Source organism: Miscanthus floridulus, chromosome 14 (assembly GCF_019320115.1).
Source record: "Miscanthus floridulus cultivar M001 chromosome 14, ASM1932011v1, whole genome shotgun sequence".
NCBI classification, from domain to species: Eukaryota; Viridiplantae; Streptophyta; class Magnoliopsida; order Poales; family Poaceae; genus Miscanthus; species Miscanthus floridulus.
The window spans coordinates 77,498,235-77,570,323 of record NC_089593.1 but is presented as its reverse complement, the minus strand read 5'-3'; the positions used below and the strand labels follow the sequence as shown (position 1 = coordinate 77,570,323).

At 42.7% G+C, this 72,089-nt stretch overlaps 1 protein-coding gene and 1 pseudogene across 1 annotated transcript; both read left to right on the top strand.

Moving 5' to 3' along the window:
- Positions 1–16,396: 16,396 nt before the first annotated feature.
- Positions 16,397–20,967, top strand: LOC136504756 (F-box/LRR-repeat protein 3-like). The gene is made up of 7 exons (XM_066499744.1): positions 16,397–17,544; positions 18,593–18,718; positions 18,938–19,042; positions 19,250–19,649; positions 19,748–19,877; positions 19,964–20,258; positions 20,341–20,967. The coding sequence occupies exons 1-7, from the start codon at positions 16,885–16,887 to the stop codon at positions 20,608–20,610; spliced, it is 1,986 nt and encodes a 661-aa protein (XP_066355841.1). The 5' UTR covers positions 16,397–16,884; the 3' UTR covers positions 20,611–20,967.
- Positions 20,968–38,368: 17,401 nt separating this feature from the next.
- LOC136503811 (uncharacterized) lies at positions 38,369–45,114 on the top strand (annotated as a pseudogene).
- Positions 45,115–72,089: the final 26,975 nt, after the last annotated feature.

Sequence of the window (72,089 nt, the reverse complement as noted above, 5' to 3'; positions counted from 1 at the left end):
GGACTCGATCTACGATTTGGAGGCATTACGGCGTCAAGGGAGTGACCCTACATCTTCACCAAACCACTAGGAAGTGGGGTTGTAAGATTATTTATCCTCAAAGTTAAATTTGGCACGGCTTTTGTAGTTCACATAGGCGTCAGGACTGCTGACGTTTGCGCCGGAACTTCTGACGACATCGGGAGTTCCAACCCAAACGCCGGGACTTCCGACATTGACTGACAAATTTGAACTTAACATTTGTAGTTAATTTTTAGATACACCTATTCACCCCCTCTAGGCATTGTTAGATCCTTTCAGTGGCACCGTCGTATTGTCCACACTCTACGGGCGGACACTCCGCCGGTGAAGTTTCGAACCCTTTTCTTTACCTAGTTGATCCACATCAACTCCAACTTCTTCTCCTTTGTAAATATGCCAACGCCACCAAGTGTACACTGCCATGTGTATGTGTGTTAGCTTTTTACAAACATTTTCCAAATGATTAGCCACTCAACTTACCACGCTACTCGATCCTAGCGACGATGCAAAGTTAGATCACTCGAGTGACACTAGATGACTGATATGCAAACAAGTTTGCCTCTCTTGATAGTACGGCCATCTATCCTAAACTCGGTCATCAACTTCTCTACACACCTATGACTGGTGAAATGAAATGCCCTAGGTTATACCTTTGCCATGCGCATTCCATTCCATCTCCTCCAATGTTGATGCAACACATGCACCAATATGATCAACAATGATATTATCCACTTCATATCATCACGTGATCATATTGGTTCATCGATCTTGACTTCACTTACTTTTCACCATTGCCTTCGTCCATCGGTGCCAAGTCTTGCTCAAGCTTTACCGCCACGCGGTCCATCGCTCCAAAGCCTCTAACTTGACCTTCACGCTTGCAACCGGTCCATCAAGCCAAGTTATATCTTGACCTTCTCCACCTTGACCACATGACTCAATGTCATGTCTCATATGCAATGAGCTCCATCATCACATGTGTGAGCTTTGCAACATCTCCGAGCCATTTCCTCCTTCATGGCATATGTTGCTCATACACATGTACCTGTGGACTAATCACCTATGTATCTCATATAAATACAATTAGCCATTTCCTTTTCTATTTTGTTTTCAAAACCAAATTCAATTATGAACCAAATGCAAATTCAAATAGAGTTTCAAATATACTTTTTAATTCAAATAAAACTGAGCAAATTTTGGTAAGTTTTCCAAAAATAAACTTTACAACTTTTTTAAATCATTTTATTTCCAGATTTTCTTTTATTTTATTTCAAAGCCATTTTTAATTTCATTTTCAAAAGCATTTTGAATTTATTTTGTATTTTGGATTCAACCACTAATTGCAATGAATCAAATGCACCAGCATGTATGCACATCCATGTTGCTACTTATAATAAATTTTAAAGTAATGAAAATTTTTATTTTCCTATGTTTTCATGAGCACATAAATTCCAAATTAAATCATTTTAGCTCTATTTTCAAAAGTAAAAATTTTAGGGTGTAACATTCTTTTTGAAAAGAATTTGAATGATCTTTTTTGTTTCATAGTAGTAGAATTGCTAGAAAATAAAAGATTTCATTCTAAAATCATAATCCTAAAATAAAGATAAAGTACTTTATTATTTTTTAAGTACTTGACAATCTAGTTATCCACCTATCTACATATCCTTTGTTTTATCGTAATTGCGCTTAGGATTATAATCGATAACAAGAGCTTCTACAAGCAAATAAGCACTAGAACAAGTCTATCAAGATTCAAAACATTTGAAACTAGACACCATAAGATAAAAAGCATGATTTTAGAAAAAAAAAACTAAAACTAGCTTCATATTTTTTTATGCTAAAACAAAAATTCTATGAATTTTCTAAGATTAAACCAGATTTAAGGATTTTAATTGCATTGTTTTTTCATGTACAAATACTTAGGTTGTGATACCAATTAATAATAATGCAGAGCATTTATAAATGTTAGCATATAAGGCTACTCCCTCTAATCCAAAAAAAAAAGTGTTGTTTTTTCACCAAATCTGGACAACGTTTGTCGAAACTGATGGGAAAAACGATATTTATTTGGGACAGATGGAGTACACTTTTATTTATTTTCTTATATAATAATAATATAGGTACTAAACGTCTAGACCTGAGTACCTGACCAAAGAATAAGACTCACTTTATATATTAAAAAGAAGAGAAATAGAATTAGAAAGACCCGACTGTAGTTTTTTTTTTTTTTGTGTGACAGATATGACAAAATAAATGTCAAGACAGTTAGGATTTCAAAGTAGAGATTTACCACAGAGAAATTTGGAACCTCCAAGAGTGGACCGCATGCATCTCTTTTGCTGCCCGCTGATGTGATGTGACATACTAATATGCCATGACAGTTACGATTTCGAACTACTTCAAACTTACGAGCACCACAAAGAAATTTATATATCCAAACCAAATATTACCCCCACCACTGGCAAGGCAAGCGGCAAACGTTAGAGACCATGACAGCAGCACTTCGAAACAACAGCGTGAGACAAATATAAAGAAGCATGGCAACAAGCCAACAGCGACGCGAACCGAGTTTGACGCGGCATCTGAGAGGGTATATACCATATACCAAAGCTACAGACAGCGTTGGACTTGGATGTCCGCGTCGCACGGTGCCTGCCTTCCGCCGACACCTCCTCCGTTCCACCGCATCCCAGCCCAGTCCGGCTCTCCTGCAGCTGCTCAACTGTCCTCGGTTCTCGCCTGTCAAAATGCAGCCGCGCGTAGGGCTGTCCGCTCGACCTACCTTTTCAGTCGTATTTTTCTCTCACAATATTTTAGTATAAGCATCAGCGTAAGTCAAATTTCGACAAAAGTGAACAGGACCTACATACTAGAACTCTGCTTTCGGTGGAGTTCTAATCTGGAACAGGAGCCTCCTGCCAACATATATTGCTTTGCAGTCGAGATTCAGCTCAAATAATTATGTTTCTTTGGAACGTAGAAATATCGCGGATTGTACAAGAATTGTACATTTACAGAGAAACGTAGAATAAAAAAGTTTCCAAATTCCAAAGAGGGGCCCAATAGGAGCCACTGATAAACTTTTCTGTAAGTTTTGTCAAGCGTAACCCTGTGGCCACTAAAAAGAGAACAGTTTCTGCAAAGTTTTTTTTTTAAGTTTTGACATATATCTGTTAAGAAAAAACCTACAGCAGGGAGGAAAGAAGAAAAGATACGTCAAAACTTATAACAGCTAGTAAGGAAAGGGATATGAAACTTAAACGGAGCTCACTCACAGATCATCAGATTGTTACGACCGTGACCATTCTAAAATTTATTTACCCCTATCCCCTTCCTCTTCGTTTAGAAAATAGGTGGAAAAAATTGGACTCCCTGAATATGATATGCAGCTTACTCTTTTCCCTGCTCCTTTGTTTCTGACGTCATCATAATAAGAATTCTAGTATCAATCTAATTTACAGATGGTTAATTCCATTGATGTAGGTAACATTTGTTTCTAAAAACTCTCAACTTACTTAAAAAAAGAGGCCGGCCCTATTGCAACAAATTTAATCTTAACATGAAATATTTTTTGGCCAAAGCATGATGTGGAGATTCTCGCTTTTTCTTGTGTTGGCGAAGATCAAGGATAATAAGAAGATGAAACTATTATTTAACAAATTGATGGATTAACTACTCGACAATGATAGAGGTTGTTCTTCTTCCTATATACTCCCCATTTTCCAAATTATAAGTCGTTTTAACTTTTTTGGGTTCATAAACCAAAAAAGTTAAAGCGACTTATAATTTAGAACAGAGAGAGTATTAGTTTAGGGATCGCATAGTTCTGCATAGAAAACGTTCAGAATGTTTATACATAATATGTAGAAAGATCGCTTAACTTTGTAACTTAACACGTGAAATCAATAAATAAAAAGTGCACCGAGTATGTGAGGCACAGCCTGCACCCTGCAGTGTACGGCACCGTAGGAGGTTAGTTTGGTTTTTGCAGATGATGCCTGCTTATGTTGCACCCTTCCTGGTCTGCCCCCAGAAACCTTCCCCAGATGCCCCCCAACCCCTAAAAAAAAACAGCTGAACTCTGCTACAATTTGCGGAGAGATTTCATTAGTTAGGAGTTGCATTGATGGGGTCCGGGTTTCAAATTTCGGTTTGCATGTTTTTGCCGGTCACGACTAAAATTATCAAAAATCATGAATTCTAAAAATTCTGGTCCCAAATTTTAGTAAAAGAAAATTAAATAAATTGACTTTATGGCACTCAGATTTGGGCCGTGGCTGAAATTACCAAAATTCGTGAACTCCAAAATTCAGATCCCAAATTTTGATCAAAGGAAATTAAATAAATTAATTTTGTGGTGCTCAAATTTAAAAAAGAATGGCATGAGGATTGATCCTTGCACCTCCTATTCTAGGTGGTGGAAGGCTCCCCCTAGGTTAGATGCTAACTTATGTACATGGATTGAAATAAACACATAATTATGCATGTCAACACGTGGCATATCTAAATTGGGTTAAAATAAATACATAATTGTTCATATGTATAACAATTGGGCAATTTGGACATATATGACATTGTTTAGTATGATCAAGAATGCGCTTATACAACTCTGTAAGTTCTTGGACCATGATAACATAGATTAGCATGTTTACGGTTGTGCTTGTGCCATTACTGGTTTATAGACCTAAATGGCACCCTGGGGAAAGTTTAAGGATTGCGAACTTACTTTGGTCCTATATGAATATTTATGAGTTTACCTTAGGTTATTTTTCCTTGTGGAAGAGGTGAACAATTTACATATAGATTTATACGGTTACTTTACATTATTTTTCATAATAGAATAGGTGGAGAATTTACTAGAAAAAATGAATAAATCTAATAGCCATTATTATCAATGATGATTAGAGTCTACCAAATTAATAATTAATTTTTTACAATTTTTTCTAAGGCGTACCATGATGAATAATGTGTATGCTCCAAAATCATTCTCTAATTAGCAATTGCGCTGAAAAATGAGTATATACATCCCTTTGGCAAATTTATAATATGAAGACATGTGGAATGTGTTTATGTGTAGAATAAAATTGTATCTGAAGAAAAAAATTGAGCATGAAAACAAACCATAGGTTATGAGTAATATCACAATTAATTATACACCTAAAATGGTTTCCATTCAAAACTAGAACATAGTTTCTATAGTACAATAGTTCTAACATTGATCGCCCATTAATACGAGTAACATGATTTTTCCTAAATTGGCAAATTTGGTACATTTTTTTTCTTGCCCTATAGGCTAACGATTTCTTTTGTGCGAATAAAAAAATAGTTGTTTTTTCTTTTAAACCATCTACAATTAATATTGAAAACTATTGAATTACATGCACCGACCTGTTCATCCAAAAAGCTTAAATTGATGGGGAGAGATGGACAATTCACTTATATTCCAACACTCCCCCTCATGTAGAGGTTCCCTCATGCCTCAGACGTGGAATAGAACCGAGCAGCAATTATTTTATTAATTGCGCTAACCAGGATTCAAACTCGAGACCTCTGGCTTTGACACCATATTGAGTTGCATGTACCGACCAGTTTAACCTCAAAGCTTAAGCTGGTGAGGAGAGGTGAGCAATTCACTTATATTCCAACAAAAACAAAACATTGTGCTTCGATTAAACATACAAATCACCATTAAAAATACAATAAAGCATAGGTTTCGGGGATGTTCAGCCGCACGCCGCAAGCGGCCTCGGGTGTGGTAGGTTTCACCTAGCTGATGCTTACGTGGAGATTCCTCACGATAACATGATCACGGGCAACAAATAGGAAAGCAAAATTATATGCTAGTAACTGGACGGTTGGATTATAGAATCCACTGCTGAGGTGGTTCTCTTGTAAAGTGTCTGAGAAACAGTGAGGTAACGAGGGAGGTTGGTTTGGTTGGCCGCCTCTTCCGGTTAAGTCCAGATGACGCCTGTGCCCCTCAATCAACTTTCTTGCGCTCTAACTAACTAACCTGCCCCAAATGCAACCGCGTGGAAACTATTAGAACCTTCCCCAAGTAGCCCCAGATATAGCTGAAGCGACGCTTTCCTTTAATTTCTTTTGACCCCAATGCAACACCAGGGTTTCTGGCGCTCTCTCGTCACCAATGATTAGCTTGGATTGAAACAATGAATATCTGCTTTCATCCATGCTTATAAAAGATCACGTGATGTCTGGTCGTCGCTCAACGTTGATTTCTTACTTGAAAATGCTTGATCGTTGCAAGTTTCTGATATATATATATATATATATATCTCTACGAGTGACGACTATTATCAGCTAATGTTACCTCTTCGGTAATACTGGGAGTCAGATGTCCGTCCGCGCCGGACGCCTCTATTGGTGGACTCGACATCAAGAAGCTGTCGTTCCTATCCGCTCCCTCCGCTCTAATCATCGTAGATTAAAAAAATCACGCATCCGCTCCGCGATCGGCTCTGTCGCGGCTCCCGCACGCCTCCCTCTCTATCGCACCTCCCACCGGCCTTCCTCGCCACCGCCGTCACACCCGCATCGCTGGGGCGTGCTCCCCCACGACTGCATCATCGCCGCGGCACGCTCGCCGCGTGAGGCCGCACCACCCGACTACTGTTGTCGTGCGCCCTATCGCCGGGGCTGCACAGCCATTCGCCCGCTGCCATCCTCCTTCTCCACCGCGACCGCGCAACTGAGATCCGGCTATGCCGTGCTCCGCCCGTCTGACTGCCATATTTTGCTAAAAACGCATGTTGTAAGCATATGTTTCTAGTGTTTTAGATGTTTCAGATGTGTGTTGCAAGTGTTTCAGATAGATATTACAAAAGTAGATCGGGATTTTGCATATGTTGCAATGGTTGTCCACGTATGTTGCAAAGGTCTGTTACCAATGTTTCATCTGTATTTTTCGGACGCACGTTGCAAGTGCGTTTATTTGGACGTTGCATATGTTTCGCACATACGTTGCATGTGTTTTATCTGGATGTTCCGTATGGTTGCAATGGTTTTCAAGTATTTTCAGGTGTTTTTTCAAGTGTTTCACAAGCATATTTCATGTGTTCCATCTGCATTCATACGTATATTGCAACTATTGTATTTGGCCATCTGCCTTCGTAGGTATGTTGCAACTGTTGTATTTGATGTTTCAAAAGTAAATTGGGTGTTGCATCTCTCATACTCGCCTTCTGCTGCATCGTCTCAGTATGTCCTCTTTCCGACGTCAGCAGGGCATCCAAACGACGCCGGGGCCGGGTCCTTCCGAATCAGAGGTGCCGCCCCTTCCCCTCTTGTTGCTCGGCGGCACGGGCCCCACGTGGAGCGCGCGAAACGAAGTGTAGCATACGGGTGTCTTGACGTCCAGGTGCTAGCACGGTCATTACCTCTTGCGTTCTTCTTCCTATATACTCCCCCTTTTCTAAATTATAAGTCGCTTTAATTTTTTTGGGTGCGTAGTGGAATCCTAAGCCATGATAGTAACGTGAAGAGAGGTGGAGGAAGACCAAAGTTGATTTGGGTAGAGACAATAAAATAAGACTTGAAAGGATGGAATATACCCAAAGACTTAGCCTTAAATAGGAGTGCTTGGAAAACAGCTATTCGCGTGCCTGAACCTTGATTGCTTCTGCTGGGTTTCAACTCTAGCCTACCCCAACTTGGTTGGGACTTAAAGGCTTTGATGTTGTTGTTGTTGTTATTGTATGAACCAATAAAGTTAAAACGACTTATAATTTGGAATGGAGGGAGTATTAGTTTATGGATCTCATAGTTCCGCATAGAAAACGTTCAGAATGTTTATACATAATTATTTAGAAAGATCGCTTAACTTTGTAACTTAACACGTGAAATCAATAAATAAAAAGTGCACCGAGTATGTGAGGCACAGCCTGCACCCTGCAGTGTACGGCACCGTAGGAGGTTAGTTTGGTTTTTGCAGATGATGCCTGCTTATGTTGCACCCTTCCTGGTCTGCCCCCAGAAACCTTCCCCAGATGCCCCCAACCCCTAAAAAAAACAGCTGAACTCTGCTACAATTTGCGGAGAGATTTCATTAGTTAGGAGTTGCATTGATGGGGTCCGGGTTTCAAATTTCGGTTTGCATGTTTTTGCCGGTCACGACTAAAATTATCGAAAATCATGAATTCTAAAAATTCTGTTCCCAAATTTTAGTAAAAGAAAATTAAATAAATTGACTTTATGGCACTCAGATTTGGGCCGTGGCTGAAATTACCAAAATTTGTGAACTCCAAAAGTCAGATCCCAAATTTTGATCAAAGGAAATTAAATAAATTAATTTTGTGGTGCTCAAATTTAAAAAAGAATGGCATGAGGATTGATTCTTGCACCTCCTATTCTAGGTGGTGGAAGGCTCCCCCTAGGTTAGATGCTAACTTATGTACATGGATTGAAATAAACACATAATTATGCGTGTCAACACGTGGCATATCTAAAATTGGGTTAAAATAAATACATAATTGTTCATATGTATAACAATTGGGCAATTTGGACATATATGACATTGTTTAGTATGATCAGAAATGCGCTTATACAATTCTGCAAGTTCTTGGACCATGATAACATAGATTAGTATGTTTACGGTTGTGCTTGTGCCATTACTGGTTTATAGACCTAAATGGCACCCTGGGGAAAGTTTAAGGATTGCCAACTTACTTTGGTCCTATATGAATATTTATGAGTTTACCTTAGGTTATTTTTCCTTGTGGAAGAGGTGAACAATTTACATATAGATTTATACACTTACTTTACATTATTTTTCATAATAGAATAGGTGGAGAATTTACTAGAAAAAATGAATAAATCTAATAGCCATTATTATCAATGATGATTAGTGTCGGAGCAGAAAGTGACCAACACGTAAATATTTATAGTTTTGTCGTACGTTGTGATCGGATGTGACCTAGCACTCAATGACACAGGGTTTATACTGGTTCAGGCAACGTGCCCTAAGTCCAGTTTGAGTCGGTCGGTGACTTCATTCCTGAGCCCAGGTGCTCGAAGTTTGCTATGGGGTTACAAATGGAAGGGGCCGGGGTAAGGTGGGGGTGCAAGAGGTCCGGTCGAACTCAGGACCGAAGGGCTGAGAGTGATGGGTGCACTAAGTATTTGAGCGTATGCTCTTGTAGCTTTAGAGTGTCTAAAGGTAACAGAGGGTGAATCAATCGTTGGTTGTTCGAATCGTTGGAGAGTCCTTGACGTCCTCTGTGTTTGTGAGATTGATCCCCCTTTTGGGAGAGAGCGCGTCCCCTTTTATAGATGAAGGGGGCGGCCTTTACAAGTGAGAGAGTGAGAGTACGTATGCTACTAAGTCTTGTTGCCCACGCCGTCGGGTACAAGATAATTGTAGGCGCCCATAACACTATGTAATGTCAGATGCACGTGGGAGGTCCCGTCTTCTTCTTCTGGTATGGCAGATGCCAGCGCCTACCATACTGTTGATGCCTAGAGACATGTAGGGGGTTTTATCGTGTTCGCCTGGTATATGAGTTGAGGGCGCCCACAACACTGTAGGGCAAACGTCGGCGCCCACAACACTGCTGGGGCTCTGACATGCCTGTATGGTGGCAGGGCACCCTTCTGACATGCCCTATTGGTACTGTGCTGCAAGTGTACATGGTACGGTCCTTGGTATTGCGGTTGACTTGAGCGCCCTGCCTTTACTTGCTCCGCTCGTTTCCTGGGTCCTCACCGAGCGGGCATCCCCGGTCGGTTGGTCCCAGTCGGTTCCGACTGCGCCAGTTAGAGAAGAGTTGTAAGCAGAGGTCCGGTGCATCCCCGGTCGGAGACGTGGGTCGGAGTCAGAAGCGAGCCTCGTTCCTCCTTGGCCAGGCCTTCTAGTCGGAGAGACAGGCTGGAGTCGGAAGCGAGGCCTTCCGGTCGGAGAGGCGGGCCGAAGTCGGAAGCGAGGCCTTCCGATCGGAGAGGCAGGCCGGAGTCAGAAGCGGGCGTCGTTCCTCCTTGGCCAGGCCTTCCGGTCAGAGATTGGATCGGCCTTCTGGCCTGTCGTTAGGTATTTGGGCTGGCCCAGGATTTGTGCGTCATTCACAACGTCGTCTGCTGGATCGAGCTTTTGTTGGGAAGTAGGTCCATGAGGGACCCTGGGTTTATGAACCCGATAGGAGCCCTCGAGGCCCCAGGCGATTCCGGTAGAATCGTCTGGGGGATTTTTGTCTTGACAGCGGGTGCGTGCGAGCGCACCCGCGGGTGTAGCTCCCGAGCCCCCGGGCAATTCGGGTAGAATCGTCTAGGGGGTTTTCATGTTGTCAACGGGGGAATTTTTTATTTCGTCAGCGGGTGTGCATGAGCGCACCCGTGGGTGTAGCCCTCGAGCGCCCGAGCGATTCGGGCAGAATCGTCTTGGGGGTTTATCAGCGGGCGTGAGTGTGCACCTTGGTGGGCGTAGCCTCCTCTTTCTAGTTTCTGACCCATTGTTTCTAGGAGCGGACCAAGGCGTTGGGCGCGCCAAGGGGCAGCCGAGGGATCGGGCGAGACGGACTCACGGACCTAGGCATCCGACGGGCCGAGGGATCAGGCGAGTCAAAGTTGCGGATCCAGGCGCTGGGCGCAATGAGAGATCGGGCGAGTCAGAGTCATGGATCCGGGTGTTGGACGTAGCTGAGGGACAGCTAAGGGATCGGGCGAGACGGACTTGCGGACCCAGGCGTCGGACGGGCCGAGGGATCGGGCGAGTCGGAGTCACAGATCTAGACGCTGGGCGCAACGAGGGATCGGGCGAGTCAGAGTCACGGATCTAGGCGTCGGACGCAGCCGAGGGACAACTGAGGGATTGAGCGAGACAGACTCGCGGACCCAGGCGTCGGATGGGCCGAGGGATCGGGCGAGTCGGAGTTACGGATCCAGGCGCTGGGCGCAATGAGGGATCGGGCGAGTCAGAGTCGGGCCGAGGGATCGGGCGAGACGGACTCGCGGACCTAGGCATCGGACGGGCCGAGGGATCGGGCGAGTTAGAGTCATGGATCTAGGCGCTGAGCGCAACGAGGGATCGGGCGAGTCAGAGTCAGGCCGAGGGATCGGGCGAGACGGACTCGCGGACCTAGGCATCGGACGGGCCGAGGGATCGGGCGAGTCAGAGTCATAGATCTAGGCGCTGGGCGCAACGAGGGATCGGGCGAGTCAGAATCATGGATCCAGGCGTCGGACGCAGCCGAGGGACAGCCGAGGGATCGGGCGAGACGGACTTGTGGACCTAGGCGTCGGACGGGCCGAGGGATCAGGCGGGTCGGAGTCGCGGATCCAGGCGTTGGGCGCAACGAGGGATCGAGCGAGTCAGAGTTGGGCCGAGGGATCAGGCGAGTCGGAGTCGCGGATCTAGACGCTGGGCGCAACGAGGGATCGGGCGAGTCAGAGTCGTGGATCCAGGCGTCGGATGGGCTGAGGGATCAGGCGAGTCGGAGTCGCGGATCCAGACGCTGGGCGCAACGAGGGATCGGGTGAGTTAGAGTCGTGGATCCAGGTGTCGGATGGGCCGAGGGATCAGGCGAGTCGGAGTCGCAGATCCAGGCGCTGGGCGCAACGAGGGATCGAGCGAGTCAGAGTCGGGCCGAGGGATCGGGCAAGTCGGAGTCGCGGATCTAGGCGCTGGGCGCAACGAGGGATCGAGCGAGTCAGAGTCGGGCCGAGGGATCAGGCGAGTCGGAGTCGCGGATCCAAACGCTGGGCGCAATGAGGGATCGGGCGAGTCAGAGTCGTGGATCCAGGCGTCGGATGGGCCGAGGGATCAGGCGAGTCGGAGTCGTGGATCCAGACGCTGGGCGCAACGAGGGATCGAGTGAGTAAGTGTCGCGGATCCAGGTGCTGGGAGCAACGAGGGATTAGGCGAGTCGGAGTCGTGGATCCAGGTGCTGGGCGCAATAAGGGATCGGGCGAGTCAGAGTCGCGGATCTAGGCGCTGGGCGCAACGAGGGATCAGGCAAGACAGAGTCGTGGATCCAGGGATCGGGCGAGTCAGAGTCGCAGATCCAGACGTCGGGGGCGTCGAGGGATCGGGCGAGTCGGAGTCGTGGATCTAGGCACTGGGCGCGCCGAGGGATCAGGCGAGTCGGAGTCACGGATCCAGGCGCAGCTGAGGTCGTGCCGAGGTGTTGGGCGTCCCGAGCCCCTGAGCCCTATTGGGCTCAGATGTGGTCGGTTTTGAGTTTTCGTGCGTTACCCCGTCCGCGGTTTTCGCAACTGGAGGGGCTGAGCTAACGTCGATTGCCTCGATGGCTCGAGTGACGCGCTCGGCGAGCTTACTAACGAGCATGTTCGAGTGAAATCCGGGTTCGTCGTTCGTAACGGGGTCAGCATAGCCCTCATGTGGCATTCCACTGCTCCTTAACCCGCGTCCCGGCAGATGCCTGAGTCGTTCCGGAGACCGACCCGGGTGGAACAGAAGCAATTATTTTATTATATTCCCTCGTCAGGCCTCATACGTGGAATAAAAGCAAGCAACGATTATTTTATTTAATTACGCTAAGTAGGATTCAAATTCGAGATCTCTGGCTTTGACACCATATTGAGTTGCATGTACCGACCAGTTTAATCTAAAAAACTTAAGCTGATGGAGAGAGATGACAATTCACTTATATTGCAACAAAAACAAAACATTGTGCTTCGATTAAACATACAAATCACCATTAAATTAAATACAATAAACCATAGGTTTCGGGGATGTTGGCCGCACGCCGCAAGCGGCCTCGTGTGTGGTAGGTTTCACCTAGCTGATGCTTACGTGGATATTCCTCACGATAACATGATCACGGGCAACAAATAGGAAAGCAAAATTATATACTAGTAATTGGACGGTTGGATTATAGAATCCATTGCTGAGGTGGTTCTCTTGTAAAGTGTCTGAGAAACGGCCTGCACTGCACTGATGCGCAATGTACGGGTAACGAGGGAGGTTGGTTTGGTTGCCTGCTGGACTAGCGGCCGCCTCTTCCGGTTAAGTCCAGATGACGCCTGTGCCCCTCAATCAACTTTCTTGCGCTCTAACTAACTAACCTGCCCCAAATGCAACCGCGTGGAAACTATCAGAACCTTCCCCAGGTAGCCCCAGATATAGCAACGCTTTCCTTGAAGCTCTTTTGACCCCAATGCAACACTAGGGTTTCTGGCGCTCTCTCGTCACCGATGATTAGATTGGATTGAAACAATGAATCAGCATGTTTGCTTGTTAGTTTTAGACAGGGCTTATCAGTCAACCAACAGTGTTTTTCTCTCACAACAAATCAGCATCAGCCGGGCTTATCAGCCCAGAAACCAACCAGCGAACAGGCTGAATATCTGCTTTCATCCATGCTTATAAAAGATCATGTGATGTCTGGTCATCGCTCAACGTTGATTTCTTACCTGAAAATGCTTGATCGTTGCAAGTTTCTGAGATATATATATATATATATATATATATATATATATATATATATATATATATATATATATATATATATATATATATATATATATATATATATATATATATATATATATATATATACTACTCTACAGCTGGCTATAGAATAACTTATTCTATAGTCACTTTGAGTTACGATAATTACTATGTTAATTTACGATATTATCAGCTAATGACGACAATTATCAGCTAATGTTACCTCTTCGGTAATACTTAGAGTCAGATGTCTCCGCGCCGGACGCCTCTGTTGGTGGACTCGACATCCAGAAGCTGTCGTTCCTATCAGCTCCCTTCCAATCATCGTAGATTAAAAAAAATTCATGCATCCGCTCCGCGACCGGCTCTGCCGCGGCTCCCGCACGCCTCCCTCTCTATCGCACCTCCTGCCGGCCTTCCTTGCCACTGCTGTCACACCCGCATCGCTGGGGCGTGCTCCCCCACGACTGCATCACTACGACGTGCTCGCCGCGTGTGGGCGTACCACCCGACTGTTGTTGTCGTGCGCCCTATCACCGGGGCTGCACAGCAGTCCGCCCGCTGCCATCCTCCTTCTCCACCACGACCGCATAGCTGAGATCCGGCTATGCCGTGCTCCGCCCGCCTGACTGCCATCTTTTGCTGAAAGCGCATGTTGCAAGCATATGTTTCTAGTGTTTCAGATGTGTGTTGCAAGTGTTTCAGATAGATATTGCAAAAGTAGATCGGGATTTTGCATATGTTGCAATAGTTGTCCACGTATGTTGCAAAGGTCTGTTACCAATGTTTCATCTGTATTTTTTGGACGCACGTTGCAAGTGCGTTTATTTGGATGTTGCATATGTTTCACACATGCGTTGCATGCGTTTTATTTGGATGTTCCGTATGGTTGCAATGGTTTTCAAGTATTTTTAGGTGTTTTTTCAAGTGTTTCACAAGCATGTTTCAAGTGTTTCATCTATATTCATACGTATATTGCAACTATTGTATTTGGCTATCTGCCTTCATAGGTATGTTGCAACTATTGTATTTGATGTTTCAAAAGCAGATCGAGTGTTGCATCTCTCCTTCTCGCCTTCTGCTGCATCGTCTCAGTATGTCCTCTTTCCGACATCAGCAGGGCATCCAAACAACGCTGGGGCCGGGTCCTGCCGAATCAGAGGTGCCACCCCTTCCCCTCTTGTTGCTTGGGCGGCACGGGCCCCGCGTGAAGCGCGCGAAACGAAGTGTAGCATACGGGTGTCTGGACGTCCAGGCGCTAGCAATGCCATTACCTCTTGGTCGCAAACATATTTGTAGTAGTTGTGTATTAGTTACCGGCGGTTTGTACAGATTTACAACAGAATTGTCAGGAGTCATCAAACGTTAAGAGAACTTTAGTCATGTTCAACAAGAAGATAATTCTAGACAAATGTTTACCGGTGGTATATATGTCAACACATATAATTTTTCACGCAAACTAATTAACAATCTTGCTCCTGCATCATTACTTTACTTTTCAACTCCCTTATATATATACCAAATATAACTTCATATTATGCATTGACACAACCAGCAGGCAGCAGCAGAGTCTGGATTTTGCAATTGGTGGGTATAAATTCCTCCTACTCAAGCCAAACAAAATGCCCAAAAGATGCGGGGATACGTCATGTGTCTTCTTCGTTGCTCTTTCTTATATAGTCTTTAAATTAGTTGGTTTTTTTTTCTTCATTGTGAAAAGCTTAAAGATCTACAGAAAGGACATACTACTCACTAAATTAACTCCATAAATTATGCTAGAAAATGAGTGAAAATCTTGCTACACCACCTGGGACATATATAGTCGTCCTAGTGAAAGGAAAAGATGAAAGGACTACAATGACATCCATTGAATTGGGAATGTGATTCCTGCGATGATAACCAAGAGTATAACTCCGAGTATTTATCATTTATGAAAATGCTTATCCTTTTCTTATTTTTCTATGTAAGAAGAGAAGAAACATGTGACTAGCAACTCGGAGCAGGCACGGGCCATGCATACCGTCAACACCAGCCGGTCAGCTACACTAGCAAATGTCAAAGCTACCCCTGCCCATTGCACAACGTTTCACTTGGCAAAATCGTACTACTAGGTGAAATGCAACCGCAAGTTACACCGTCGTTACCGTCTCCTTCCTATCAATCACCGTCTAAGTTTTTTTTTTTGCCTCATTCAATTTTACGTACTGTTACAGTTTTTGGTGAAACTAATACATCTATTTCGTCTCATCAGAGAACAATGTGCATAATATTTATATCTATGTTAATTCATTTCAAATCAAATCAAAAGAGAAATGCTAACCTACACTCGAGTGTTCAGCACTTGATTTCTCCACTGCCTCCGCCCCGCGCCCTTCTTCTTCCTCTCCCGCCCGTGCCCGCGCCGAAAGAGGAAGAAGAAGTCGTCTAGAGTTCCGGCGAGGAGGTCGCCGCCATAGGAGACGACAAGCTCGCCGGCGTTAGGGTTTCGTGCACTCTCTCTCCGACTCTCCCTCTCTTCTTCTCCAGTTCCGACAGGCTTAGAAGGGTTTTAGGGAGAGGCAAGACGGCCAGACGGTGAGAACGGTGGGAGGGCGGCTTAGGGTCCTTACGGCAGTGGAGGAGGACGGGCTAGGATGGGAAAGGGCGTCTATGACCGGAGCTCGCCGCGGAAGGAAAGGAGGGGGAGAAGACGGTCGTTGTGGTGGGCGGCGGCAGGGGCGAGGGGGAAGAAGAACAGTCGACGGCCAGGGGGACGAAGAACATTGGGCATGAGAGGAAGAAGAAGGCGTGAAGAAAAAATTCGGGTTTCCACGGCGAGAAAAGCGTAGACGCTTCCAATCAAAAAGGAAAAGAAAACTAGCTATTTGTCAGTAAGCAGGGGCATTTTGGTCATCTTCTCCATCGCACTACGGGGACTGATCAGGTGCCACCTTAGACCCTCACCTGAGGCAGGCGGTATTCCGACCGGCATCACCTATCCAGATCTCTCTCTCTCCTCTTCCGTCTCTCTCTCTGCTCCACGCCTCTCTCCCCCTCACCGGTCGAGCTCCCACAGCCCGTACCTACCTGCCCCCAGTCCCCGCCGCCCCGCCTGCCCGACGGCCCGCGGCTTATCCACCACGCCACCACCAACACCTCCGCCGCTGGGCCGGATCGATCGGGATCGGGATCACGCCGCCGCCGCCGCCCTCCGCACTCGCGGGGTCCTGCTCCTACCATGCAGCAGCGCTGCGCCCTTGCCCGACCGCGCCGGCCCGCCGAACCGCGCGTCCCGCTCCCCGACGACCACTCCTTCGTCGCCGTCTTCTCCTTCCTCTTCATCCCCACCTAAACCAACCTCCTCGCCGCCGCGTAATTCAGCTAGGATTTCTCCATCCTCTCTCGCCGCCGCTGGGACCAGCGGACGGATCGCCGCGTCGTCCTCGGCCGCCGGCGGGAATATGAGCCGGGAGGCGCAGAAGCTCGATTCCGCCGCCGACGGCGCAGTCGGGATCGGGGTCCTGTCGCTGGACCTGCTGGGCCAGGTGCTGGACCGCCTGCGGGAGCCGCGGGACCGCAAGGCGTGCCGCCTCGTCAGCCGCGCCTTCGAGCGCGCCGAGGCCGCGCACCGCCGCGCGCTGCGGGTGCTCCGCCGCGAGCCGCTCCCGCGCCTGCTCCGTGCCTTTCCCGCGCTCGAGCGGCTCGACCTCTCCGCCTGCGCCTCGCTCGACGACGCCTCCCTCGCGGCCGCTGTCGCCGGCGCCGGCGGGGGGCTCGCGGGGCTCCGCAGCGTGTGCCTCGCGCGGGCCAACGGGGTCGGCTGGCGCGGCCTCGAGGCGCTCGTCGCCGCCTGCCCCAAGCTGGAGGCCGTCGACCTGTCGCACTGCGTCAGCGCCGGGGATCGCGAGGTCGCCGCGGTGGCAGCCGCGGCCGGGCTCAGGGAGCTGAGGCTGGACAAATGCCTTGCCGTCACCGACATGGGGCTCGCCAAGGTGGCTGTTGGGTGCCCCAGGCTGGAGAAGCTCAGCCTCAAGTGGTGCCGTGAGATCTCTGACATCGGAATTGATCTGCTGGCCAAAAAGTGCCCCGAGCTCCGCAGCCTCAACATATCCTACCTCAAGGTTACTACTCCTATATGAGCTATTAAACTGTTCATTGCTTGGGTAGTGGATTGATGAAAGATGATTACTTGTGGATAGACGTTTGGACTAGCAATTGCCATGCTGTTTAGAGAAATGGAGAAAATGTCATATGCAGCCACACACCTATAATAGGCACCTCTGTCCAAAGAAAGTTTGTGCAGCCTAGATATGATACCCAAGTACCCAACAAGAGCCGCACAAACCAAATTTCAGATGCAACATGGGGCAATACAGAGGTGGTTTGGTACCATGATATGCTAAATCTCAACTTTAACCTGGAAATTCTCATAAATCTTGTGAAGTTGGACTTAAGTTGGAACCTAATGCATATTGGTGCGAAGGTGCTATTCAAAACATTGTGAGTCATACTGTCGGTGGTTGTTTTTAATAAATGCACATACTGTAGGAAATGGTTGCGCCTTCACTTCTCATTTCCTGTCAGTGGGTAGTGATAGCTTAGAGTGTACAGTGGTTATATGTAACACCTGGCCTGTTTGGACTTTCTCTGCAAGGTTTTAAAAATCAGTAATAAGTACTTGATCAGTCATGCTACCTAGTAGTGATTAGAAGGTGTAATTGTGGTAGAATCAGGCAATATGCTACCTAGTAGTGATTAGAAGGTGTAATTGTGGTAGAATCAGGCAATATGCCACCTAGTAGTGATTAGAAGGTGATTAAAAGCTGGTTGTACAGTAACAGGTAGGCGTCCATTATTTGTACATAACAAGGCTGAGAAAATGGCCTAATAGACCCATTTTGAAAGCGATCCCTGACATGCAAATGGTGTGTTGTGATACTGTATCCCAGATTGGAAGTTTAAAGTTGAGTTGTACTTAGCATACAAAACCTCATGATCCATACATTTTGCCATCCACTGAGGTGTTAGGTGTGTGACTATAAGGGGCCTGGGTGCTGAATGAATTTTTGGCCCTTGTCTTGCATTATTTAATTTTTCTCATTGATGGTAATGTCATCATTGCATTATACTATTTGTTTGTATTATATGCTTATTTTTCTTGTGTTGCAGGTGGGTAATGAATCACTTAGATCAATTTCTTCACTTGAGAGGCTTGAGGAATTGGCAATGGTTTGTTGTTCATGTATAGATGATGAAGGCCTGGAATTGCTGAGCAAGGGGAGTGATTCGCTGCAGGTAATAACTTCTTGGGATGTTAAACTTTTAGAGACTTTTGATGGCTGATGCACAACATTGTGTCAATTTGGTTGTTTAAAATTCGAACAGTTTTCGTTATTAGCCTCCTTACTGTGACTTTGCTTACTGTCATCTGAAATCTGGAAATTGGCAACTTTATTTTTTTTTTAAAAAAATGGTGAATTTTGATCTTTTTAATCATTTTTTTTTAAATTTCAGAGTGTTGATGTGTCAAGATGTGATCATGTGACTTCTGAGGGGTTAGCTGCACTGATAGATGGTCGCAAGTTTCTCCAGAAGTTATATGCTGCAGATTGTTTGCATGTGAGTTGGTCTTCCCCACATTACTCACCCCTCACAACCATTAGCTCTTATTTTCTGTACAATTCGATATGCCATAATTTTTGTGTTTGAAACGAAATGGTTATTTAACTAACATATTCAGAGGGACTCATCCTCATGAAGAGTTAAAGAGTAATCAAAAGTGGCAAATATCTGACTGCCTGTAGTTTGTTGATGTTATATTTATAGGAGAGAGGACAACGTTTTCTGTCCAAGTTGGCAACACTGAAGGAAACCTTGACAATGTTGAAACTCGATGGTCTTGAGGTCTCGGACTCTCTTCTTCAAGCCATTGGTGAAAGCTGTAACAAATTGGTTGAGATTGGACTTAGCAAATGCAGTGGTGTTACAGATGAAGGAATCTCATCTCTTGTAGCTCAGTGTAGTGACCTAAGAGCAATTGATCTCACATGCTGCAATCTCATTACCAACAATGCGCTTGATTCAATAGCTGATAACTGTAAGATGCTTGAATGCTTGCGGTTGGAATCATGCTCTTTGATAAATGAGAAGGGACTAAAGCGAATTGCAACTTGTTGCCCCAATCTTAAGGAGATAGACCTCACTGACTGCGGAGTGGATGATGCAGGTTTGTGATCACAACATTTGTGTCTATGTTTATCTTTAATAAAAAAAATCTGTTATTTTAAAATTGAGCATGACCATTTTACATTGCTTGTTTTGCAGCATTGGAGCACTTGGCTAAATGCTCTGAATTGAGAATATTGAAATTAGGCCTATGCTCAAGTATTTCTGACAAAGGCATTGCATTTATTAGTTCAAATTGTGGAAAGCTTGTGGAGCTTGATCTCTACCGGTAATTTAGATCTTAGTTATTCTTTTACTATGATCTTTATAGTCATATGCATGAAAATAACATGTCTGCAATGTCCTTTGCTTCAGGTGCAACTCTATTACTGATGATGGGTTGGCAGCTTTAGCAAATGGATGCAAGAGGATTAAGTTACTGAACTTTTGTTACTGCAACAAAATCACTGATACTGGTTTGGGTCACTTAGGCTCCCTGGAGGAGCTCACAAACCTTGAATTGAGGTGCTTGGTCCGCATAACAGGCATTGGGATCTCCTCAGTTGCAATCGGATGCAAGAGCCTGATAGAGCTGGACTTGAAACGATGCTATTCAGTTGATGACGCTGGCCTGTGGGCCCTTGCTCGTTATGCTTTGAACCTTAGACAGGTAACCTTATGGTAGAGTTTAGCTTCTATCCTTGCAAATTCATAAGCTGCTGGAACCATATAAACATGTACCTGTTTTGCAGCTTACGATATCTTACTGCCAAGTCACGGGGTTGGGCCTGTGCCACCTGCTGAGCTCCCTGCGGTGCCTCCAGGACATTAAGATGGTGCACCTTTCATGGGTCTCCATAGAAGGGTTTGAGATGGCGCTGCGAGCAGCCTGCGGGAGGCTGAAGAAGCTGAAGATGCTCTGCGGGCTGAAGACCGTGCTGTCCCCTGAGCTCCTCCAGATGCTGCAGGCGTGTGGCTGCCGAATAAGATGGGTCAACAAGCCTCTTGTCTACAAGGACTAAACTCATGTTCCTCATCGTTTGTGCAGTGTCACCATCCGCATGGATTGTCAAGATCTCCCAGGTTTGCCCTGGCTTACGTTGTGAGCCATGTGAGATATTCCACAATAATCGTTGGGGGGCGTAAGCTCCCGTTCCCAAGTTGTGGTTATGGTGTTTGCCTTTGGGGCACATCTTGCGGCATTTGTCGTCTCTGCTCCAGTGTATGTACACTGAGGCATGGGTAATATTCATGTGTATAGCCTGCAGTGGGATGATCCACTCTCTGGGATTAGTGTATTTGTTACTTCATTCCGCATGTTTTGAGCCTTTGAGATGAATGAAAGAATCATAAGGGATATGATCGATGCTTTGCATTCACTGTTTCTTTCTTGCTTTTGATTGGCATTATCTTATCTGATACTAATATGTGTATGATGCAACTTACATGGAGTTAATAACCGTTGCATAGTCCATCGGTGTGGGTGTGGCACCTCGGCTCATGAACGGAGGTCAATGGTTGGTTCCTGGCTACCATTTCTTTTGGCGGATCTTTTCTTTTTTTAGACAAGCATGCCTTTCATTGATTTAAGGGGGCCAAAGCCTCATACATCACCAGACTCACGCCGGAGTTTCATGCCACACCTCTGTTGTAACTCGTGACCTGTTTAGCTAGAATATGAGCTACATTGTTACAAAATCCACTTGTATAAGTAAAAAGAAAGTCCTGAAAGGCAAGCCAAATATCATCAATCTCCTCCAGAACCAGAATTGGTCCTATTGTGGAGCGTTGTGAGTCTTCTCCCACAATTGGACAAGTTCTAGGCAATTTGTCTCCAAATAAATACCTTGCAGCCCAAATTGCCTAGCAACACTGATGGCATCTCTGCAGGCCAGCGTCTCCATCATACAAGCATCAAAACCTCTATCATGTCATATCGCCTGGGTAGACAGAAACATACCTTGATGATCCCGATAGGACACAGGCCGTCGCCCACTGTTTCTGTCCGCGTAATAAACAGCCACAAGTCATAGTATCTCCGCTGCTTGACAGGGTGCAGGAGTCTCCACAAGTCATATGCTGTATCTCGTGCCCAAAAAGTTGCTTGTTGCAGACTTAGCTTGTTCACCATGTTTCTGTTTCTTCCTCAGCATACAGAGAACCCAGATACCACATATGATGACTGTCCATTCCTGCTCTGAGCGCACATCCGTCAGCAAGTCAGTCGCCCAGGTGACCGGATCGAGCTTAGGAACCTTCACACCAGTTGGTCTCTCGCTGTGAATCTCCCGGATTTGCGCAGGTTGGCTACATGGGCTGTGGAAACCTTGAAATTGGCACTTTGTTATACTCTAGGACGGCCATCAAGTTGAAAGGGACTCCATAGAGTGCATGATATATGCTACCTAATTGTCAACCTTATACCACTATAGATAACCAACGCCTCGTTACCTTGATTGGTGCTTGGATTAGGCATTTGTCAGGTTCAGCCGGCCATGCGCAAAGTGGCTACTGGCTAGTGCCATTACTTTCTGCATCGCACTTCGCTTTGAATGAGCATACAACGTTCCCAAACGGTATAAGAAACGTTAGAAAAAAAGGAAGGTCGAAACTTGGAAGACTTCAAATCACCCCTGAGCTTCACACCCTAAACCACTGAACTCTAGTAGATTTTTTTTCTTCTTTTTTTTTTTGTCTTAAACATCACAATATCATTCAGTTAGCATTCCTCCATGTATCCTATAGGCTGTTTTTTGGGCCACTATGACATGAATCAGGTAGGGACCAGTGGTGGACCCAGGCCAAAATTATAGGTACGGCGGACAGATGCCAAATGTAATCAACACCCTGTTCGCTTGATCGTTTCTGTGGCTTATAAGCCGGCTGATGCTGTTTTGTTGTGAGAGAAAAATACTATATCATGACTGATAAGCATGGCTGATACGATCAAGCGAACATGATGAATATATTTGGATCGAATTACATATGCCATAGCAATCGGTGGCACACAATACTTATAGTCTAAATAATAGTTAAATGGTACAGGCGAAGACATGGAAAGCACAAAAATAAGAAATGTTGTTCATAATCCATATAGTTGACATACATTGAAAGATTCAAAACAAAGAGAAATATAACTTGTGATTGTCAATTTGAAAATAAATCTACCAACTGATAAAGCTCCCAAACCCACCGGAATTCCCCGGTGAGTATCACTGGAGCTTCACTGGAGAAAGGAGTAGTATCCAGAGACTACAAAGTTTTTTGGGTCACCGGAGAAGCACCAGAGTAAGCGTTGAAAGAGTTCGTACAGTAACTAGCCATTGGAGGGCCACCGAATTTGTCCGGTGTTCATCCAAAGGCACCACCGGAGTTTTTCGGTTAGCAGAAAATGTGAGTGGACTGATATTATGAGCACGCTTGGGGGAAGTTCTAACTACAGCAACGGGCATCCAAGAGAGTGCTTTGCTCTAGTGGAGTGATTGAGGTTTGCCAATTGAAGATTAAGGACCCTATTATTGCTTAAGGAGTAGCAAGTGTGCATCTACTTTTTTCATTGGGCTTGATTAGGTAAGTGAGAGTTTGTGTTTGTTACTCTTGGTGATCGGTAACACCTAGATAGCTTGATGGCGATCAGTGACTTAGCGATCTCCCGGAGGGGCTTGTGGGAGGCCCAAGATGGTGTAAATAGTTGTGGGTGCTTGACCATGTTAGAGTGGTGAAAAATCAATCCGTAGATAGCATTTGGTCCTTGTGCGGATCAAGGGGAAGCAATACCCTTGCGCAGATGCTCCAAAGAGGACTAGTGGAGAGTGCCAAGTGCCGACTCTTCGATGCATCGGGAGAACATCGACGTGTCCCTAGTCATCACTTTACTTAAAGCATTTACTTTCATGCAGTTTATATTCCTAGAATTGCCATGATAGAGTAGGGTTGAAATTAGAGTGCAAAACTTTGTGTGGTAAGCTAGAAAGACTTATTTAGCCACAAAGGGTGAAATGGGTTAAATGATATGTTTTAATTCTGTGATAATTTTAGATTAATCCAATCCCTCCCCTCTCTCTCTTAGGCATCTTGATTCTTCCAACATAGTTTGCACAACAGCTTTGAGATATTTTTTCCATTTATTAATAATGGAAAAAGTAATTGATTTATATGCATACTTAGTGGTTGGTTTAGAAGCACTAGTGAAGATGCAAAAGGGTTATTTTCAGTTATCCTTCGTAATGTCATATACGGACAATTTAGATGCAACAGGGTTACTTTAGGTTAATTTTCATAACAACACAATGAGTAATTTAGACGTAAATTTGGAGGACCAACAAAGCTTGAGGTTATTATAAAACAATGGCCAGTTTTTTTTTTTTTTTTTTTTTTTTTTTTTTTTTTTTTTTTTTTTTTGGGGGGGGGGGGATTTTATAGTTTATATATATTTTTTAGCATGTCTATTGAGTATTACTGTTAATTTTACAAAAAAAATATAATCTAGTTAATAACACACGCCCTCTAGTTAATAGCACACCCTGTTCAAAGTATTCGTTGTTTTAGCATCTTTTACTATCTTCTACTTGTTCTACGATTCTACTGGTAACTTTGGTTTCTAGTCTCTCTCATCTTACACTTTCGTTAATTGCATTGTTATCATACTTCTTTCTCTTGTGTGCATGCTTTAGAGAACATTATTGGTCCACCTTGTTCGCTGATGCTGAAATTTGACTTATGCTGATGCTTATGCTAAAATGTTATGAGGAAAACACTGTTCCATCACTGAAAAGTAGTTCTGAATAAGCTCAAGCGATACTTTAAACCCTAAGCTTTAATAACATATGAACCTTTCACATGGTGAACTTTGAGGTTGTTTACGGTCTCATTTAGCAAGGCTTTCAGCCTGTTCGGTTGGCTGGTTCGTTTCGTTGCTGGTTCGTGAAGAAGTACTGCTGGCTGGTTTGTGTGAGAGAAAAATATTGTTCCAGCTGAAATTTACGATCGTTTACGACAAGCCACAGCCGTTACTTTTGGCTCCTGCTTTTGCACCGTGGTAAAAAAGAAGGCCAGCAGCTGAAGCCGGCGAAGGAAAAAAAGGCCTCATAAGATCGTATTTCGTTTAAATGAGAGTAAAATTTAATATATATATATATATATATATATATATATATATATATATATATATATATATATATATATATATATATATATATATATATATATATATATATATATCGTCTTCTAAATAAAAGAGCCCCGAAACTCATCAGCGCTACGTACTACAAGGTTCGGCGAGCTCCGTTGTGCGCAGGCGCCGCTACGTGCTACATGGTAGAGCCCCGGAGCTCCGTTGTGCGCAGGCGCCGCTACATGCTACGTGGTAGAGCCCCGGAGCTCCGCTCTGTGCAGGCGCTGCCGCTACATACTACAAGGTATTGTAATAATACAGCCATAAATAACCACGTGATGATCAACTCGTAAAAGAAGCTCATGAGCTGAACGAATTGTATTGGGATGACGTAAAAGAAGTTAAAGGAAGAAGAATGCCACATCAACTATCAATCTCCCAGGGACGGATCTAACGGCGTGGGGGGCTCAAGCCCCCTACCGCTGCAGATCCCATGGAGCCCCCTGATATAATAAAAATAATAACGCTTTCAAAATATGTATCCGAAAGATAATAACACACGAGCACGTTGCTACCGGTGAGCATATAAGGGTGCACAGCTCCATCGATGGCAGTAGCATCACAATCAGCCATGATTGCACTAGCAATACTGGTAGTGGTCATGTTGGCTTTGCCAGCCGACAGGAAGCTTTGCGGGCCACCTCTGTCGCCACAATTGCCAAAGAGTGATCTGTCGTCCCCGTAACTCAACGACACAACACCACCTCCCAGGAGCGACAATCTCCACTGCTACCACCTTGACGTCGCTTTCTCGGGAGCGATCATCACTGCCGCCATCTTCGTGACGTTTGCTAACTTGTCCCGCCTTCGGCCTCAGAAGGCGCGAGTGATCATCACCACGTTGACGTGACAGGAGCTCTACTGTGCGCGGGTGCTACGTACTAGAAGCTATATATATAGTCTTGTAAATAAAAGAGCCCCGAAAACTCATCAACGCTACGTACCAGAAGGGACGGATCTAACAGGGGAGGGGGCTCAAGCCCCCTACCGTCGCTGATCCCATGGAACCCCCTAAAGCTCCTTCAAGAATTTTTGCCATAACTGTTTTGAAGAGGAGAGGGTGGAGGTTCAAGATAAGGACTTCAGCCCCCAAACTTTCCTCCTAAATCCATCCCTGCAACCTCCTCCTAAATCCATCCCTGCAACCTCCTAATTGTAAGGTTCATAAAGACATGTTATTCCCATAAACATCATGAGGTTCTGGTGGCACAACTGATTTTGGATCCTTCATGACCTTTTTACTCTCTCTAGCTTCCTGTGTATTGCAAAGCATTATTTTTTTTCGATGATGAAAAACGTTAATTTAAAGTTACTATGCTTGTTAAGAATAAGCAAACACTAATGAATTTTGGAAACACTCAGCATTCAGCCCTATCAAAATAAAAAAAAGTTGTACAGAAACTAATAATCTAGTTAAAGCATAAATGCAGGAGCTAATAATCTACAGTGTTCAGCTGCACTTCTTTTGGCTGTTCTGCACCTACTACTGCAGACAGACGCCAACCAGCCTCAGCCGAGCAGCGGGCAGCCTCAGCCCAGCAGCAGCCGCAGCCACCATTTTGAATTCATCCCATTCAATTCAAGAACTGGCGCCAACTCAACAGGCAATCAAAAAGTGTCAGGCAATCAAAAAGTGGCGCCAACACGTCTCCAGATAACAAAACAACATTTCATTACAAGGCATCCATTTTGAATGAAATGAAGTCAATTTAAACAAACACTATCGGACAGAGCATCTTTGCCGAGGGCCTGTCCCTTTGCCGAGGGCAAATAATCAGGCACTCGGCAAAGAGTCTTTGCCGAGGGAGTCTTTGCCGAGGGCCTGACCCTCGGCAAAGAACAGCCCTCGGCAAAGACTCTTTGCCGAGGGCCAGACCCTCGGCAAAGACAAGCACACGGCAACAATAATTATTTGCCGAGGGCTAAACCCTCGGCAAAGGGCCGGCCCTCGGCAACACCGCCTGACACGATGTCCGTCTTCTACCGTCAATCTTTGCCGAGGGCATCACCGTTAGGCCCTCGGCAAAGACTTTTTAACCGTTTTTGCAATTTTTTTTTAAAAATCCTTTGCCAAGCGCCCTGTGACCTGGCGCTCGGCAAAGACAGTCTTTGCTGAGTGTCAAGGTTGGCACTCGGCAAATTATTTTTTTTTGTTTTTTTCTCCCCATTTTTTCCTGGGCCTTGCTACAGTAATTGAAACTCCATTTCAAAATTTGGGACAATTTTGAGTTTTTTACTATATTTCCTTAATTATTTTTGTTTCATTGAATTTTTTCGACTATTTCAAATTTGAACTGCATGTACATGAAATAATGGAATTTGGTCATTCAAAAATGGTATTCATGATGTTTGGCGTATGTTGAGGCCGTATCTAGGAACTCGCATGAAATTACGAGCATCTTGTGGTCGTAACATGGCGATGTACTTGCGGTAAAAGTGTATTTAAATTATATAAAATCCAAACGAAGTCCGAAAATCACGAAACTTGTCGAGGTGTCTTGTTATCGCATGTGGAGGCATCCGACGTCACAACTTGCTTTTAGGCTTTTAGGCATCCGACGTCACAACTTGCTTCAAACTTTCTCAATTTTTTACCACGGCCTCCACATGCGATAACAAGACACCTCGACAAGTTTCATGATTTTCGGACTTCGTTTGGATTTTATATAATTTAAATACACTTTTACCGCAAGTACATCGCCATGTTACGACAACAAGATGCTCGTAATTTCATGCGAGTTCCTGGATACAGCCTCAACATACGCCAAACATCATGAATACCATTTTTTGAATGACCAAATTCCATTATTTCATGTACATGCAGTTCAAATTTGAAATAGTCGAAAAAATTCAACGAAACAAAAATAATTAAGGAAATATAGTAAAAAAACTCAAAATTATCCCAAATTTTGAAATGGAGTTTCAATTACTGTAGCAAGGCCCAGGAAAAAATGGGGAGAAAAAAAACAATTTTTTTTTAATTTGCCGAGTGCCAACCTTGACACTCGGCAAAGACTGTCTTTGCCGAGCGCCAGGTCACAGGGTGCTCGGCAAAGGATTTTTAAAAAAAAATTATAAAAAACTTTGCCGAGTGCCGCTGGGCCCGGCACTCGGCAAAGCTTCTAACCTAAAGGCCCACAACGGGCCGGCCCAACCGACCCCCTCCTCTCTCCCACCCGCGCCCCCGCGCCCCCGCGTCCCTGCCGCGCCGCCGCCGCCCCCGGCCACCCGCGCCGCCCCCGCCGTCGTCCCCCTCCGGCCGACGAGCTCCTGTCGGGCCCGCCCCGGCGCCCCCGTCCCGTCCCGGTGCCCCTGTCCAGCCCCGGCGGCCCTGCGCCCCCGCCCTGGCGGCCCCGCGCCAGCGCCCCGAGCTCGCCAGCGCCCGGCCGGCGCTCTCGCCCGGCCCCGGTGGCCCAGCGGCTCCGCGCCCGCGCCCCGGTGTTCCCGCGCCCCACGCCCACGCCCCGGCGGCCCCGCGCCCCTGCGGCCGGCCAGCAGAGGGAGAAGGAGAGGAGCAAGAGGAAGAAAGAGAAGGGGGAGGAGTAAGAAAGAGAAGGGGAGAAGGAAGAGGAAGAAAGAGAAAGGGGAGGAGGAAGAAGAGGAAGGTGCCGACCCGACCGCCCGTCGATCCTTGCTTCGTTCCGACCGCCCGTTGATCCTCGCGCTGCTGCGGTCATCCCCATCGTCGTTGTCAGCCCTCGCTCTTGTCGTTCTTGCCGCCAAGGTAAGCCCTACCCTTGTAGGGTTAGTAGTAGTAGTTAGTAGTTAGTAGTAGTTAGTTGTAGTGTTAGTAGTAGTAGTTAGTAGTGTTAGTTGTAGGGTTAGTAGTAGTAGTAGTTAGTAAATAGTAGTAGTTAGTAAGTAGTAGTGGTTAGTAGTATTAGTTAGTAGTGTTAGTTGTAGGGTTAGTAGTAGTAGTAGTTAGTAAATAGTAGTAGTTAGTAAGTAGTAGTGGTTAGTAGTAGTAGTTGTTAATAGTTAAGTAGTTCTTAGTATTAGTACTGTTAGTAGTTAAGTAGTTGTTAGTAGTAGTTTTAGTAGTAGTTGTAGGGTTAGTAGTAATTGTTGTTGTACTACTTCAATACTTTCATCTGAATAGAAAGAGAACTAAAATACATGGCTCCTCTTGATATATTGGTGGTTGTTGGCCTTCGTGCCCATGTTTGGTATATATGTGGTTGTTGGCCTTTGTGCCATGTTTTTTGCAGGTTTTGGGAACCTCCCCGTGCAGGGGAGGTGCTGTCGAAATTTTGAGTCGACACTAACCATTTTTGCCCTTTTTTGCAGGAGGACCTATGGGAGGGACTCGGTGACCCCGATCGTCTTCGTCGGTGCTGCGGGTCTTCCTGCACCGCGTCGACTCGCCACTGCACCGACTCTCCACCGCCCCGCTACCCTGACCTCACCGGCACCCTAGGTATAACCCCTCTATCCGTATGTGGTCTTTGGTCACGTAACCTAGTTAGGTGTCTCCCGTCCGAAAGAGATACGGTTGGAGGTATACAGATCTTTGTATATCTATGACCGTATCTGTTTCGGATTGTCCACGTTTTTTGGACAGCTTGCGGATGCGTAGATAAGTTAGTTTCCATGGTCCGCTCCGGTCTGAGATGGTGTTTCGGCATCACCCCTGTTGTTCTCCGGATACACACTCTCCCTTGCAGGACGTGCATCGAGAGAACAGCGGGGAGGTGCTGCCGAAATTCTATCTCGGATAGGGAGCGGAGCATGGAAACTAACCTCATCTACGCATCCGCGGGTGGGATTAGGACCTATCCTCACCTATTAGAGAGTAGGAGCACCGCATAGATGCAATTGATGGTTACATTACTATGTTCTGTATATGTGGAAGGATGAAAGACCGTCAGTGGATGTACACGGCCCGGAGAAGCAGGAGTGACTTTGACATTGAGTGGGTGAATGGGACAGATGCTTTCTTGGAACATGCATGGAGCTCGGGTGTAGCTAAAGGACATTCTAAACTTTGGTGTCCCTGTAGCAAATGTGACAACAACAGAAGGGTAGACAAGGTGACCATGGGTAAACATCTTGTGTACAATGGTTATACGGTTGGCTACCACCGGTGGATCCACCATGGTAAAGCAGATCGTATAAGAGCGGAGGTGGTGAGACCACGCCTCGAGGCTTTTGATGATGATGCTGGAGTAGCAGACATGCTAGATGACACTCACCAAGCTCACTTCGCAGAAGGACGTGAGAAGGAGGAGATGGAGGAAGCCGCTAAGGCCTTCTACAAAATGTTGGACTCGGCACAGAAACCCCTTCATGAGAGTGCAATGGTTTCTCAGCTGGATGCCATTGGACGTGTTATGGGGTTGAAGGTTGAGTTAAATCTGAGTCGCGAAGGCTTTGATAAGATGTTGGCCGTGTTTGGCAGCATGCTATCGGAGAAGCACATTCTGCCGAAGAACTTGCACGAGTCATAGAAACTACTTCGTATGCTTAAGATGCCATATGACAAGATACATGTTTGTTCGAAGGGGTGCGTCTTATTTAGGAAAGATCACAAGGATGCAAAGTACTGTCCGAAGTGTAAATCCTCAAGGTACCTGGAGGTAGACTCTGGAGATGGCCAGAAGTGGCAGCTTACGATCCCCGCGAAAGTCCTACGGCACCTTCCGTTTGTGCCGAGGATCCAACGGCTTTTCATGACCGAGGAATCCACGAAACAGATGACATGGCATAAAGAAGGTGTACGGTACAAGCCATGGACGATGGTGCATCCGTCTGATGCCGAAGCATGGATGTACTTTAATGACAAACATCCTGACAAGGCTGTTGAGGCTCGTAATGTACGTGTCGCGCTGGCAACAGATGGGTTCAATCCTTATGGACAGTTGTCTGCCCCATACACATGTTGGCCCGTGTTTGTTATCCCCCTGAATCTCCCCCCCGGCATCTCCTTTCAACGGCATAACGTCTTCTTGTCGTTGATAATTCCTGGACACTCGGGGAGTAATATGGGTGTGTACATGGAGCCTATGATTGATGAATTGATCGATGCTTGGGAGAAGGGGGTATGGACATACGACCGAGCTACAAAATCATCCTTCAAGATGCATGTTTGGTACCACTACTCCCTGCATGACTTCCTGGCGTATGGGATATTCGCCGCCTGGTGTGTCCACGGGAAATTCCCATGCCCAATATGCAAGGAAGCTGTGAGGTTCATTTGGTTGAAGAAGGGTGGCAAGTATTCGTCGTTCGACAGGCATCGTCAATTCCTCCCTTCTAACCATCCATTCAGACAAGACATCAAGAACTTTACGAAAGGTGTTGCAGTGATAGACCCTAAACTGCGCATGAAGAGTGGTGGTGAGGTGCGTGCTCAGATAGATGCTCTCGTGCCCAATGAAGGAGGTGGTTTTGTGGGATATGGTGAGGAACATATGTGGACTCATAAGTCCGGCTTGACGAGGCTCCCCTATTTCGATGACCTTCTTCTACCACCGAGGCACTTTGGGGAACTCTCATGAACACTGACAAGTCTAAGGACAACGTTAAGGCTAGAGTGGACCTAGCGACATTGTGTGATAGACCGAAGCAAGAGATGCGGCCTCCTAGTGGCCGAAACAAACAATGGAAAAGACCTAAGGTCGATTTCGTCTTGGAACCCGATCAAAGGAGGGAAGTACTAAAATGGATCAAGACGTTAATGTTCCCAGATGGATATGCAACGAATCTGAGCAGGGGAGTGAACTTAGGCACTTTACGAGTGAATGGGATGAAGAGTCATGACTACCACATATGGATTGAGCGGCTTCTTCCGGCGATGGTCCGAGGCTATGTCCCTGACCATGTCTGGCAAGTGCTGGCAGAGTTGAGCTTTTTCTTCCGTCAGCTTTGTGCCAAGGAGATATCTTGGACCATCGCCCAGGACTTGGAAAAAGCGGCACCTGTGTTGCTCTGTAAGCTGGAGAAGATCTTTCCACCCGGCTTCTTCTTGCCCATGCAGCATCTGATTGTGCACCTCCCGTCCGAGGCACATTTGGGGGGGCCCGTGCAAGCCCAGTGGTGCTATCCAATCGAGAGATGTCTAAAGACTTTTCGCAAGAAATGTACAAATAAAGCCAGAATTGAGGCTTCCATTGCAGAGGCAAGTCTAAGGGAGGAGGTGGCAAACTTCACAACACTATACTACAAGCCGAAACTTCCTAGCAATCATAATCCACTCCCTCGTTACAATGTTGGCAAAAATGAATGGACCCATAGCCTGTTCCAAGGCCAACTCGGCAGCGCAAGTGGATCGACCAATAAGATATTGGGAAATGAAGAGTGGTGAAGTGTCATGCTATATGTGTTGACCAACCTTCCCGAGGTGCAGCCGTTTGTCGAGTAAGTTCTCAACGAACTTGTTTCAATACGCCCTGAATATTCTTCATGCAACCCCACTGATTCTCGTTCGGACAGAGAATTTGTTCGTGAGTCCTGGCATCAATCAAGGGATCCTACCTCACAGGAACATGACACCCTTCTTTCTCGGGGTGCGGGTGTGGGGAGGCCTGATTTCATTTCTTGGTTCAAACAAAAGGTAATGTCCAATTTAGCTCCCACGTTCCATATTCCAAGTTTCTCGTTCGTTCGATTAATATAACGACCTATCATGCTTGAGCTTGCAGGCCCAGACTGACTCGTCCATGAGTGAGGAGTTGAGACAGGTTGCAGGCGGCTATGACGTTAGGGTGCAATCATTTACCGGTTATGACGTGAACGGATATCGCTTCCACACAACAAGATATGAGCAGACTCGGCCCAAATGGAAAACCACAAATAGCGGAGTTTGCACGCCCGGCACTGATGGCCTCGACTATCATGGTAGAGTTGAGGAAATATATGAACTCTCATTTCATGGTCACAAACATAAACCTATCATGTTCAAATGCCACTGGTTTAATCCTCGAGAAACGAGACGGACCCCTCATCTTGGGCTAGTCGAGATTCAAGAAGATTCCGTCTATCCAAGAAAAGATGTCTACATTATGGCTCAACAGGCCGTGCAGGTGTATTATACGCGATATGCCAACCAAGACAAAGCGGATCTTAAGGGTTGGGCTATTGTGCACCAGGTGTCTCCACACGGTAAACTACCTGCCCCAAACGATGATGATTACAACTTCAACGCAAACACATATGATGGACAGTTCTTTCAAGAAGATGGGCTACCAGGCACGTTTGAGATAGTCTTACCCGAAGCGATCGAAATGGAAGTAGACAACGAAATGGAGGATGACGAGGTTGATGGAGATGTGGTGCAAAATGCCAAGGACATAGAAATGCTTGACCGATTAAGGCTAGGCAATGACAACGAAGATAACATAGAACCTTCATATAGTGTTGCCCATTTGGACAACATAGAACCATTTCCTGCACAAAACACTGATTAAGGCTAGGCAATGACAACGAAGACAACATAGAACCTTCAGATATTGTGCGAGAGATACATCGGTTTTGTATGCAGATGTATTTCAAGCCGGAAGGACTTGAGGCCCGGGAGGATCAGGCGGCTGCCGCCGCCTGTAGGAAGTACGTCACCGACATGCACCACGAGGCGCGCGTGTAGGCCCACAGAGACTACTACGCCGTGGTGTTGAAGCAGTCCATCAGCAAGCCTGATGCAAGACAGGTGGAGCTGTCCCGGGCCCAGTACCTTGAGGTAGACGAAAAACATTAATAATGATTCGTTGTGAGATTATGTCGGTTTAATTTTATCTTTTTCTATGTCAAATAATCGATGACTTGTAGGTGGTTCCCTGGTGGTGCCGATCCCACTCCTTGTGCTGGGAGATGATCGTGGACAGGTGGTTGTCCAACGACTTTGCTGAGAACCACGCGAGGCAGCGGGACCAGCGTCTGCTGAGGCGAGGTGCTACTCACCATCAAGGCAGCCGCAGCCTCCCGGCCTACAAACAAGCATATGTAAGTGATTTCTTTTATCTTATTTGACGCTGAGTTCTGCCTTATTTCTCACCATCTTGCCGTCTTACTCGCAGGAGGCTGCACACCCGGGCGTGGAGGTCTCGGAGTTCTCTGCGTGGGCTATGTCCCACATGGGCAGGGCATCTTCCTCTGTCTCCTTCGACCCATCTGCCCCGCGCGAGGTGTACTCCGACCCGACCGTGCACACTAAGGTCCAAGAGTACACCTCAAAGGTGAGGGAGGTCCATGGGGAAGATTACGATGTGCGCACTGAGCCCATTGATGCAGAGACCATCATGAGGCTAGGAGGAGTCAAGAAGCATGGGCGGCTGTGGATTGCAGACGGCGCCATCGACTCCACCACTGTTCCCTCTCTCTACGTGCTCCGAGCACGGAGCACGAGCTCCAGCCAGCCCATACGCCCACGGCCTAGTCCGTCACTGCAGCGGGTCGACGCTCTCGAGGTACGTCCTGTTTTACTCGTCGTACGTTCATCTTTGCACACCTAAGTTACATTTGCATTATTGAAACATTGAAGTTTGTATTGCAGGACGAGCTGCAGGCCCAGAAGCTCGTGGTCGAGGCTCAGAGCGCGCAACTATAGGCCCAGAGGGAAGCGTTCGCGGCCCAGGAGAGGAGGATGCAAGAAATGGAGGCCTTCATGCGGAGTGTCCAGCAAGGGAGTGTACCTTTGTCGTTGGCAGCACCTCCACCGCCTACTCCTACAACCACTCCTGTAAGTATGAAAATTCACTCTTACTAGATGCTTCCTTGACATACAACCATGGTTGACATACAAACTTACTAGATGCTTGACATAGAAACTTACTAGATGCTTGACATAGAAACTTACTACATGCTTGCACTAGCTATGACATACACCAATGCTTCACATAGAAACTTACTAGATGAATCTCACACATGCAACCTCTTATCCTTTTTGCAGCTTCCGTCGGCGGGTTCGAATAACCCCGCTAATGCGTCACCGAATGAACCATCGTGTCATAGGCCGCTTTTTTGAGGAGTTGTGCTTCGTCATGTGCTTGGACTTGAGCTTCACTTGTGGTTGTGACTTGTGCTTTGACTTGATGGACTGTGTTTGTGAATTTATGACTTGTGGTTGTGATATTTGACTTGTGGTTGTGATATGTTGTTATTTGAGTTGTGGTTGTGATATAATGTGTGAAAATGGTTTCGTTGTGATATATATGTGATTATTGTGATGTTTGTGATATATATGTGACATGTGATATATATTTGAACTGTTGGTGTCAGTGGAATGCAAAAAACAAAAAAAATTGCAGTTTCGGTTGATTTGCCGAGTGCAATGGTCATGACACTCGGCAAAGCTGGGAAACTTTGCCGAGTGCCAGGACATTGCACTCGGCAAAGATTTTTTTTTAAAAAAGCAAAAAATCTTTGCCGAGTGCCAAGCTGGGGAGGCACTCGGCAAAGAGTTTTTTTAAAAAAATAAAAAATGTCTTTGCCGAGTGCCTTGCCGTCGTGGCACTCGGCAAAGAGTTTTTGAAAAAAAATAAAAAATGTCTTTGCCGAGTGCCCAAACTGTCGGCACTCGGCAAAGACGCCGTCAACGGAGCAGCGCCGTTGACGGCTGCTTTTCTTTGCCGAGCGCCGCCGTTGGCCCTCGGAAAATGATTTGCCGAGTGCCCGACAACTGGCCCTCGGCAAAGAGCCTCTTTGCCGTTAAATTTTTTTCCGAGGGCTCTTTGCCGAGGGCGGCGCTCGGCAAAGCCTTTGCCGAGGGCTTTTAGGCCTTTGCCGAGTGCCCTGGGCCCTCGGCAAAGATGCTCTGTCCGGTAGTGAAAAATGGCATCACGCCAACAAAGCCATTCAACAGTAGGCGCTACAACAGTTTTGCACATAAACAAATAACAGTTCATTAACAAGCCGTTCTAATAACAGTTCATTACAACTAACAGGTCCTTACGAGGCCATTCAAATTACAGTTCCTTACAAATAACAGTACATACTACATATGGCATAACTTAAACCTTTTACACAAGCATAAGTGGAGCCTTTACAAAACTTGTAGCCGTTCCAAACCACACGTGAAACAACTACAACAACAGACTGCCATACGCTGCTGCCGATCCATTGCACTACTTGTTGGTCCAGTTAAACTCGATCCAATGCAGGCGGCCCTTTCTTGTTTTCATCTTTGTGAAGACATATCGATTGATTGGATCCTTGCATACATATAATGCTTTGCAGTACAGATCTGACCCCTTGTAGATACCATCTTGTTCTAAAATCTGGACCACAAGGTCCAGCTCCTCTTGCTCACGGCTGAGACGCTGTTCACGCGAACTCCAAGCTACTACAGTTTCTGAGATGTCTCTGACATAGTCATCCAAGCTGGCACTTTTCTTCTTTTTCGGAGGGCTGTCCACCACTTGGTCCCTGGTTGGCCTTTTGGAATATATACTAGCCTTGTGATTCATCTTGGCTCGTTTAGTACGCAGGTTGTATTGCCGAGCTGCGGGAGGACGATGTCGATGAAGGTGCCATTGTTGCGAACCTTCAGCAGCAGGAGGTGACACTTCCCAGATAGTGTGCTGTAAAACGTAAGGTTTGAATCACTGAAGCATAGGAACAGACTAAAAACACACAAGTAAATTTGCAGTAATGGAAAACTAAAGATAATAGAAGCATAATAGATGGGAAAGTTAGACTAAAGATAAATTTGCAGTAATGGAAAACTGAAGATAATAGAATCACTGAAGCATAGGAACAGACCTAAGACATTTTAGTATGTTCAATGTTGGTATTTTTATACTCGCAAATAGGTATACTGCAACATGAGCACAAAAGAGCCAGAAAAGATACCGTGACCAATCTGAGTTAGGGATAGGGAACAACTGCAGGGTTCAAAAATCGAAACCTCGACTGGCATGAAAAATAATAGAGGCGCTACTACCTGTGTGACAGAGCTGCATGAAAACTACTAACGGGAGTTTACATAGCATGATTTGATTTGGGACACAAGGAAACAGACCTTGCTCATATACATGAACAGCATTAGAATTTGCATATACAGCAATTGAAAGGGAATAAAGAATTAAAGAGAACCCATATTACCTTGGTCCAGTAGTGGTCGCAGAAGAGAAACCTGGAAATCGCCAGATCACATATGAAAGAAAAAAGAAGGGCGCATTAATATAGTACACACAAGGCAAAATTTGTTTGTAAAGGAATCGTCAAAGTTGCAGCACAAAATTCATGGCAAAATCAACATCCTCCTTAGAATTTCCAACATCTGAGTTGTCTGCTACTTGGCTAAATCAGATTGAACCAACATTGAGGATGCTGCTTATCTCCTCGCTTGCGACAAGGAACACGGGCAAAGGGGCAGCAAAAACAAACCTCAGAAGCATAATAGTTGGGAAAGTTAGACCGTAAAAAAAAGAAGGGTGCACTTATATAGTTCAATTTCAAGGATACAGTGCTCCAAAGATTTCACAATTAAATTAAGACTTTTGCTAGACAATAGAAGCATAATAGTTGGGAGAGTTAGACCGTAAAACTTGCAGTAACGGAAAACTAAAGATAATCCCCAACTGAAACATGAATGCTATACAACACATGTGTGTTTCTTAGTTTGTTGGCACATGGATTTTCTGTCTGTCGGATCGTCTCGCGCGCGTCTGCTGGACGTTGGATGTGGTCTGCTGTCTTTGCCTCTGACCTGTGGACCTGGATGTTGGCGCTAGTTTTGATTTTTTGGGAGTCGCGCCTGATTCAGTGGCATCCATCCCCCACCTCCCCCACCCCACCCCATTTCCATTCAGGACTCTTTCCATTTCGTTTCGGCTTCTTCCAGGCGATTCCAAGCGACGTTCCGCTCTCCTTGGGCGGCCGACCGTCGAGCTTTCCCTCCCACTCTCCCAGTGACCCAGTCCCAGATCTACTGCTCCTCAGTCTCCTCTGGCTCCCTGGCAGCCTCCCACCACGCGTGGAGCACCGGCTGCGGCGGCGTTGGCGCTGGTGCATCCCCTTCTCCTTCCCTTCAGCACCACAGTGGCCCCCAGTGGAGGAGCGGCGCACGCGCTGCAGCGGCAGGGGAGCAGCGTGCGCGGGGCAGCGGCGGTGGAGCAGTGCACCCTGGCGGTCGTCCCGCATTTCCGTCGTGGTGCGCTGTTGAAGGTCTTGTATGTGCCCGCTACATCTCCTTCCTGTTTGCTGCTCTTTTGCTCATGTGTGTACTCGATCCGATTTCTTAATGCGGCATAGATTTCGTGGATCCATATGGTGAGGGGCACGCACATGGATGGAGATTTGTGTGGGTGAGGTTCGAATGCGTCTAGGGTTTGTGCTGTATTTTACTAGAGCGATTTTTGGTGAACTTTTTTTGCAAATGGAGTGGTGTTCTGTTAGTCCTTGTTAATTAGGGTTTGGTGTTAATTAGGGTTTGGTTTGATGGATTGTTCTAGTATTTGATGGGGGTATTTGTGGTTGATTGAGGACAGGTAGTGGGGATTTATCGAAAAACGAAAGGTCATAGGGGAGGAGACAACAAGATGTAGTGACAGGGAGGGACAGCTTGATAGGGATTGTATCTTTCAAGTAAACAATCATGTACTGCTACTTACACTCATACCAAATGGTGCTTTTGCATATCCTGGTGGGGGCTTACATCAAATTCCTGGGGAATGCACAATCTAATGGGATGTAAGGTAAAATCATTTAGTGGTAGTCAAAATCAAATGGACATGTTTAGTTTTGCTACGCTATTTACCTATCATTGTTTGAGATCTTGTGCTTTCTTTCCTGATATACGCAACTTGTTCCTATTTGGTGCCCATAGCTTAGGCCTGCAGTAATATTGTATTTGTTAGCCTAGCACTGCCTATGGGTTGCCGACTTGTTTCAGCTCATATGTTGCTGTGTTGTTTGCTACTTATCAGCCCGGTGGCTGTTGTGTGGATAGCCTCCTGGGTACGTTGCGAGCCTTGCTGATTTCTGGCCTATGAGGCTATGATTGGCTATACAATATAAGTTATTAAATGTTTAGGTGCTGCTCTCATTTGTGTGCTTTCTTCCCAGTAGGTTCAACCTTCCTGTTCCCTTTGACACATAAGTTTTGGTCTGGCTCTGAGCTGCAATTTGTGTGTTGCTTACCACTAAGTCCAGTTCGTTCGTTCCCTTTGAGTTCATAATTTCAGTTTACCTATGAATTTCTATATTGTCAGACTGTCAAGATTTATGTTGCTTTCTTTGGTATCTTTGGCTGCTTCCTGGAGGTTGTTTGCCGATTTACAAGTTCATGTATGGCTTACCTTCCATTCTTTTTTTGTTCATTTCAGATTCAGATACTAATTCTGATTTACAGTGAGTTATTCAATAACTTGATGAGTTTAAATTTTTCTTTTTGTATGGTACTGAACTTCCATGAGAGTACGGTTCTCTATTCAACACAGACCCCACAAACTTAGCTCCTCCTACCTTCAATTTTTTTTTTCATTTGGCTTTTGGTAGTGTGGATTTACTTGATCATCTGGATACAAAACAAATCCTTTATGTAGCCTGCGCTTGTGTTGTGTTTAGGCCTGGCCAGTGCCTGGTGCTTGAGTTGATAGAATGTGTGTTTGTGATTTGCATGTTTGGATTGACGAAGCAGCAGCTTGGTGTGCATGGCCACCTGTGATTTGCAAGTTGTTTATTTAGCTCCTAATATTTGTGCATTGCGATTCATTTCTCCGTCTCGTATTCACACCCCTATGATCTGTTGGCGATTTTTGTGCGACATTTTTGTGGATTTTCCGTGGAATATAGATCCTGCTTTCTGCCGTGTTTGTCCCATTCCATGCTGTTCAGTGGATTCGATGTTGAAGGAGGGAGGGGAGCGGGTGTGGCGGAGGGGGCGATGTGATGGTGATGTGTGCTAGGTTCTGTCGATTCTGCTTAATCGATATAATTTCTGGTGTGTGGATCAGGCGTTTGTTGTCGTGTGATTTTCCTACGCTGCCTGCTTTACTAGTGACAACTTTGTTGACACTGGGTTTTTACTAGTGCGCTAGATCCAAGCCTTTTTGTCGATCCATGGGTTTTTACCATGGAACGATGCGTCGGAGGCAGAGGGATTCGTATTTTTTGTTTTCAGTTAATCAGTTGTGTTTGCTACCATGTATGTGAGTAAGATAATTCTGCATTCAGGTGCAAACTGCTCTTTTTTTTTAATATACACATTGGATTTAGCCACATGCATACTGTTAAATTATATTTTTTATATACCCATAAGCCATTTTGCTGAATCCAGGATGTGTGTTTTTATCTCAATCAGTTCCTCCATGCTAATGTGTCCTTTTTTTAGGTTTTGTGTGCACGACAGATAGAAGCATTGCCAGCTTTCAGGCTGTTCTTCCCTGGTTTGTATACATCATGTGTTATCCTTTTTTGTGACCTTTTATATCTGATCCCATGTTGCAGTGAAGTTTTTGGCTCTGCTTGTGTTTTTCTCTTTTGTTGCTGATGATCAGTTGATGCTTATTGGTTTGTAGTAGTTTAATTCTTCTGGTTGGTACTTGGTAGTAGTGGTTCAATTTTCATGTATATTACTGTAATGTTGGTCATAGTCTAATTTTATTAGTAGCAAGTCCTATCTCGTCGTAGCTTAATATTCCCCTGCATATGGTGAACTTTTTTGGAGGATGGATTTCATGTGGATATCTAGTAATTATTGTAGCGAGTCCTATCATTTCTGTCTCTTGTATGTTTGTATGTACGGTCAGAATAATTATTTTAAGAAAAGTGCTCCAGTAATCCTTTCTCAAAAATTAGAACTGACCCTAAAGCATCCTTAATTGATTGGTTTATTTTGAATGACCTCCTGAGCCTGGCCCGGTCCCTCGCAATCCAATTCTTCACTTTCTCTTAGTTGTGGGGCACGATGGCTTGATCTGTGGATCAGACATGGCTGATAACCATGGTGATTCAATTTGGGACTAGAGCACTGAAAATTTGTTGGCCTGCGAGGACAGTTTGTTGGACACCACCAGCAGATGACGCTCTATGGTGGACAAAATGCATACTTCTGTTCACCTTTTGCCTATATGGATTTCATTCTTAAACTTCCTTTTACTTTGCCACTCAGTGCTCATTTGAGGTTGTGCTTCCAAGACTATTAGCTTATTGCAATCTGTGTGAATGAGTCAGTGACATTAGGATGTGTGCGCTATAAACTCTTCCACCTGCATACCTCTGCACTCACCAAAGAAAGCTGCCAACTTTTTTTGGGGGGGGGGGTGAGGGCCACAATGGGTTAGTGAGGATGGTTTCATTGTTGTACATCAAGCTTGTTGATGGCTAGTTGACATCCTGATTTTTTAACTGAATTCAGGTGCAGAGATCCAAGGCTTGGAGGAGGGTACCCACTGAAGGCTGTCAGCAAGGTAATAATATTGTTAAGCCTGCATGTTGTGTGCTCGAGTGAAGTTTTTATTTTGATTTCATTGTTTCTGATCCCATGTTGAAATCAAAATAGTGAAACTTTATTTTGATTTCATTGTTTCTGATCCCATGTTGTAGTGAAGTTTTTGGCTCTGCTTGTGTTTTTCTCTTTTGTTGCTGCTGATCAGTTGATGCTTATTGGTTTGTAGTAGTTTAATTCTTCTGGTTGGTACTTGGTAGGAGTAGTTCAATTTTCATGTATATTACTGTAATGTTGGTCATAGTCTAATTTTATTAGTAGCGAGTCCTATCTCGTCGTAGGTTAATATTCCCCTGCATATGGTGAACTTTTTTGGAGGATGGATTTCATTTGGATATCTAGTACTGCCTGCAAACTTTGTAGAAACCATATAGGCATATGTGCATATCTCGTCGTAGCTCAATATTCCCCTACATATGTGCATTTATTTATTGTCTGCCAATGTGGCCGTGATGGTTCTGCTACACTAATGTTTTTTTAGGAAACTCAATTATAACCTAATAGTTGCATTGAAGTAATTCTAAGTCAACTCCATTGTCGCTGTTTATTTTATTTTTACTCAATGTCTATGGTAACATAAGATTTTGTCTGACGATAGTTTTGTATAGATGATCTGTCCATAGGCTGCCATGGTATTACTAACTTAGTTGTAATAGCTACACTTACCTTCTCATTAGTTCACTATGAGTAGTAATAGGAATAGAGGACATGGGGAGATTTGTGATGATTCTATGAGGTAGTTTTTTCTAGTCTGAACCTGTAGTGTTAGCACAAAGCAGTGTAGAGCTAGTTCAATTGTAATCCGTGCTTATGTTATTTCTTTATTTGTACTGTAAGCTTCCAATATGTTGATTGTAGCTTTAATATTTTCATCTTTGATCGTTTGAGTTTAGATGGACAGGCGCATGCGGAGCTCTTCATGTCCCCCTGTTATTCAATCGTCAGCTCCTCGCATTGAAAGGGAACCTATTTTAGTAGAGTTGCCTTTGAAAGACGACGATGTCTGTGCTATCTGCTTTGGTGTCTTAGATATCAGAAAAGAGGACGATGACGAAGCTGCTTTAGAGGCTGCCTTGGAGACACTGAGGGTGCTGCCTTGTATGCATGTCTTCCACAAGATATGCATTTTTGAGTGGCTTGGCAGCAATAAGTCATGCCCTCTATGCCAATATAGGTATCCTAGTGTAAACAATGGTGATGATGTTGAGTTGTAGTTTGGTTAGTTGATATTATAAGTATTGATTTTTTTATGAATACCAGCTATTGCTGGCTTGTAATTATTATATTGAACTATGATATATAATATATTTGGCTCTAGTTATTCTAGTGATCTTAGTTCATTTTTTATCCTAAAATTCATGTCATTGAGTTGTTTGGAGTTTCAGGTTATTTTTTCAGGAAGGCTCTCAGTTTTTTTTATTTGTTCTGTAAGCGTCCAATTACTTTTCGAGCTAGTTGTTTTGCTTCTTCTTTTATTGGCTGCAGCTAGCAATGAGGTCATTAACCAATTTTTTTTGTTATGTTATGTAGCCATGGATGATGACGAGTTTCTTTCTGATGCTAATTCTAGAAATGGTGAGAGTGAGGATGACTTTGCTATGAACTCTGAAGAAGACAACAACTCTGATTCTATGAATGTTGGCGAGGTACTAAGTTCACTTGATTTTGTTTTGTTTGTGCACTTGTGTATTATAATAATATGATATATGTTGTTGCCTTTTTTAGGATCGAAATCCCATAGATGATGATATTGATACTACTGAGATGTTGAAGACTTTCAAGCATGTGCAGGAAGCCTTATCTGGAGTATGTTCTGAAATTTGTGTGGTGAAGATTCCTGTATTTAAATTGTAGCACAGTTGTCTGATATAGACCAGTTACAAAATTCTTAGGCCAGGGAAATCATTTTTATGTTAATATTTTGTCTATACGTTGACGTCTAGTTATCTAGGTACTATTATTCTCTTTAAGCCAGAACAGTTGAAAGAATGATAATATATTTACACCCTATCTTTTGTAGTATGATGCAAGCCATTTATTTGGTTTTTTTTCTTACAGTTTGCTAAGTTTGTTGGCAACAAAGGGAAATCAAGACGATCTGGTGTCCAGATGCGTTCTGGAAAGGTAAATTTAGTAGCTAACTAATCTTCTTTTTTGTTTATCACCATGTTTACTGAATTCAGTAGCTTAACTAGAATTTTTAGATTATTTTTTTGCATTGGTTTTTAGATTAACAGAACTGTCAGAGGCAGGGGTAAAGGGAAATCAAGTGCTGCTGCAAGTACATCAGAGAGAGCATCCTCTAGGTTCAATAGTAAGTATTTTGGAGAGATAATTGTCAAATTGGATGAGCGTAAGAAGAAGATTATTTCGGGATCAGGGTTTCGGTATCTTGCTGGAGTATGATGGTTGTTCTACACCTAGAGGCTTTGTGCAGTGGATAGCAGATCAAGTTGATTTGAATTGCTGTGACATAGTTGTTGGAGGGAAAGTGATCCCATTTTCTGCAGAGGCAGTTCATCTTTTCTTAGGCCTTCCAATAGGTGGTGAAGACATTAGGAAAATCATAATGACTCTGCAAAGACCAAGTTTCTTTCTGAAATCGATGAGGCTTCTCTTCCCCTGATCAAGACCTTTGGCGAGAAGTTGTTAGGTGACACTTTGTCAGATGATGATGTGTTTCGGTACTTTATGGTTGTTGCTTTGTCCACTTTTCTATGTGTAAACTCTAGTAATCTTCCCAGCCCGCAGTACCTTGGTGCTTTGATTGATGTATCTAAGGTGAAAGAATGGGATTGGTCCAAGTTTGTGTTTGATTGACTGTTTGCTTCGATTTCAAACTACAGAAAGAAGAATAGAAACACTATTGGTGGCTGTAGATACTTTCTTGCTGTAAGTGTTTCTGTGTTGCTCCTTTCTTCTCTATATTCTGTTGTTTGTCTTGGATATGTACCCTATTTTAGTGATGTCTTTGAAATCTTTTGTAGGCTTATTATCTTGATTTTGTCAACTTTGGAAAACGTAATGAGCTCACCCCAAATCTGCCAAGGATCCTCTGTTGGAAGGGCTTGATGATTAACAAATATGCTTCTTATGATCATGTGTCTAGTGAGAAGTATGGAAAGCACCCTGTAAGTGTTGTATGTTATATCACCGCCAAACTATGTGATGATTTCATTGTTTTTGAGTTCTCTTGTTGTATTACATGTTGTATTACATGACACATACATCTCTTGTTGTTTTTGAGATCACTGGCTGACTTGAATACATTTTGTGTAGGTGAAATCCATTGAGGACACTTGCTTTGCAGAAGCATACCTATCGGCAGATGCTCGTGATTCCTTTAGGAATACTCTGGATAAACATTGTGATTTCATCCGTATAGAGGTAGGTGCCTTGTACAGTATGTTTATGAGTATTCTTCTATATTGAAAAATACATGATTCATATGGTACTATTAACTTGACATTACAGGACAAAGATGCTATGTGTGAGCTTTTTGAAAACCACTTGACAAGCCTTGGCTATAGGAGTCCCAACACACTTGTTGCCAAAATGTTCAAGTACATGCATGAGCGTTATTGTCATGCCGCCGACCCACCTGCTGAGGCTCATAATTCTAATGCCAGAGTGGCTTCTCCAGCACATGATAATGCTGATGATGGAGGTGTTGGTGCTGTGCCTGCTGAAGATGAAGCCCCACTGCCTTCTCCAGCAGATGGTATTGTTCTGGAAGATGTCTTGGATCCAAGAATGACTGCTGTTAGAGGTAAAATAGATGTGAAAGAAGTTGATGCTGCTGCTGGTATAGATGGCATTGTGGAAGATGTCCATCCCAAGGAAGAAGCTTCTGTGACTAAGAAAATGGAATCAGATGGCTTATACAATGCTTCTGGTACTGAGTATTGTGCTGCTTCTCAGCCAACTGAGATTCTTCCTTCGACTAACTCATCTGCTCATGGTAGATGAAGTGTTCTGTTTCATTTGTTTCAACATTGAATTAACTTTTGTATATCTTGTTCATACTCTTTATGCATATTTTTCATGTGCAGAATCAGGTGCAACGAATCAAAAGAGGAAAAAATGCATCATCCCAGTCAACTGAAATTCTTCCTTCCAATGACTCACCAGCTCTAGGTCGATGAAGTGTTCTGTAACATTGGTTCAGCATTCAGTTAACTTTTGTATCTCTTGCTCATATATATATTTTTGTATATTTTTAGGTGCAACTTCAGGTACAAGGAATAGCAAGAGGAAAAGCAAAGCATCCCAATCTTTGAGTCCTGATAGTGTAGGCTCTATGACTCAACGAAGACTCTCTACAAGGCTTCGCAAATCCCCCCTCAGTCGCACAAATGTTGATAATGCTGGAATTGGAGGTACGGCGGACAATCCTATAATTGTTGAGGAAGTCCTAGTGCAAACTTCTAAAGGTGCAAGTAAATGTCAGAAGCTTCATCTAAAAGTGAGTATGTGTTTGTCAATGTTGTTTTTATTTTTGATGGATGACACTGGAAGCTGAATGCTTATCCATGTGATAGTGTGCTCTGGTCTTCTCTTGTGTCTTATCCTGCTAGACAGTACTAAGGCAGTGATCAAGTAAAGGAAATATCCTACTGACTAGACTTGTTACATCTATTTTACATTATTTAGGAAGGCAAAACAACTAGTGGAGGTGCTGCTCCCCCCTCGATTCCTATGGTTCAGGAAGGCAAAGCAACTAGTGCAGCTGTTGCTTGCCCCCTCGATGAGTATGGTTGAGAAGGCCCTCAGGTTTGTTCTGCTGATGAAAAAATGCTTAACAAATCTATGATATATGAACTGGGCACATGTTTGAGCATGGTCTCTGTGTAGGACAAATAGGAGAAGCGCCCAGTCCAAAGAATCCTATTGGTTATCTGAGTGGTCACGGTCTTTGTGGAGTGAAGAATGCCCAAGCTGCTTCAAGTGCTATTCCTCATGTTTCAGATCAAAAAAGTATCCCCTGCAGTTCAAAAGAAATTGAATTGGATGAAAATACAGCTCCTGCTTCGGATCTTAACGGTTAGTACCTATTTTGTAGATTGCATTCTCTTTAGCAGTAAATTGCACTTTTGAAATTCTTAACGGTTAGCACTTTTTAGATTGCACTTTTATTAGCAGTAAATTGCACAATTGAAATAAAGCAATTATGGTATTTGACATGTGCAATATCCTTTGTTGTCACCTGTAATTTTCAATCTTCTTTACCATTTTCTTTTTTATTAACCAGGGAAAGCAGCTGTTGAGAAACCTTGTATAAAGAATAAGGCTCCTTACTTTAATAGTCCTAGCATTCCATCTTTTAGAATGTTTGAATCTGAGGATGATTTGGGAAATTATGTTGAAGACCCTAAACTGTGGCGTCCTGTTGGTCCATTATCAGGTGCTAGTACAAGCTTGTCCTATTGATCGAGTGATATCTAGGATTCGACGTGTGTATCCAATGACATGCATGAAAAAGTCAATTATGTGGTAATATGTTTGTAACTTGTTCTTTTTTTAAATTCGTGGTTGTAATATGTTTGTCTTATTCACTGTACTATAGCACCTGAATTTATTTTCACTTTTTGATAGGTTCAATATGAGAGCAGCTTCTACTTCCGATTTAGCCCTGGACCAGAAAATTGGACTTTTATTGATCGGATGAGTTCTAATCCATTTGGTCCAAGCGGTAGCAGTGAGCAAGTCATGAAACTGTTGAGACCGAGTGAAATTACAATGTTGAAACTGTAAGCTTGTTTATTAGATTGGATCAATTTTGTATTGTGACATATCTTGTGATCTCTTTTCTGTAACTAATATCGTAGTATTTCTTGATTAGGACCTTGTGCGTATGGAGTCTTTACCTTTTACTGAGACTCCTGAAGAATCAATTGCTCCTATTCCTCTAGCTGCAATCAGCCCTTCTGGAGTACACATTGACATTGTAAAATGGACATTTCTAGTTTTATCAATTTGGAACAATTGTCTTGTGAGATAACCTGCTGATTTTGCTTTTGGTGCAGCCATGGTAGTGGAACGGACAATTGTTAGTAGTTGGGGCTGCTCTCAGTCATGTAATAGCTAGTACAAGTAGTTGTAGTATCCATGCTCTAGTGTACCTTAGCAGTACTAGTGCTGTATATATTGACAATAAAGGCAATAGAAGCATTTCTGTTGTCCCCTTCTTTATACCTCTCAGTCGTGTTTGTTTGTGTGCTTGTTTGTTAGGTATTTGGAGAATAGAATGAAATAGTTTGAACCCTATTATGTCAATTTTTAGTTTATGATTTTCGAACAACTTTATGTTTTTTTCTTGATTTTGCATGCACCTACACCTCTTCCATCCCATCGAGGTGGGACTTCTGTTTCTAGCAAAAAGTATGGGAAGCAATGGTTTATCAGACGACTCTGAGTCCTTTTCAAACCAAGGTCCTTGGTACTCTTCTAGTGCAAAGTTGGATGTTCATCGTCCTAGGAGGACAGTGATCCCAAGTAAATACAAGTTGAGCCCTTATATGATGCCTCATTCAAAGATAACAGTCTCCTAGACTTGAAACTGACATATATGAGGTTGTTTTGAAGATGGCAGAAACTGAACATTCCAAGTAAGTTTTCAATGTTTACAACGTCCTTAGCAGTTTTCACCACTCTTGAGTACACTTGAATCAAGTAATTATGAAATGTTTTCATTTGTTTCAGTCTTGCAGTAATCGATTATGGGCAAGTGGTTGTGAAATTAAGTGCACTTGCAAGTTCTCTTAAGCCTCAAGGAAAGGTCCATTACTTTGTAGTGAATGCTTTGTGCAGATTGTTATTCCATAGGAAACACCCTAAGAATTCTTACAAGCATTATTTCTTCTCTAAAGTTGGTGTAAGTGTCATTTGTTTCTCTTTTTTTTCTCAATTACATGTGGTAACTATATCAAATAAAATAATATTGACCAATCTATTTTTGTAGGACTATTTTATTGGAAATCATGGTCCTAATGATAGCAAGGAGAAGGAGCTATATGATAATGCAGTGAAATGCTTTAAGGGTGCTGGTCGTGCAAGGTCATTAGCAAACAGCCAATATGTGAGTAACACATCCTTTTAATTTTTTTTAAGCTTTAGCACATATGTTGTGTGCATTGCAGTTGTGCTAATAATCCCTTCTTTTTCATTTTGTGTTATTTTGTTAGCTTTATTTTCCAATTCTCTTCCATGATCGGTGGTATGTGGTTGTTGTGTATATCACTCGAAGATTGATTGTAATCTTGGATTCCTGTACTCTACATTTTGGAGTAGACTCACATTTCCATAAAGCTGTCCGTGATGAATTTGTAAGTAGCAGCAGCACATGGATTCATATCATTTTGTTTGAATGCAATGTGAAATTTTGTTCAAATAAGAAAAAATATATATCTGCACTCTAATTATTTCCTCTACCTACTTTTAGATACCAAACTTGACCACAATCTAGAGTGAAGTTGTTCAAATTGACTTTGGGTTCCATGGATATGAAGTTATCTATGCAGATGTACCTCAGCAGACTGATAAGTAGGTAGTGTATAGTCTTTTTTAATTTTTTTAGATCATATCATTTTGTTTGGTGCTTATAATATTCTGTCTTGTCTTTCTCATATCTTGTTTTAGCTTTAGCAATGACTAGTGATATCTTTGCGATGAAGAATCTAGAGCTTTGGGAGCTAAATGTCTATTTGATGGATAAGTTTTCTGAAGCTGATATTGGGCATCTTCGTATCAAGTACGTCAATGACATGATTTTCAATGAATACAATAGTTCTGATGATGGTCGATCTAAAGTGATGAAATATGATGCTGAGGTAGTACTGTTGCAATGTCACTTTGTGTATTGTTCCATCATGTACTCAATTGATTTTTGTTTCTAATATTTTTTTCTTAGGTCTACGAACAGTACTATAAGAGAGCATGACCTGTGTGTTGTGTTTGGATCTTGTGTTTAGGTTCCTGTCATGTAGTGTGTAGGTTCATGCTATGAGTGCATGGTACTTTGTAAAGAAGCAGCTACATTGATGAGAATAGTTGGTGCTCAAATGGTTGTAAATATTAATCTACAGTCAAGAGGCTAAACTAAAGTGGATGATAATATTTGGTTGGATGGTTTGTTTGGATGCTTGATGTTAACTGTTTTTTGTACCATTATTCTAAGTTTATGTCCTTTTGTGTTAGTGTCTTTTTTGTCCACTATGTGTCAGTGTAGTAACCTTTGATAGCGAAGATAAGGACAAGCGTGAGGTTTGTGGAGGTTCCTCTTGTTCTTCTAAAGATGACGTTCTGATCCAGTTAGTGTGTGCTTTCTTTGTTATTGTGTGCTACTTGATTGCCCTCTCAGGATGTCTATTGTGCTTACAGTTGGTAACTGTTGTTTGTTATCTTGTTCTGTAGATCTTTGAGAGATCATTGACATAATCGACTGGAGGCCCATCAGGACCCAACACTCCAAATTATGTCAGAGCCAAGGTGCTTCCTTGTTGTTACCTTTACTGTCAGAAACTACCCTCTTTGCCATTTGTTCCTTATATCACTACTATTAAAGTAGCTTCTGTGTTCACTGCTTTTATATCACTACTAGTGCATTGCTTTGTTAGTTGTGATTTGTGCCAACACACGCCTCTTTTTTGTCCTTGTCCTTCCATAGAAAAAATTGTCTCTTATGATTTGTGCTAACACATCTTGAAATCCGTTAATTGTGATTTGTGTCAACACACACCGCCATGCTCGACGCTGTGCTAGAGCGCTACTCATCGACTGGAGGAGAGATTGGGTTTGACACCTATCCTATATGGAAGTATGCAAATTAGTGTCTATTTTGGTCTGTGCAATTTCTGATAAGTTCTACATTTCTCTAGGAATCTTGCCAACAACAATCTTGAGGTTTTGCCCGTTGTAGAAGATGTTTCCAGGTGATAACATTTCTGTTATCTTGATCCTCAGAGGCTTGAGGGGTAACTCACTGACCGGAACTTTGTCACCTGATATGTGCCAACTGACTGGCCTGTGGTACTTGTAAGTTTACTGCTCTGCTCCATTGCATGTCCTGATGCATAAGCTGCAGCTTGATCTTATTGACATTGGTTGCCTTCCATATATACAGTGATGTAAGGGGGAACAATCTCACAGGAACAATTCTAGAGGGCATAGGGAATTGCACTAGCTTTGAGATTCTGTATGTTGGTTCTAGCAATTATGTTGGTGTTTTGGTTCTCCCAAGTTTAAGATGTTATGATGCAAATCTTCCTTTGTATTTGGCTTGCAGGGATATTTCATACAACCAAATCTCTGGAGAAATACCTTACAACATAGGTTACCTTCAAGTAGCCACACTGTAAGTCTTCCTGATGTCTTCAATTCTTCTATACTTCAGCAGTTCAGCAGACTTATGTCCTCATATATGTACCATGCAGTCCTTCGGTTTGATCCTTGCATTGTTGTTTTACAGGTCACTTGAAGGAAATAGACTGGTTGGCAAAATCCCAGAAGTGATTGGCCTCATGCAGGCTCTTGCTGTCCTGTGAGTACAAAAAACTCACACTTGAATCCATGCCTATTGGTTTCTTTATCTTTACTAGCCCATAATGAGTTCTTTTTTTTTCAAAAATTGTTTCTCAGAGACCTTAGCGAGAATGAACTGGTGGGACCGATTCCTCTGATACTTGGCAACCTGTCCTACACAGGCAAACTGTTAGTATCATCAACAATATTCTTCTTCCCCAAAGCTACCTCCTTTTCTTTTATTAATAGTTTGATCACCACTCGTTCCAGCTATTTACATGGCAACAAACTCACTGGACATATACCACCAAAACCGGGGAACATGAGTAAACTTAGCTACCTGTAAGTTACTCTTAACTAAATAATTTTGTGCTGTTGTTGTGTGTAATCTTAATGAAGGTCAATATTTGTTCCATCCAGGCAGCTGAATGACAATGAACTAGTGGGCACAATCCTAGCTGAGCTTGGCAAACTCACAGAGTTATTTGAATTGTAAGAACCTATCCTGTATGTGTAGCACCCGGTTTTAAGAACAAAACCAGATACACACCATATGTGAGCCTAGGAAGTCAAATCTCACATATAGCTACAAATAAGGGTAATATCAAAAGACAATGCTTGAATACATAGCGTATTAGTATAAAGAATATAACCTCAGAGTATAGACAGCGTAAAGACAACTCTAATCTTCATGCGAAGACTCCAGTTCCACAGGGACAACTGACTGGTTGATCACAAGCATAATTCCTCCAAACTCTAGCAATCTGGTACCCATCCGGGATTTTTATCCAAATAATTGAAAAATAAAGCAAGCGTAAGTACATGTCGTACTCAACAAATATAACATGGGGTTCATGAGGCTCAAAAGGCTGACACTGGTTCAACTGCGATTAGCTTTTAATGAGTCATGATTTTAGCAATTGAGTAGCAACAAGTTCATCACAAGCTCATAAACACATGATCAAGTAAACATGAATAATGAATAGCATAAACAGTAATCATTAGTGAGCATCTTTATCATCAGTGTTCAGCATCTATTCCGTAAATGTTCCAAGGCCGCTCGTGACCGTGAGCACGGCTGATATACCAGTTTTACACTCTGTAGAGGTTGTACACTTTCACTGTGAGTCGTGATTTACCCTTTCGCTCGAGGTGATCAGCCTCTTGACCCACTACCAAGGAAGGTCGATAGGGTTCACTATGAAGCCTTTCAAAGGTTCGTCTAACAAATTAGGGCCATTAGATTCACTCGGCAAACAGATGTAGAGCCCCCCCTTCCCGATAGCACATTTACACGCAGCCTATACACATGGGGATAGAGGCCGCTCTATACCCGATTCGTCAAGCCATTCTTACGCCAATAAAGGTAACCACTAACAAGCTAGAAAAGGTCCTCATACTGAGCTAAAACCAGAGCCATATAGCCCTCACAGCTGTACTATAAGTCCTGGATGATCACTTATAGATAAGTCCTTAGGGAGAGGAATCTAGAGCACCATAAAAATAGCCCAATGCTCTAGCCCCCTTGTTCTATGTTGCTAAAAAGCATCTTTTAATGTTTATTGCATATACCATTAGTCAAGTTACAAGATCATGGCTTTAGTTGAGCACTAGCATCATACTACCCAATGCAATAACCCAAAGGTAACAAGGTATAAGTACAAAAGACTAGGATATCCTTAGTGGCAGTCAAGGTAGACACATACGATATGAATTAAATGATTAAAGGTGAATAGGTAACAAGGAAGATCCCATGCTATACTTGCCTTAAAACACCGATCCTTCGGTAAGCTTTAATCTTCAACGTTCTTCTTCTTCTTCTTGATCACCACGTATATCTCACCGACTGGACGTAATCATAAAGCACCACATAAACATCCATACAATCATACACGAAGCAAACAATAGATCTAAATTAGAACAGTACACCAATCATAGAAAAATAAGTAAAAGATTTTGAAACACGATTCTACGCATCGCTACGAACACACAGTCGCGAAAGCACGCTAATCGGAGCTACGGTTGAAGAGATACAACTACCGAAAGATCTACTCATAAAACTATTAACTTCATGTGGTTTAATTATATAAAAACATATATAAGATATTTCATAGAGATTATAATTTAAGTCAAATTTAGATTTGAATTATAAAACTAAAGTGAAACAAGTTATATTTTATTTATAAAATCTAGTTGCGTAATTGTTATTCAAGATATGATCTAAACCATGAAATTTCAGAAATAGAAATATGGTAAACACTATTACTAACGCGTAGATCTCGTCGATATGAATCTAACGCAACTTGAATGGGCTAAAACGGATCTAAAACGTAGAAGATATGATTTAAACAAGATTTCCTTTAATAAAGTAATAGATTAAATCTAACCTCAAATTTTAAAAGTTGAAAACACATCTAACAGTAGTATAAACATGTAGATTATAAAATTACGAACCTAACGCAAGTTGAACGGATCAAATCGGAGTTAAAACGGAGAAGTTATGGCTAAAACAAAATCAGTGGCAAATCTGTAAATAACTGAAAACGTATTTTAGACTTAGCCGAAACAAAATACGCTTTCAAATGAAGAAAACAAACTCTGTAAACATGTTTTGGACTGCGGGTTTATTTGCCGAAAATACAGGGGCTCTTTAGCAAAAAGAACAGCGAAGGGGTATGTTTTAATCTGGGCCATTGATCTAAAAATGGACGGCTCAGAATGATGTGTATTTCTATTGTATTTCAAGGTTTGTTTTCTTAAAGAAAAACGGCCACAAAACTCATGCATGACCTCATATGATGTCATCAAGCTAGCTAGCAGATTGGAACAGTGCAACGCATGCAAGCTCACGGCCGGTGGGTTAGGACAGCAAGGGAATAGCAGCGCAACTCCGACGATGATGATTCTGGATAAACTGATCGTGCAGCATGGCATAGCTCTTGATTTTGAAGAAGACGACTAGCGCTCCTAGAAGCCATTAGCAGGAAACACAGTTGTATATGCTAATCCGTGAACTATGTTGAACGATCAGAGGCTAAAGGACGGAATGGTGATGAATTAAAGCTTTAGAATTTATTTATGGGGCAGAGCTTATATGTGCATGATGTTGACAATGATACAAGGAAAAATAAAAGATAATAACACGCAGCTGCACACGAGGTTTTATACAGATTCATATAAAACAAAGAACTTATGCACTCTATGCAGGATTCACGTAGGAACTGATGACAAAAGAATTAATATGGATCGAGTATTGGAGTACAAAAGAAAGAATGCAGATTGGTTATTTTAATAGGAGGCTAAATCACGATTGATTGTCTGGATACTAAATATCATGAAAAAGTGCATAGAGGGAGGAAGAAAGATAATTATAGAAGAACTCACCAAAGGTGCAAGTAGACGACGTGCTGCTCAAGGCCGAAGCACGTACATCTCTTGCTGGAAGGCGCAGAGGATGGTTGCATGCATGCGGGCATACAGCATGGCTCAAGGTGAGAATAGCTGGCACGAGCGGAGATAGACGCTACGATCTAGGGCAGGATTAGGAGTCGATCTGTTTTGTTGCGAGAAAAAGAAATAAGAAGAGGATGCGGCCACATTGGAGATCGGCAGGAACATGGCAGACGGTCTTACTTGTTGCCGAGAAGAGGATGGCCGGGCTGGGCAGGGCAGCGACGGCGGCGGCGACGGCAACGACGAGAGAAAGAGGAGAAAAATATAATTTACTACACGAGAGATTTCCCAAACTAGGGGCTCCCCATATAGTAATTTTGGTGTGCTTTGCCCAAAGGGTTGGTTGATATATATAGGAAGAAAAACTCCCCACATCCACGTCAACTAGCGATATGATACTAATTGACGTTGCATCATCCGCCTGCACTAATGTGCATAAATAAACATTAAAGCCCATTAGTAAATAAATGCATGGGCCTTTGAGATTTACTTGGATTATTGTACATGAGCTTTGAGCGTTGGAAAAAAATGAGAGATTTATTATTTTCGGAATTAATTAATTTCATGGATAAAATAATTCTAGAAAAGTCCAGAATTGATATTTAAGCCACGAAAAATACTCCGAGACCTCCGAAAATTTGGGGAAAATTCTCAGAGACACTTTGGGACATGATGAACCCAAATAAAGTATTTGGAGCTCATAAAAATATTGTTGGGAACTTGGAACATAAAGATTAAGGTGAAGGAGGTAGGAATTAAATTCCAGAAAGAAGCTGGAAAATTCCTAGAGATAGATATTCGTCTCCTAAACGTATAAAAAATATATATTTTTTGCACATAGAAACACGAGGTGCGACCGGCATGAATGCAACAAACACGTTTCTACCTTATGATAAATTTTAAATTAATGAAAATTTTTATTTTCCTATGTTTTCATGTGCACAAAAATTCACAAATAAATCATTTTAACTCTATTTTCAAAAGTGGCAAATTTTGGGGTGTTACAATTCTACCCCCTTAAGATGAATCTCGTCCTCGAGATTCGGAAGACGTCGACTGGGAGATAGAGATACTTCGTCTTTAAATCCTTCTTTACTTCCTGACATGGTTCTATCATCTTGTTAAGTTTTCCACTTTACCTTGCATACGTGTCAATCTTACTCCAAGTATCTTGCTCTACTAATTCCAAAATTCTGACAGATTCTTTAGACCATACTCAGGTAACTCCAATCACTAGGCCACTTTTCTTTTTAATCCATACGTATTAGACCTCTTTGTTCATATGTTCACCTTCCAATAGAGCCTTTTCACTTTCTTGGTCAGAAGGAGATTCTACTACCAATCTTCAAAACATTAATGATTTCGGTTAAGTTACTCAAACTTGGAATACAACTCTTACCCGAACCTTCTTAGCATAATTCTCCGTTGCTAAGGGCATCGACTGCGACTTTTGCTTCTCCAAGTGATAGCACTTTTCCAAGTCATGATCAATTTCATTCCAACGAGAGTATCACAAGCTCAAGACCAACTTAGTGAAGATGTCCTGTAGATTCTTGTGTTCCTCCTAGATATCACTTTTGCTTCTAAAAAGATAGTACTTCCATGCTCCATAATGGATAACTCTAGATGCATGTTAGGTAGTTCAACTCATGCTTCCTTAGTCGACTTAATAAACAAGACACTACTTTTATTCTTGTATAAGGACACATCCCACACCTTGACAAGGTGCATCATTGTAACTATAAAACTCTTGTCTTGATCTGACAAAGTTAATACTTAGGTTTTACTCCAATCTCTTCTTGGGTTTCTTCAAACACTTACCTGAGGTTTCTTGATCCAAACTAACTTGAAAGCTTCTCTGATAGCTTTATCCACATCTTGGTGGTCTTGGATAAACTTCCCTCTAACCAAACCTCATTATTTAATACTCTGAGTTCTCTCTTACATCCTTGAGTACCACCACACTTCTACTGCGCAAACTAAAACGTAGGACACTTCATCTTACAAATTCTTCAACTTGGCTACCCCCCTTAAGAAACGATAAACTAGGGGACACAAGAAGGGTAGCTTGCATCTTCTTCCCAATGATCTAACTAGTATCACGATGTCCTAACATCCCAATGAGACTCTTGTGTATGGGCAAGAACAAGTAACCTGAATTTTCTCGCGAGATGAAAAATAGCAGCACAGTAAAACAGCTGTAACTCGCATTCTATTAATCCAACGAAGTTGTATCTTATACCGTTGGAAAGCTTATAAAATTCTCCACAACTTCTTTATAGAACACTCTTCCAAATTCTATAGTTTATATGGTCGAAAATAGTGCACAACATAAACTACTCCAGATTCCAAACAGCACAGATGCATCGCCTTGTGATTTTCGTATCTCCCTAACCAAAATAGCTATCAAGCTGATTCTTGCGCTCAGAGAAAGATATTGAAGTCTACTATTGTCCAGAATTTTCTCATGATTTTTGGTTGTCCAAGAATAGAGATATAAGCCGAAGAGTGCATACTACTCCAAAAAGACAGGATAGGGAAAACAGAAGAAAACCAAGACTTGACTATTTATTTCATTAATCCTTATATCTTAGACCTATAAGCTAAATGAAATTGTAGGCAAACCCCATAAGATCAATGCAATCATTACAAAGATGCAAAACAATCATAAGCACAATGACAATTCAACAAGCAATAAAGATGCACAATTTAATCATTGACTCAACTTGCGATACTATCGTCCTCATTATGCTAGGGGTAACAATCCTAAGACTCTTCTTTAGATTACGCAAGAAGGTGATGAGGAACAGTTCTAAAAGCATATCAAATTCAAGGAGTGAAGATGAGTACAAAGACTTTAAAATAAGCACCAAGGTAGTCATGAATTGCAAGGGTAGAGATATAGTAGAGAAGAAAATATCAAGGTTCATAGAGCAAGGGTTTTTGTAGCAACTTCTAAATCTTAGAACGACCAGTTTCTAACTAGGCTTGTGTCCTACAGTCAGCATTACTCTGATACCACTTTGTAGCACCTGGTTTTAAGAACAAACCCAGATACACACCATATGTGAGCCCAGGAAGTCAAATCTAACATATAGCTACAAATAAGGGTAATATCAAAAGACAATGCTTAAATACATAGCGTATTAGTATAAAGAATATAACCTTAGAGTATAGACATCATAAAGACAACTCTGATCTTCATGCAAAGACTCCAGTTCCATAGGGACAACTGACTGGTTGATCACAATCCTAATTCCTCCAAACTCTAGCAATCTGGTACCCATCCGGGATTTTTATCCAAATAATTGAAAAATAAAGCAAGCGTAAGTACATGTCGTACTCAACAAATATAACATGGGGTTCATAAGGCTCAAAAGGCTGACACTGGTTCAACTGCGATTAGCTTTTAATGAGTCATAATTTTAGTAATTGAGTAGCAACAAGTTCATCACAAGCCCATAAACACATGATCAGGTAAACGTGAATAATGAATAGCATAAACAGTAATCATTAGTGAGCATCTTTATTATCAGTGTTCATCATCTATTCCGTAAATGTTCCAAGGCCGCTCGTGACCGTGAGCACGGCTGATATACCAGTTTTACACTCTGTAGAGGTTGTACACTTTCACTGTGAGTCGTGATTTACCCTTTCGCCCGAGGTGATCAGCCTCTTGACCCACTACCAAGGAAGGTCGACAGGGTTCACTATGAAGCCTTTCAAAGGTTCGTCTAACAAATTAGGGCCATTAGATTCACTCGGTAAACAGATGTAGAGCCCCCCTTCCCGATGGCACATTGACACGCAGCCTATACACATGGGGATAGAGGCCGCTCTATACCCGATTTGTCAAGCCATTCTTACGCCAATAAAGGTAACCACTAACAAGCTAGAAAAGGTCCTCATACTGAGCTAAAGCCAGAGCCATATAGCCCTCACAGCTATACTGTAAGTCCCGGATAATCACTTACAGATAAGTCCTTAGAGAGAGGAATCTAGAGCACCATAAAAATAGCCCAATGCTCTAGCCCCCTTGTTCCATGTTGCTAAAAAGCATCTTTTAATGTTTATTGCATATACCATTAGTCAAGTTACAAGATCATGGCTTTAGTTGAGCACTAGCATCATACTACCCAATGCAATAACCCAAAGGTAACAAGGTATAAGTACAAAAGACTAGGATATCCTTAGTGGCAGTCAAGGTAGACACATGCGATATGAATTAAATGATTAAAGGTGAATAGGTAACAAGGAAGATCCCATGCTATACTTGCCTTAAAACACCGATCCTTCGGTAAGCTTTAATCTTCAACGTTCTTCTTCTTCTTCTTCTTGATCACCACGTATATCTCACCGACTGGACGTAATCATAAAGCACCACATAAACATCCATACAATCATACACGAAGCAAATAATAGATCTAAATTAGAATAGTACACCAATCATAGAAAAATAAGTAAAAGAGTTTGAAACACGATTCTACGCATCGCTACGAACACACAGTCGCGAAAAGCACGCTAATCGGAGCTACGGTTGAAGAGATACAACTACCGAAAGATCTACTCATAAAACTGTTAACTTCATGTGGTTTAATTATATAAAAACATATATAAGATATTTCATAGAGATTATAATTTAAGTCAAATTTAGATTTGAAATATAAAACTAAAGTGAAACAAATTATATTTTATTTATAAAATCTAGTTGCGTAATTGTTATTCAAGATATGATCTAAACCATGAAATTTCAGAAATAGAAATATGGTAAACACTATTACTAACGCGTAGATCTCGTCGATATGAATCTAACGCAACTTGAATGGGCTAAAACGGATCTAAAACGTAGAAGATATGATTTAAACAAGATTTCCTTTAATGAAGTAATAGATTAAATCTAACCTCAAATTTTAAAAGTTGAAAACACATCAAACAGTAGTATAAACACGTAGATTATAAAATTACGAACCTAACGCAAGTTGAACGGATCAAATCGGAGTTAAAACGGAGAATTTATGGCTAAAACAAAATCAGTGGCAAATCTGTAAATAACTGAAAACGTATTTTAGACTTAACCGAAACAAAATACGCTTTCAAATGAAGAAAACAAATCTGTAAACATATTTTGGAGTGCGGGTTTATTTGCCGAAAATACAGGGGCTCTTTAGCAAAAAGAACAGCGAAGGGGTATGTTTTAATCTGGGCCATTGATCTAAAAACGGACGGCTTAGGATGATGTGTATTTCTATTGTATTTCAAGGTTTGTTTTCTTAAAGAAAAACAGCCACAAAACTCATGCATGACCTCATATGATGTCATCAAGCTAGCTAGCAGATTGGAACAGTGTAACGCATGCAAGCTCACGGCCGGTGGGTTAGGACAGCAAGGGAATAGCAGCGCAACTCCGACGATGATGATTCTGGATAAACTGATCGTGCAGCAGGGCATAGCTCTTGATTTTGAAGAAGACGACTAGCGCTCCTAGAAGCCAGCAGCAGGAAACACAGTTGTATATGCTAATCCGTGAACTATGTTGAACGATCAGAGCATAAAGGACGGAATGGTGATGAATTAAAGCTTTAGAATTTATTTATGGGGCAGAGCTTATATGTGCATGATGTTGACAATGATACAAGGAAAAAGAAAAGATAATAACACGCAGCTGCACATGAGGTTTTATACAGATTGATATAAAACAAAGAACCTATGCACTCTATGCAGGATTCACGTAGGAACTGATGACAAAAGAATTAATATGGATCGAGTATTGGAGTACAAAAGAAAGAATGCGGATTGGTTATTTTAATAGGAGGCTAAATCACGATTGATTGTCTGGATACTAAATATCATGAAAAAGTGCATAGAGGGAGGAAGAAAGATAATTATAGAAGAACTCACCAAAGGTGCAAGTAGACGACGTGCTGCTCAAGGCCGAAGCACGTACGCAAACATGCATCTCTTGCTGGAAGGCGCAGAGGATGGTTGCATGTGTGCGGGCATACAGCATGGCTCAAGGTGAGAATAGCCGGCACGAGCGGAGATAGACGCTGCGATCTAGGGCAGGATTAGGAGTCGATCTGTTCTGTTGCGAGAAAAAGAAACAAGAAGAGGATGCGGCCACATTGGAGATCGGCAGGAACATGGCAGACGGCCTTACTTGTTGCCGAGAAGAGGATGGCCGGGCTGGGCAGGGCAGCGGCGGCGGCGACGGCGAGAGAAAGAGGAGAAAAATATAATTTACTACATGAGGATTTCTCAAACTAGGGGTTCTCCATACGGTAATTTTGGTGTGCTTTGCCCAAGGAGTTGGTTGATATATATAGGAAGAAAAACTTCCCACATTCACGTCAACTAGCGATATGGTACTAATTGACGTTGCACCATCCGCCTGCACTAATGGGCCTAAATAAACATTAAAGCCCATTAGTAAATAAATGCATGGGCCTTTGAGATTTACTAGGATTATTGTACATGGGCTTTGAGCGTTGGAAAAAAAATGAGAGATTTATTATTTTGTAATTAATTAATTTCATGGATAAAATAATTCTAGAAAAGTCCAGAATTGATATTTAAGCTACGAAAAATACTCCGAGACCTCCAAAAATTTGGGGAAAATTCTCAGAGACACTTTGGGACATGATGAACCCAAATAAAGTATTTGGAGCTCATAAAAATATTGTTGGGAACTTGGAACATAAAGATTAAGGTGAAAGAGGTAGGAATTAAATTTCAGAAAGAAGCTGGAAAATTCCTAGAGATGATATTCGTCTCCTAAACGTATAAAAATATATATATTTTGCACATAGAAACATGAGGTGCGACCAGCATGAATGCAACAAACACGTTTCTACCTTATGATAAATTTTAAATTAATGAAAATTTTTATTTTCCTATGTTTTCATGTGCACAAAAATTCACAAATAAATCATTTTAACTCTATTTTCAAAAGTGACAAATTTTGGGGTGTTACAGTATGGAAGTATGCAAATTAGTGTCTATTTTGGTCTGTGCAATTTCTGATAAGTTCTACATTTCTCTAGGAATCTTGCCAAGAACAATCTTGAGGCTGTTCTAGAGCGCTACTCATCGACTGGAGGAGAGGTTGGCTCTTTGTTTTTTCAAATAAAGCTTCACCTTTAACTATTTTCTTCTGTTATATAATATTTCCCTATGAATTGTTGGTGGTTTGAGTGAATCATATTTGGTTGGTAAGTACCCTCCAAGTTAAGGTCTACTGTTCAAATGTCTAATTCTGCGTGCTAATCATGTTTTGCTCAGCATTGTGCCTTGTCGTCAAGGACAAACGCTCTCAACTGCAGTGGTATGATACTGGGATCATTGCTGGCTGCTGCCATGGGTTGTGTTGTAGTACACTTGGTTGCTGCCATAGTATATTGTTACATCTTACATGGTGCAAGTATCACATGACCTGTACGACATGAGATGCTGAGAAAGGACGAAGTTGATGCCACTTTGGGTAGCAGTTTGCATCCTAGCTCCCATTTGCAGAATTGTAGCAGTTTGTGTGAGTCTATGGTAACCTGCCCATAATCTTGCCCTGTTTTGAGGCTCTCGGTCCTCTGTTACATACCTGCCCATCCATGCACCAATCACCTTGAATTCTGAATCTGAATACCACTTGGTGTTGTGTTCCTGCCATTTATGTTTTGTCTTTCTGTGGTTGTTGCAATCATTGATTTCTTTAGGTAAGGTTTTGCAAGTTAGGATACTTTGAACTATGAAGTTGTTGCACTGGGACAATATCTGTGAAGTTGTTAGGATACTTTCACTTGTCTTTCTGTGGTTGTTGAGTTGTTAGTTGTGATTTGTGCCAACACACACCTATTTTTTGTCCTTGTCCTTCGATAGAAAAAATTGTCTCTTGTGATTTGTGCTAACACATCTTGAAATCTGTTAATTGTGATTTGTGTCAACACACACATCTTTTTTATCCTTGTCCTTCCATAGAAAAAAATTGTCTCTTGTGATTTGTGCTAACACATCATGAAATATGTTATTTGTGATTTGTGTCAACACAGACCCCACAAACTTAGCTCCTCCTACCTTGAAATATTCTCTCGTGTGTTGGTTAGGCCACTACTGTCCTGGTCCTAGATCGCTGGCATGTTTTATATTCTGTAAGTCTGTATGGTGGGGTAGGTAAGTGGGAGGAAACTGGTAGTATTAGCTATCTACAGAAGTTGAAAGTGCTATGTTACTATTATTACCTGCTGCTGATGAAAACAAGACAAATATAAAATTCGGTTACACAATTGCAATCACCGATATTGTAAATTGCAGATATCGGGCACTGCAATTGTAGTTCTTAGCATATGTAATTTTAGATCTAGGCATAATTTAATTTAATGTTTGTAACATCCTACTCATTACTTAAATTACATAAATATATCGGCTGCTTAAATTTTGCTTCTATCTGCTGATCATCGTGAATTGCTACATGTCTTTGTTCACCATGTCCTTAGTGTGTTGTGGCTTCGGGATCAGTGGTACCATTTGATGTTTTCTTCCTCTTCTTTCTTTTTGTCTTCACTGGGGAGCCTACAAAACATTATTAGTTCACATAAATAAGAATTTTTGCATTTGGATTCAAAATCTATATGTATGTACTTAAATTCTATTTATATGTTCTAAAATTTTATACCTGCACTATATGTGTCATTTGTTTTCTTCTTTTTCTTCTTTTCTGCTGCCACTAGTTTCTTCTTTATTTCTTCTATATATGTCTTCATTCTGACAGGTTTAGGTGGCCTTCCCTTTCTCTGAATTCTTTCTGGATCATCTATTTCAGTCTGTGGATCTCCAGCTTGTGCTACTATAATTTATCCTTCTTCATTTCCTTGCTGGTCGTTTTGTGCTTCACCTGTTTGCTGAGCAGATAACATTCTATCTAAATTGATTTCCATCTTGTCGAATTCTGCCATAAGGTATTCCATGGCTTTCTCATTTTTTGATCCTTTTGAATTCAGTATTGCTGATCTCCTGGATAATATGTTGAATCTCAACAATGAGCTTGTTGCAACTGTTTCTTCTTCTTGTCTTTCAACATGTACCTTCATATCCTTTTTTCTCCACCTGTCTAAGAAGTATTTGTCTGGAATTGTGCTGATTTCCTTTTCAATGACTATTTTCAGGATATGAGAGCAGAGTATCCCATCTTTGCTGAATTTTGCACATATGCAGGTAAATTCTTCTTTGCCTTCTGTTAGGTCAGTGTTTACTGTATATCTCCTGAACCTATGAATCTCTTGAATCTGGTTACTTTTTTGCCACACCTCAAATGTTTTCTCATCTTCGGTTTCCCTATAGTTCAGCCTTGATGTTGCCTTCAGTTGTAGCTGGAACTTTTTGAATATGTTTATATTGTATAGCTATTGTGCCTGCTGCTCTATTCTATAGCCGAATATAAATTCCTTTTGCCTTTTCTGCTTGCTATAGCTGTCCTCTAGCCTTTCTGCTCGATTTATGGTATCAACAACCGATTGTACTCTTTCAGAAAGCTGATGATACTATAGGTTGGCCCTAAATTGTCTTTGAACCTCGCATTTGTTGCCTCACTCCTGGATGTGGTCTGTACGAAAGGGAAGAAGTCATTTTTGTAGTAGACCGGGATAAACCTTTTCCTCATTTTCCACATTTTGGAAAAGTAGTGATTCCCTTGAAGGTTTCTTTCCCCAATCATTCTCTTCCAAAGTCGCTCAAATTCTTCCACTGTTAGACTATTGTTCACTATATCTTCGAAGTCTTCATATAGTCCTTTGTTTGCTGCAAAGACCTTGACATTCTTATTGTAGCATTTGGTCTTTATGTGGAACAAGCAATTTCTGTGCTTTGTGTTTATGAAGACTTGCTCTATTGTTGATTTCATCGCCATGTCTTGGTCTATGATGATCGTTTGAGGGTGTTTTCCTCCCATTGCTTCAAGGAAAGTTTGAAATACCCACTTAAAAGTGTCCACTGTCTCATCATGCAGGAAAGCACATCCGAAAAGGCAACTTTGCCCATGTCCTATGATTCCAACAAATGGTGCAAAAGGTAAGTTGTGTCGGTTGGTCATATATGTCGTGTCAAAACTTACACATTCTCCATAATCTGCATAATATTTCATAGAAGAACAGTCTATCTAGAACAAGTTTCTCACTCTCTTGTCCTCATCTAAATCAAACTTGTAAAAGAAAGACGGATCCTCAGTTTGTTTCTTTCTGAAATAATCCAGTACTTGTGTCATATCTGATCCTTTAACTTCTCTGTTCAGCCTTGTCCTGTAGTTGCTGATATCTTTCTTTTTCATCGGTAGAGCTGTAAGCCCCCATCTAAGATACGATAGAATAGAAACCATCTTCCTAGTCAAGATATTGTTATCGTTCAGAGTCTTGATAAGTCCTTTTTTCCATTTCTGTCATATACTTGTGACCAGAAAATAGCTGATCCCTGTCTCTAGGGCATAGCTCATGATTATGCTCCAAATCAAGAGTTTTAACCTTCCATACACCTCCTTCTTTCACCATCATAACACAAGGACAATCTGACTTCTGCTGAACATTTGTTTTCCTTCTCCTTATCGGTTTCTTTCCAACATCCTTGTCTACTTCAGCTTCTTCTTGCTCTAAACACTTTGGTTCCTTTTCTTTTCCTTGACGAGTGCATCTCATTGTCACTTTGATTACCTCATTATTTCTCTTCTTACTTTGAGTTCTTGTCGTATGTGTTATGGCAACTTGAAAACCGGCTAGGAACGCATAGAAGTTGAAGAAATGGTGAGCATCATCCCTACTCTTAAATTCCATCGATAGCTGTGGGGTGTACTTGCTGTTGATTGGTGCATTGTTGCCTTCAGATGCTGCAACTACTCATTTTTGATGAATTCTTCAATCTCTTCCTCCGTCAATTCGTTTCTGCCATTTACATGTTCATTATCATATGTTACTATTGATGTAATATCTAAACTTGTTGGTTCTACTGCTATGATCCTCAAGTCATTTTCTCCCATTGTTTGTTGGTCATCTTGATTTTCATGCTGCACCTGTAAATATATTAGCAACAGTCTTAGTTTCTGAGTAATGTCATTTATAATACAAATTTTTTTTCAATGTGGACTGAAATAGTTGAAGAGATCATTTTTTATGTACCTCATCAATGTCCATGTTATTGAATACATCAGTTTGCCAATGGTATTGTTGAATTTCAGATCTATCATTATCAGCTATGCTTGTCGTTGCTCCATCATCATCAGCGACGATTGCCATTTCTCCATCCTATTTTTGCAAAGATAAGTTCTACTTTGATGCCAGTACATATTTGTATTGCTTATAAATGTAATCAAATTGGCTCAGCTGTCTGTATCTACCTCATATGACAGCCTTGACTCTGATATTGACCAGTCAGTTTGTGGTCCAAAGATTCCATCTAGATCTTCAAGTCTCATATTCTATTTTATTTGTTTGATAATGAGAATGGTTACCATTTATAATATAACACAACTAGTTTGACAAGCATATATAATATAGTTTTACCTCATTCCTGTCATTTCCAAGTATCATCTTTGTTAATGATCCTTGCATCTCTTCATGTTGCTGCAAGTTTATAATGAAGCATTGAAATTAAAGTACTGTTATGCTGAAATTACATTGCACATATGTGTGTAATTTACATATGTCTGAATTGTAATTTTTGTGTACTGGTATTATAAATTTTACCTGCGTATTCCAGTCAGTCTGATTACCTTCCTGAGAGTTCCTAATCTGTTCCATCATAAGTTCAGTGTAGCCTCCCTGCATTGAAATATATTTTAGTCGAAAAACAACCTTCTTATGTTGGCATTTTTTGATTCTAAGCAATGATTTTGCTCACCTTTTTGTATCTGTAGGTATTTGAAAGGTCATTGGAACAATTTGTACCTACAAATATTTGGTAAGGAGCTGACTGCACTTCCTTAATTGCTTCTTGTGACTTCACTGATGTTGGATAACCATCACATCTACTTGTTGTGACATACATATTATTCTGCTTCATAAAAAAAAGCAAGCAGCTGAGTACTTACATAGCTTTTCATTGCATCATTGAATTGTGTTTCTTACCTCAAGTAGTTGATCAAACTCGACTGGTGCTTGTATTAGTTGCATAAGGGAAGCAATTGAAAACTGCAAGAAAATAAAGAAGTCATTAGTTCTCATTTATTTATTGTTTGTGTCAACTGTTTTGAATTAGGAGTAATTTTACATCATTAGTGCTTTCTTCTTGGCGAATCATTTCCTCATAATTCTGAATCTGATATTGTGCCTCTAACATTTCCTGCTGCCTTGTTCTTCTTTCTAGATTCATGTTCTGTTATAACATCCAGATTTCATGTTTTGACAGTTAGAAGGTTTCTCATCATTACATATTTCATGCATCTAACACACACAAGGAGATTGGATTCAAATGATCGGTGTACTAACCTTGGCTGTTGAGGTTTGTGGTTCCTCTTCGATCTGATCTCTGCCCCTTTGCCCTGCTTTGCGTGTACAAGTTGCATGAGCTGGATCTTTAAATTGTATACATGTATAGTATAATTGCATTAGCAGCAAGTACAAGTTGTACTATGTCAAATGTGCAATTTCCTTATTTTTGTTCTATAATTTAATTACAATAGTAATATAGCAAATGCATAAGAGATATATTTGTAATTTTAGTTGAGGATTAGTTGAGGATTGCTGAGTGGTGTGGTTATGCATGTCTTGTGCAGGAACAGCACAGCAATCCCAGCAGCAGCTTGGCTGTTGTTTTTAGTTTGGCCCTGAGTTCTAGAAGCTACTGCTCTGCATCTTTGATTTTCCTAAGGAGTTGCTTGTTCGGTTTTCAGGTGTGCACCAGTACCTTAGTTGCAATTTTCCATCTCTTATGCAACTAGAGCTAGCTAGCTAGTAGTTCTCTGATGAACAAGGACAGGATTTAGAGTGGCTTGTTGATGTGGCTGCAGAATTACTTTTAGAAAATTGGCCTAGAAAATTCGATTTGTGTGTGTGTGTTTGATTTCTGCTAGCTACATGTGTGTGTGATCTCATGCTCTCAGTTTTGCACTATGCTCTCTACAAATAATTGATTGAGGAACTAGGGTGTGATCAAAATAATTGGTTGAACCCCCAAGTGCTGGACCTGCTTCTTGTGCACACTGAGCAACCAGGGCCACGCCCTGCTGTTGTAGCAAGCACAAGCAAAATGTGATAATATTTTCCTGTTAGCGTTGTTTTTTAATACTTGTTCCTGACTGAGTAGGCATGTTTAGGAATAGGATTATTCTCAACAAGTCAACATTGCTTGCAGCACCACTTGGTCTATTTGTACATGCAATGTGATAATATCACCTGGAAAATGAAACTAGTATATGTAGATACTATCCATGTGGATAACCTTATATTTATTTGGTCTGATGTTACAGGTGTTGCAATGCCTCTCTGGTCAAGGTTTGACTTCATCAGGTGGTAGTGGTTAGGTAGGAAGTGATGGTGGCAATAGTAGTGGAGCTTCAAGAGCAGCTATGAAGGAGAGGTTAGTCTGATACTATAATTATTTGAGGATTGCTTTCTTGTACAAGTTCTGAAGTATTGTCATGTTTTTGGTTTCTTCCTGTGGCGCTATTAGATTCAGGTCTTTCAATGTGTTATTTGAAGAGATCTACCAGAAGCAATGTGGCTGGTCTGTTCCAAACACTGAGCTGCGCGAGTCACTAAGACTCGCAGTTGCTGAAATCCTATTGCCTGCCTACCGATCTTTCATAAAACATTTTGGCTATGCTGCTTTGACTCCTTGTTACTTGTCGAAAGTTAACCTATGAGCCCAGGAATCAGCTATTTTTTCTGAATGATACCTGTAGTATTCCTTCTACTTCATGTTCGTGGTGCTTAAACATATTATTTTCTAATCATTTGTAGGCCTCTCATCGAGAATAGCAAAGCACCTAGAAAATATGTGAAGCACACTCCCGAGCAACTCGAGCTGCTGCTGGGCAATTTATTTAAGGGGAAACAAGAATGCGCTTGATAGTTTGGTACCACAACAATGATGTGATGTCTTTTCCATGGATCTACATTCTCCTAGTCTTTGATTTGAGTTGCTATTGTTTTTTGTTGCTTTTTCAGAAAGTAGATTCAAAAGATTGGGATACTAACCTTTGTTGATGAGGTATGGATCAGTCTTCTAGTTCTTCTTCTTGAAAATTCCTGCTCTTCTTTGCAATCTGATGTCTCCCCCTTTCCCCTGCCCTACGTGAGCAGAACAGAGGCTTCCCCCATGTAGATTTGTTTCTGGTTGGCTTCTCTCCCAAGTCTTTATATTCCTATGTATTCATGGTTTTGGGCTTTTGTTATGGGCTGCTACTGTTAAATGGGCCAATTTGCAATTTTAGTTATATTCCTACGTATACATGGTTTTGGGCTTCTCTTATGGGCTGCTGCTGTTAAATGGGACATTTTGTCATTTTAGTTAATGGGCCAACTTTGGTTGCACAGAAATTATAACAGATTTCCTCTAAGTGGGCCTTCTTTAAAAACGTGTGCTACCTTGTGCTAAAACACATGGTTTCTTCTCTCTTGGAAATCATGTGTTATGCAAGCAACCAACAACCATGTGCTAGCTTGTGCTAAAACACACGGTTTTTCTTCTGTTACAAATTGTGTGTTTTGTAGCTAGCAAACAACCATGTGCTACCTTTTGTTGAAACACATGGTTGTTGGGTAGACAGACTCAACTGAAATTATTGGCAAGGTGCTAGCATGGAAAATCTAACCCTTTCATGAATACATGAGTAAACTCTAAGCTAAGGTAAACAAAAAGTGACTGTCAACAAAAGCAATAACTGTGAACAAAGGTAAACGTAATGGACTGCCAAAAAATGTGGTAGAACAACTACATGCAGGCAAATGCAAGCCTTTCGTGATGTAGTACCTGTTATGCGAGTCACTTTTGCATCAAGGGAATAGTAGGTAGGGTAGAAAAGGGAAGAAACGAACCTTGGCAAACCGGATCCAGCCATTAGGACTGTGAACCACCGAAGAGGATACGGAGCTCCTCGGATCCAGGGCATTTTGGGCGGCCGTGAAGGTGTCGCGGCTTCTCCGAGTTCAGCGAAGGCCGGATCTATAGGGGGGCCACCGGGAGAGGGACGGACGGCGGCGAGGGGCGACGGATGGTTGGCGACATGGGGAACGTGGGCGCGGTTGCGCCATGAGGGAACGACTATGGCAAGGGGCGACTGGGCGCACGGTGGAGGATGGTGAGGGAGCAGAGAAGCAAAGGAAGAAGAGGAGAGATGGCCTCCGTGCAGATGTGAGTGGGGACTGGGAGAGGAGAGAACAGAGACTGGGCAGTAGCTGCATGTAACATAGCCGAATGGGTCAGCCAGCCGCCACCAGCCCATAATTTCAAAAAAAAGTGCCAAGACAAAGGCCTTGTTTAGTTTCTTCCCTAAAGTTTACTCCCTATCACATCTGATGTTTAGACACGTGTATCTCTATCTCTATAACTAAAACATTCATAACTATTGCGTCCATGGGTGTGACACCAAAGCCGCTCCATGCGATCAGATCAGGAAGGCAATGCGCACTCGCTCCATGCGATCAGCTCAATCCCCATAATAGCCGTAGCAAATCAGCAAGGCAAAAATCAATTCCCATAATAATCGTGATCAATTCTGCGATCACCCCACGCCACCAATCACATGAGACCATGCCGTCACCTGCACTACGACCTCCCTAGCACTCTCCAGTCGCACGGCACCGCATCCTCACCTCCTCGTGCTTGGCCCTCGTGCCACCATTGCCATCGCACACGTCGTCCGCCGATCAATGCCATCGTTCAATCATGCCCTGTCCACATCCTGCCCCGTACCAGCCCCGTCTTGTCCTCGTCGCCTCGATGCCACTGGAGCGCCCATCGCCTCGCCGCCCTGCCCGCTAACGCCAGCGTACCCTATCACGACACCGAGCTAGCGATGAGCACCCACCAGGTACGTCACTAGGACCCTATATCCCCATCTGTCTTCCCTTCCAGCTATGCGAAACGGAACACCCAAACCCAAATCCTAACAACAGCACATGGGCGAAGACGACTATGGCTAATCCTAGCAGAAGCACACGGACGACAACAACCAGCGGAGCTATCGCCGAATCACCCCGCTCAAGTCTCCATGGCGCTGCGCCCTCCCCACTAACGCTGCTGCTTTGCGCCACAGTGGGCTCAGGTCTCCATCGCCGCTGACACAAGCCAGGCACATGGAATCAGGACGCCGCTCCGATGTCTGTTGCAACAGATCACTGATCTTGCCACCTACAATCCACGAAGCCTGCAATAGATCGGTGATCATGGCGAGCGGCCGAGCTCCTTAGCGTGAACCACCATCCTACCATTACCAGCTAGGCAGCACAAGCATCATGCCCGTGAACTCCTACGCCGCACCACCATTTCTAGGCGTGAGCTCGCTCCGGGGAACAGCCAGTCCCGGCCTTGCTCCTCCGCCCTTGGTAAGCCACAGGTGAGCTTCCCCGCACCCCTACGCTCCTTCTCCATGCACGCGCGCGCAAGGCACACTGCGCAACCGCAAGCTCGTGTTGCTGGGAAATGGCCGCCGAGCACCGGTCATGCTATGTTCCGTGCTCTGCTTTGCATGAGCGTTCCTAGCTTGTTAGCTTGATGACATCAGGATGACATGTCCACACTTTCTTGTCATTTTCCTTTAGAAAAATAAAATAGGAAATACATTGAAAATACAAGGACCCATACCCTTTAGCATGGACTCGGTCCATGGTGGACCGCTCACACACCACACCACCGATCCATGGTTCATGGACCTGTTAGTGTTTTGTTTTTTATGTGGACATTCTAATAAACATCCTATTAGTTGTTGACAATTTTCTAAGGATGTTTATGAAACTAGAATAGTCTTCCTTTGCATGATCGGTTATCGAGACCATAATGTTTATTAATACATTTTTCATTACACCATGGTCAACTACTTAACTGGAAGCTAAATGTTCTCCTTTTCATTTTTTCTATCTCTGCAATATGACAATGCTTTAGATTTAGTGCATTTTGGATAGTTAGAGTGAGCTCATTTGTTTGAACAGGAACATATGTCGTGATGTTTGGGTAATTTGCAGTGAGTTTGTTTGGTTTTAGTCCATCCATTTTGGTTGGAATTTTGACCTTTTTGCAGTGCCTGATGATCGCCAATTCAGTCCTCATCCTACCATGCAAACCACATTTCATTTCTTTTGCCCACAAAATTTGCTCGTACATAGGTATTGGGCATGAAAAAACTAAGTGGAACAAAACTTTTTTCCTGAACACCTGTTGCTATTTACTTGCAAGTTCATAGAGTTGCCTTGATGATATGCAAATACGGATCGCTCATGTCATCTTAATAGGTCCGTTGGGACAGCGGCCACAAACATCACCTAATGATCGAAGCGCCGCTTCGTCAAAGATTTTAGCACCATGGCTGCCCCATTGCATGAGTTGACGAAGAAAGGGGTGGTGTTTCATTGGGGAAAGCCACATGAGGAGTCCTTTGTCACTTTGAAGGACAAGCTCACACACGCACCATTGCTGCAACTTCCAAACTTTGGTAAGACTTTTGAGCTAGAATGTGATGCTAGTGGAGTTGGCATTGGGGGTGTGTTTGATGCAAGATGGTAAACCCATTGCTTATTTTAGTGAAAAATTGCATGGCCTTGTTCTGAATTATTCCACATATGATAAGGAATTGTATGCACTTGTCCGTTCTTTAGAGACGTGGCATCATTATTTGTGGCCTAAAGAATTTGTTATTCCTTCTAATCATGAATCACTTAAGTATCTTCGCTCTCAACATAATCTGAATCATAGGCATGCTAAATGGCTTGAATTTATTGAATCATTTCCTTATATTATCAAACACAAGAAAGGGAAGGATAATGTGATTGCTGATGCTTTGTCTAGAC

What these genes read in the sequence shown, in the direction of transcription:
- LOC136504756 (XM_066499744.1), top strand. Translation starts at nt 16,885, where the DNA reads ATGAGCCGGGAGGCGCAGAAGCTCGATTCCGCCGCCGACGGCGCAGTC. An exon ending in AGGGGAGTGATTCGCTGCAG is followed by an intron (nt 18,719 to 18,937) that starts GTAATAACTTCT and finishes TTTAAATTTCAG; the next exon opens with AGTGTTGATGTGTCAAGATG. An exon ending in ATGCTTTGAACCTTAGACAG is followed by an intron (nt 20,259 to 20,340) that starts GTAACCTTATGG and finishes CCTGTTTTGCAG; the next exon opens with CTTACGATATCTTACTGCCA.